Raw genomic sequence first — 72,089 nt, 5'->3', positions numbered from 1 at the left:
TCTTTTTTATGGCTTTATGGCATGCCATGGTGTATATGCAACACATATTCTTTATCCAATCCACTTTTGATGGACACTTAGGTTGATGCCATGACTATTTTTAGTCCTTTCAGAAGTCACCATAATATTTTCCAAAGGTGCTAAACTAATTTATATTCCAATCAACAGTCTGTAAGTGTTCTCTTCACATCCTCACTAAAATCTGTTATTTTTGACTGTTAAATATGTTATTCTGACTGGTTTGAGGTAGAATATCATTGTGATTTTAATTTGCATTTCTAAGATGATTTAGTAACGAGCATTTTTTCATAAGTTTGTTGGCTGCTTCTATATCTTCTTTTGAGAAGTGTGTGTGTTGATGTCTTATGTGCACTTTTTAATGGGGTTATGTATTTTTCTTGTTGATTGGTTTAAGTTCTTTATGGATTCTGGATATTAGTTCTTTGTCACATTCATAGATTGCAAATATTTTCTCCCATTCTATAGATTACCTGTTAACTCTTGTTTGTTCCTTTTACTGTACACAAGCTCTTTAGTTTAATTTAGTCACATTTATCTGTATTTGTTTTTGTTGCATTTGCTTTTAAGGTCTTCCTCATAAATTATTTGCCAAGGCTAATTTCCAGAAGAGTTTTTCCTAGGTTTTCATCTAGTAGTTTTATAGCTTCAGGCCTTACATTTAAGTCTTTAATTGATTTGGGGTTGATTTTCGTATGTAATGAGAGGTAGAGGTCCAGTTTCATTCTTTTGCATATGGCTAGCCAGTTTTACCAGCAACATTTATTGAATAGGGTAGCTTTTCCTCAATGTTTATTTTTGTCAACTTTGTCAAAGATTAGGTGATTTTAGGTGTGTGACTTTATTTTTGGGTTCTCTATTCTAATCAATTTATCTGCAGATTAATTTTTCTGCCAGTATCATGATTTTTTTGATATTATAGCCCTGTATTATAGTTTGAAATTGGGTAATGTAATGCCTCCAGCTTTGTTGTTTTTGCTTAGGGTTGTTTGGGCTCTTCATGCTCTTTGTTAGTTCCAAATAATTTTAGAATCTTTTTTTCTAATTCTGTGAAAAATGATCTTGGTAATTTAATAGGAATTTTCCTGCATCTGTAGATTTCTTTGGGCAGTATAATCATTTTAACAATATTGATTTTTCCTATCAAGGTACATGAAATTTTTTTCCGTATGTTTATGTCATCTACTATTTCTTTCGACAGTATCTGCAGTTTTCCTTGTAGAGATCTTTCACCTCCTTGGTTAGATGTAGTCCTAAGTGTTTTATTATCTTTGTGGCAATTATAAATGGGATTGGGTTCCTGATTTGATTTGCCACTTGAATGTTGTTGATGTATAAAAATCCAACTGATTTTCATGCATTAATTTTGTATCCTGAAACTTTGTAGAGTCATTTATCCCATCCAGGAGTCTTTTGGAGGAATCTTTATGATTTTCTGGGTATAGGATCATGTCATCAGTAAACAAAGGTAACTAGACCTCCTAATTTCCTATTTGGATGTCTTTTATTTATTTTGCTTGCCTGATTGCTCTGGCTAAGACTTCCAGTACTATGGTGAAAAGAAGTGGTGAGATTAGGTGTCCTTCTCTTATTCCAGTTCTTATGGGTAATGCTTTCAACTTTTCCCCATTCAATATGATGTTGCTTGTAGGTTTGTCATAGATGGCTTTTATTATTTTGAAGTATTGTCTTTCAATGCCCTAGTTGTTGAGAAATTTTACTATGAAGGGATTTGGGATATTATTGAATTTTTTTTCTGCATCTATTGAAATGGTCATATGGCTTTTGTTTTTAATTATGTTTACATGGTGAATCACGTTTATTGATTTGTACATGTTAAACCATCCTTGAATTCCTGGAATAAAACTCCTCACTTGATCTTGATGAATTATCTTTTTGATGTGTTGCTGGATTCGGTTTGCCTGTATTTTGTTGAATATTTTTGCATTTATGTTCATCAGGAATATTTTTGTGTGTGTGCTACCCAGATTTTGGTATCAGGGTAATACTGGTTTTATAGAATGAGTTAAGGAGGAATCTTTCCTACTCTATTTTTTCAAGTAGTCTCAGTAAAATTGGTATCAGCTTTTCTTTGTATGTCTACTAGAATTTGACTGAATCCATCTGGTCCTGGGCTTTTTCTGGGTAGTATATTTCTAAATAACTGATTGAATTTCATAAACTATTACTGGTCTGTTCAGGATTTCTATTTCTTCCTGGTTCAAACTTGGGAGGTTGTATGTTTCCAGATATTTATCCATTTCCTCTAGGTTTTTTAGTTTGTACACATAGAGATACACATAGTTGTCTCTGAGGATCTTTTGTATTTTTGTGGTATAAGTGGTAATGCTGCATATGTAATTTATGATTTTTTCTTATTTGAATGGTATCTCTTTTTTCTCTTGATTAATCTAGCCAATGGTCTATCAATTTTGTTTATCCTTTCAAAAAATCAACTTTCTGTTTCATTAATCCTTTGTATTTTTTTTTTGTTGCTGTTAATCTCAATTTCATTTAGTTTTTCCTCTGTTCTTTGTTATTTCCTTTCTTCTGCTAGTTTTGGGTTTTGTCTGTTTTAGTTTTTCTAGTTACTTTAGGACAGGATTAGCTTGTAAATTTAAGATCTTTCTATTGTTTTGATGTAGGCATTTAGTAACATAAAATTTCAACTTAACACTCCCTTTGCTGCACCACAAAGGTTTTGGTATGTTTTATCTCCATTTTAATTCATTTCAAGAAATATTTTGATTCCTTCCTTTTTTGTTGTTTATCCAAAATCATTGAGGAACAAGTTGGGCAGTGTCCATGTACTTGTGTGTGTTTTTTAGAGTTTCTCTTGGTGTTGATTTCTAATTTTATTACACTGTAGTCTGAACAGATGCTTGATATAATTTTATTTTTTTGAATTTATTGAGACTTGCTTTACAACCAAGCATATGATTAATTTTAGAGAATATTCCATGTCCAAATGAGAAAATTGTATATTCTGTGATTGTTGGGTGAAATATTTTGTACCTCCATTAGATCCATTTGGTTAAGAGTCCAATTTAAGTTTAGAGTTTCTTTGTTACTTTTCTGCCTCAATGATCAGCCTAGTGCTGTCAATGGTGTTTTGAAGTCCTCCAATATCATTACATGGCTATTTATCTCTTTTCTGATGTTTAGAAGTATTTGTTTTACAAACGCGGGTGCTCCAGTGATGGATGTGCATATATTTAGGATAGTTAAATCTTCTTTTTGAATTAAAACTTTATTATTTTTATCTTTTTAAAACGTTGTTGATTCAATGTTTGTTTCATCTGATACAAGAATAGCAACCCCTGACCTTTTTTGTGTTTCATTTGTGTGATAGATCTTTCTCCACCACTTTACTTTGAGTCTATGTGTGCCATTAATTGTAAGATGGGTCTCTTGAATGCAGCAGATGGTTGAGTCTTGTTCTTTAACCAATTTGCCAATCTATGTCTTTCAATTGAAGCATTTAGGCCATTTATTTTCAAAGTTAATATTGATACGTGAGGTTTTGTGCCTGTCATAGTGTTGTTAGCTAGTTGCTTTGTAATTTTAATTGTGTAATTGCTATATAGGATCTATAAACTTTGCACTTACGTGTGTTTCTGTAGTAGTATTACTCTTCCATTTCCATGTTAGAACTTCTTTGAGCATTTCTTGTAGATCTATTCTGGTGATGACAAATTCTCTTACAATTTACTTGTCTGGAAAGACTACTTCTCTTTTACATGAAGCTTACTTTAGCAGGATATAAAATTATTGGCCAGCATTTTTGTTCTTTCTTTAGGAAAGCTAAAAATAGGCCACTAATCTCCTCTGACTTGTAAGATTCTGCTGAGAAGTAAGCTGTTAGTCTAGTGGGACTTTTTAATAGATAACATGGCCCTTTTCGCTAGCTTCCTTTAAGACTCTTTCTTTCATTTTGACTGGATAGTCTGATGAGTATTTGCACTGATGATGGTCATCTAGTGTAGTATCTTGCAGATATTCTTTGAATTTCTTGTGGCTGCATGTCAACCTGTCTAGCAAAACAAAATTTCTCTTGAATGATTTTCTTAAGAATGTTTGCCAAGTGGCTTACTTTTTCTTCTCTCTCAGGAACGCCACTAAGTCATAGGTTTGGTTGCCTTCACATAATCCCATGTTTCTGGAAGGCTTGGTTTGTTTTTAAATTCTTTTTTCATTATTTTTGTCTGATGGGTTAATTCCAAAGACAGGTCTTCAAAGTCTGAAATTATTTCTTCTGCTTCTTCTAGTCTACTTTTAAAACTTTCAACTGTATTTTAAAATTCCTTTAGTAAATTTTTCAATTCAAGAAACTTTATTTCTTCTTATATGTTTTTTTAAAATAACTATCTCATCTTTCATATCCTTGATTTTTTTTTTTTTGGTTTCCTTGTGTTGATTTTTCACTTTCTCTTAGATCTCATTGAGTTTCCTTACAATCCATACTTTGAATTCTTTATCTGTCATTTCAGACTTTTCATTTTGGTTAGGATCTATTGCCAAAGAGTTAGTGTGATCCCTTAGTGGTGTTGAGACATTCTGTCCCTTTGTACTGCTGGAGTTTTTCTACTGATTCCTTCTCACCTGAGAAAGCTGTCACTTCCTAGTTTTGAATTTACTACCACTTGGATGGAACTTTTTTTAATTCCTTTTTCCTTGAATATTACTGTGATACATATTGTGTATCATCTTATTCCAGTTAGAATGGCTCTTATTAAAAATAAAAAATAGATGCTTGTAAAGATGTGGAGTAAAGGGAACTCTTATACATTGTTGACAGGAATGTAAATTAGTGCAGCAAACAGTATGGAGATTTTTCAAAAAAACAAAAAATAGAACTACCATAAGATCAAGCAATCCCACTAGTGGGTATTTAGCCAAGGAAAAGAAAAACAGTACATCAAAATTATACTGACGCTTCCATTTTACTGCAGTATTATTGACAATAGCAAAGATAGGGAATAAACCCACATGTCCATGAATAAATGAATGGATAAAGAAATTGTGGTATATATACACAATAGAATACTCTTCAGCCATAAAAAAGAATGAAATCCTGTCATTTGCAGCAACGTAAATGGAGCTGGAAGTCACTATGTTAAATGAGATAAGCCAATCATAAAAAGACAAATAGTGAATATTTTCACTTACATATGAAAATTTAAAAAGTTGATCTTATAGAGGTACAGAGTAGATTGATAGTAACCAGAGGCTAAGAAGGGTGTTTGTAATGTGGGGAACAGGTATTGGAAGGAGATAAAGAGTGATTTGTTAATGGGTACAAATATACAGTTAGATAAAAGGAATAAGTTCTTAAATTTAATAGCAGAGTAGGGTAACTAGAGTTAACAACAATGTATTGTATATTTAAAAATGGATAGAAGAGGGGACTTGAAATGTTCCCAACACATACAAATAATAAGTGCTCAAGGTGATAGATGCCCTAAATATCCTGACTTGATCACTACACATTCTACACACGTAACAAAATACCACACGTACTCCATAAAATATACAAATATTATGTATTAATACACAACTTAAAAACAAAAACCAAAAGGACTAAATGTAATTTGTGCATATCATTACTTACATCAAAGATGTCCAAAAGTCAATGCTAAAGTTAAAATAAACTTCAGAGTTCCAAACTCAATAGGTTCAGGCTTTAAACGTATCGTCCTGTGTTACTGTAAGACACAGGACTAATGGATAAAATATAAGACAACCATATATTTTTAAAGAGCTCTATTTCAAAAAGAGATAAACAGTTCTATAGGCCAGCGATCAAATAGCAACAAATCAAAAGCTAGAGGTCTTGGTCTGACAGTTGCCAAGTCTGGAGTCTGGCAGACCTGGCTAGGGTCCTAATAGTTACCCTATTAGAAAGTATAATGGATGCCTTACAAGGATAAGAATCAAATGCTCAACTTATCATTTAAAACTGATGACTGAGTGACTGGGTGGAGTTTTCATCCCCTATAAAGTACTTTTAAAATAAAAAAATGCTATTATTATTATATTAGTGTGTGTGAGAAAGACAGGGCCTCACTCTATTGCCCCCACTAGAGTACAACGGCACGATCTCTCCTCACTGCAACCTCTTCCTCCCAGGCTCAAGCAGTCCTCCCATTTTGGTCTCCCTAGCAGCTGAGACTACAGGCTTGGGCCAGCATGCCTAGCTAATTTTTCTATATTTTGTAGAGATGAAGTTTCGCCATGTTGCCCAGGGTGTTCTCAAACTCCTGGGCTAGAGCAATCTGCCGCCCTCGGCTTCCCAAAGTGCTGGTATGGCAGGCTTGAGACACCGCACCCAGCCAAAAACCTATTATTTCTTATTACTCCAAAACCTTAATACCTTTAGGAATAGAAAATTCAAAAATGACTGAAAATATTTAGCTCTAATATGTAAAGAGCTTAAGATGTCATCACTCCCTTTCTTACAAGAGAAAGCTGAATAAAACAGAAAATCAATTACTCCTCTTCTATCCATCAGAAAATTGAGGTCTCAAAGCAAACTTCCAGTCTGAAATTTGCAGAGAAAGATAAATCCAGAGAGTCACAGCGACCAAGCTCTGATAATCTGGAGCAGAAGCTGCTAGAGCTATAAACTGGTATAAATATGTAAATGGTAATTTTGAAGAATTCCTGATGGTTGAGTGTGGACTCATGTGAGAGTGAGAAACTCTGGGAAGGCCAGGCAGGCTAAGGGGGCCCCCACACTTTCATGGGCCTTACCTCCATGAAACTTACCCAGTTCTTGTGATTAAAAGCCTAGACAGATCAATTGCTTCTGTCGGAGGGAAGAAAGTATTAGTAATTGTAAAATGCACCCAAAGTATTCTCCATGATGAAAACCTACCAGAGCCATAGCCGACCTCTGGGAAAAGCATTTAGGGCCCTCTAATTCCTTCTACTCTTCCTGTCTTACCTAAGAGGGAAAGCTAAGAAAGACTATAAAGGACCAGCCAGGGTCACAGGTCCACTAAAAGATTGAGATTTCATAATAAGGTTATAGAATGTCCTCCACACCTTACTACCATATCAATAGGACTTGAGTATGATAATAGTGGATCATAGTGAATGAGCTGCAAAATGCAGATTCTTAGAAGGAGTACATAGCAAATCCCAATGTCAAGAAAGGAGACAAAAAACAAGAACACCAGAGTAATTTGAACCTCTAGTACCAGCTGCAAGAGCAAACATTAAACACAGCCCAGTTCCCGGCCAGATCAACATAAATTCTCTCACTGAAGTCCTATATATCAGTTCCTATTACCCAATTCATCAAGCTTGGCTTTCAACAAAAAAATTGCCAAGCATGTAAAAAGGCAATGTGCACACATGTACATGCATGCACTGCACACACATATACATACACTGTATAAAGGAGCAAAGTAAGCATGTGAACCAGAACCAGATATGACGCAGATTTAGGAATGATCAGACGGGAAATCTAAAATAACTATGATTAATATAAGAGTTTTAATGGAAAAATTAGATAACATGCAAAAACAGATTGCTAATGTAAGAAGAGAGATGGAAACTCCAGGGACGATTAAAAATAAATCCACACCCAAACATTTCTGAGTGAAACTTCAGAACCTCAAGGATAAAGAGAAAATCCTAAAAGGCATCAGAGAGAAAAGTCATCTTAACTGTAATGAAAAGACAATTAAAGTGACAGCAGACCTTAGCCACACTAAATGCCAGAACACACAGGCATCTAAAGGTAGCAACCTGAAGAAAAATAGTTACCAATCTGAAATTTCATATCCAACCAAAATTGTATTCTTGATTTGGGGTTAAATAAGAACTGACTGATACATACAAATACAAAAGTAAGTTTTCCACCACAGACTTCCACAGTATTAGACCACAAAATAAATTCTTAATACACTTCAAATAATTGCTATCTTATGGCATATGATCTCTGTCCATAACATATATACATTAGAAACATTAGAACCCAAAACTATATATATGAAAAAAGGAAATACTCCTAAAGAACAAATAGATTTAAGAAGAAAACACAATGAAAATTATAAAATATTTAGAACTCAATGACAACAAATAAACTATACATCAGCCCTTGTGGAAAGTAGTACAAGCGGAACTAGAGATCCACTGTAGTATTAAAAACACTTTTTAAAAAAGGCTGATTAAAAATAAATAAGCTGGGTGCAGTGGCTCATGCCTGTAATCCCAGCACTTTGGGAGGCTGAGGTGGGTGCATCACTTGAGGTCAGGAGTTTGAGACCAGCCTGGCCAACATGATGAAACCCCATCTCTACAAAAAAAAATACAAAAATTAGCTGGGTGTTGTGGCACGTGCCTTTAAGAAATCTTTTGAACCCGAAAGGCAGAGGTTGCAGTGAGCTGAGATAGCGCCATTGCACTCCAGCCTGGGTGACAGAACGAGAACACATCTCAAAAAAGAAAAGAAAAAAAGGAGAAAATAAATGAGTTAAGTATTTACCTCAAGAAGGTAGAAAAAGAAAAATACTACAAATTAAAAGAATGAGGAAAATAAATCATATAAAGGATGAATTGATAGAATTTTAAAAACAAAATTAATCCACAAATTTGGAGCTGATTCGTTGAAAATAGTCACAAAATAGATTATGCTGAAGTATGGCTAATCAAAGAATGTAAAAGAAAGAGAGAGAGAAGCTGAGAGAGAACATAAGTCAGAGATGAAAAATTCAGGATATGACTACATATAAGAGATTTCAAAAGTCTCATGAAATTACTACGAACAACAACATTTGCCAATAATTTTACAAGTTAGAGAAATGGCAATATTATGGAAAAGTATATGTTACCAGAATTGACTTACTTAAGAAGAAGAAAAAGCAAACTTTAATTGTTTACAAAAACAATAATTATTAAGGAAATTAAATGAGTGGTAAAAAAACTTTCATCCCTTCTCTTTCCCCCTATTTATTGAGGCCCTACTATGTGTCAGACACTGTGCTAGGCACTTGGGCTCATCAGTAAATGAAACGAAACAATAACAAAAATACTATATTTAAAGAGTTGAAATTCTAGTAAGGGGAGACAACAATAAACTATTAAAAATAAGTTAATTATATAGAACATGGTAAGAGGTAGGGGTGGGTGGAGTGAGGTGGATATGAGTTCATAGTCTGACTGAGGTTTTAAATTGGAAGTCAGAGTAGGCCCATCTATGCAGGGGGTTTCAGGAGGGAGGAAAATCAGTCTGCTGATATCAGAGAAAGAGCACTACAAACAGAGGAAAGAGCTAGGTAAGAATGGCAATGCAGGCAGTTGCCTCACATGCTCCCAGTACAGCAAAAGGACCAGTAACACTGGATCAGAGGGAATAGAAGGGCAAGGAGGAGTAGAAGATGAGGTCAGATTGGTAAAAGAATTTTACTTGTAAATTTTCTGTAAACTGAAATGAAAAGATAATTCTTCACACCAGTTTCAAAGAACAGATAAAAAAGGTTAAAAATCCAACTTTTTTATGAGACTGATTCAATCTTGACATGAAAATTAGATAAGTAGAGAACTAGATAATTATAGACCAATCATACTTATGAACATAGATAAAAAATTCTAATACAATATTGGGAAATCAAACGTAGCAGTGTGTCTAGATTTAATCTTGCCCAAGAAAAGATTTTCTTAAGAATGTAAGGCTGGTGTAACATCAGAAAAATTTAACAATGCAATATATTAATAAATTAAAGAATAAAAATATAATCACCTTAGCAGACTATCCATATTAGTTACAATGGAAGTTGTACGTGTACTAAACAATGTCACTTCCCCTTGCTATGGCTAGAATGGCTACTGCCCAGCTGAGTAACCCCATTTGTAAAGCAGCAGTAATGAACATTTCCCCAGCTGCTGGGAGAGTCAGCTGCTGTTGGCTCACAGCTAACAATCTTTCTGGGAATTTCTCCCACCCAAAGGAGCTGCTTTGCCTGAGTTTATACATTTTTCCCAGTGTATCCTGCAATTAGTGACAGGTTAAGGCAGGGGTATAGGTTGAGTCCCAGCCCTCATCTCAGTGAAAGGTCATCTTAGCTCTGGAGCTCTCTGAAGAATAGGCTGAGTGCTCTATTGCAACTTCATTGCAACTGACTTTCTCTTTATGCTTAACCCTCCTTCTGCACTCCCTTGCAAATTTTCTGGAGAACATGATCCAAGAAACCTTCTTCATACAAAGTTGACTCAAAGCTGGTTTCCTAGGAGGCTTGACCAAAGAAAAGTGCCCATCTTTTCTTGCCTTATCAGTACTCCATATTATGATGCATCTAACAAAGGACCTCATTTCATAAAAGATAAAGCAAGGTACAAGAGAGAAAGCATGATATTCACAGGCCATACCATATGTCCATCACATACTAGTAAGTGGCTTTAAGGAACAGTGGAATAGCCAATTGAACACTCAGTTACATCACAAGCTGAAAGACACCAACTTGTGAAACAGATCCTCTCTCCTGCAAGATGTTTTATATGATGCTATTTCTCTCATGGCTTGAATATAGGATTGTGTATTAGTTTGTTTCAATGCTGCAGATAAAGGCATGCCTGAGACTGGGAAGAAAAAGAGGTTTAATTGGACTTACAGTTCCACTTGGCTTGGGAGGCCTCAGAATCATGGCAGGGGGCAAAAGGCACTTTTTACATGGCAGTGGCAAGAGAAAATGAGAAAGAAGCAGAAACAGAAAGCCCTGATAAACCCAACAGATCTCATGAGATTTATTCACTATCATGAGAACAGTACGGGAACGACCAGTTCCCGTGATTCAGTTACCTCCCCCTGTGTCCCTCCCACACATGCAGGAATTCTGGGAGATACAATTTGAGTTGAGATTTGGGTGGGGACAGAGCTGAACCATATCATTCCACCCCGGCCCCTCCAAATCTCATGTCCTCTCATTTCAAAACCAATCATGTCTTCCCAACCGTCCCCCAAAGTCTTAATTCATTTCAGCATTAACCCAAATGTCCACAGTCCAAAGTCTTATCTGAGACAAGGCAAGTCCCTTCTACCTATGAGCCTGTAAAATCAAGAGTAAGCTAGTTACTTCCTAGTTACAGTGGGAGTAGAGATATTGGGTAAATATAGCCATTCCGAATGGGAGAAATTAACCAAAACAAAGGGGTTACAGGGCCCATAAAAGTCTGAAATACAGCAAGGCAGTCAAATTTTAAAGCTCCAAAATGATCTACTTTGACTCCAGGTATCACATCCAGGTCATGCTGATGCAAGAGGTGGGTTCCCGTGGTCTTGGGCAGCTCCGCCCTTGTGGCTTTGCAGGGTACAGCCTCCCTCCTGGCTGCTTTCACAGGCTGGCATTGAGTGTCTATGGCTTTTCCAGGTGCATGGTGCAAGCTGCCAGTTGCATCTACCATTCTGGGGTCTGAAGGACAGTGGCCCTCTTCTCACAGCTCCACTGGGCAGTGCCCCAGTAGGGACTCTATCTGGGGGCTCCAACCCCATATTTCCCTTCCACACTGTCCTAGCAGGGGTTCTCCATGAGGGCCCCACCCCTGTAGCAAACTTTTGCCTGGGCATTCAGACATTTCCATACATCTTCTGAAATCTAAGCAGAGGTTCTCAAACCTCCATTCTTGACTTCTGTACACTCGCAGGCTCAACACCACGTGGAAGCTGCCAAGGTTTGGTGCGTCCACCCTCTGAAGCCACAGACTGAGCTGTACATTGGCCCTTTTCATCCACAGCTGGAGCAGCTGGGACACAGAGCATCTAGTCCCTAGGCTGCACACAGCATGGGGACCCTGGGCCTGGCACACAAAACCACATTTTCCTCCTGGGCCTCCAGGCCTGTGATGGGAGGGACTGCCATGAAGGTCTCTGACATGGCCTGGAGACATATTCTCCATGGTTTTGGGGATTAATATTAGGCTCCTTGCGGCTTATGCAAATTTCTGCAGCCAGCTCAAATTTCTCCCCAGAAAATGGGTTTTTATTTTCTATTGCATAGTCAGGCTGCGAATTTGTCAAACTTTCATGCTTTTACAAACTTTTCAATTTTTCAAACTTTTATTTTATGCTTTTAACTTTTATGCCTCATAAAACTGAATGCCTTTAACAGCACCAAAATCACCTCTTTAATGCTTGGCTGCTTAGAAATTTCTTCCTCCAGATACCCTAAATCATCTCACTCAGTTCAAACTTCCATAAATCTCTACGGCAAGGGCAAAATGCTGCCAGCCTCTTTGCTAACACATAACAAGGGTCACCTTTGCTCCACTTCCCAACAAGTTCCTCATCTCCATCTGAGATCACCTCAGCCTGGATTTTATAGTCCATATCGCTATCAGCATTTTGGGCAAACCATTCAACAAGTCTCGAGGAAGTTGCAAACTTTCTCACATTTTCCTGTCTTCTTCTGAATCCTTTAACCTGTTCCAATGTCTCCTGGTTACCCAGTTCCAAAGTCACTTCCACATTTTCAGGTATCTTTCCAGCAACACCCGCTCTACTGGTACAAATTTACTGTATTAGTCCATTTTCATACTGCTGATAAAGACATATCCAAGACTGGGAAGAAAAAGAGGTTTAATTGAACTTACAGTTCCACACGGCTGGGGAAGCCTCAGAATCATGGTGGGGAGCAAAATGCAGTTCCTACATGGCTGCAGCAAGAGAAAATGAAAAATAAGAAAAGCAGAAACCCAAGACAAAACCATCAGCTCTCATGAGACTTATTCATTATCACGAGAATAGCACGGCAAAGACTGGCTCCCATGATTCAATTACCTCCCCCTGGGTCCCTCCCACAACATGTGGAAATTCTGGGAGATACAATTTGGGTTGATATTTGGGGGAGGACAAAGCCAAACCATATCAGACTGTGATGGAAGGGATGGAAATTGGAGTGACACCACTCATTATTGCGACCAGGCACATATTTTTTACTTTTCATTCAATGATTCTAGGTACTGCCATTTTAGAGAACTTAGTTCCTAAGGAAAGAAGTGCTTTTGCCAGGGCCACAGCAATTTTTCTAGAGACTAAAAGTTAAGCATATCACCTTACCTATTTAGATTCACTTATAATTAAATGAACAAGAAAAAAAAGGAAGTATTGACTGTGGTGTGTAATACTGATTTATCAAGTTAAAATAAAGTTGCTGCATATGGTAGTCATCACCAAGTTATTCCCAAATCTGTTTCTCCTCTTTTCAGGCATATGGTAGCGTTGCATCTCCCTGTGTCTTTGAATATAGTCATAGCCTTCTTGGCTTGGTAACTTGAGCAAAGGCCCATGAAATGTGAGCAGAAATATTAAGATATGTTAAATAATTTGCCTTCTTCTATTTTTCTTGCATTAGTCATCAGGTAAGATTGTGTCAAGTTGGAGCATCCGTCAGAGACTGTGATGAGCAGAGCCCTCTGCTGCCTCAGGTTAGTCCTATAACCTGAGCAACACTCACATATATAATAATTTATATATATATATGTGTATATATATATGCACATTTATATATACATATATAAATACATATATGCAAATGATTGTTTCTGTAGCATAGTAGTTTACTTTAAAAAATAGAGTACTATGCAATGGAAACAAGGAGAAGAACATTTGGAATCCTGGAGGTAGTTTTTTTTTTTAATCGCTAAAAATAGGTGTGATAGCAACACCATCTAGGCAAGACTGCCAAGGACTCAGAGCCCTAGGAACTAAGAATTCAATTACCCTACTGGGTAGAGAACTCACATAAGGCATATGGAGCTGAGGGCAAATGGGGTATATTTGTATTTCAATATATATATTATATTTATGATTTGTATTTAAACATAAGTCATTCATTTATGATTAAAATTGTCAAGAATAGCTATATAAAGAAAATACCTCAACATAATAAAGGTAATGTATGACAAGGCTACAGCTAACATTATTCTCAATGGTGAAGAATTAAAAGCTTTTCCTCTAACATCAGGAACAACACAAAGATGCCCACTCTTACCACCTCTATCTAACATAGTACTAGAAATCCTAGCTGGAGCAATTAAGCAAGAAAAAGTAGTAAAAGGCATTCATATAATAAAAGAAGAAGTGTAATTGTCATTGTTTGCTGGATGGATATGGACATAATCTTATATATAAAAAAACTCTAAAGATTTCTTTGGAAAAACTATTGGAACTAATCAGTTCAGTAAAATTGCAGGTTACAAAACCAACAGGCAAAAATTAGTAGTGTTTCTAGACCCTAACAACAAGCAATTGAAATAATAAATTAAAAAAAAATTCCACATAATAGTATCAACAAAATAAAAGACTTAGGAGTAAATTTAATGAAGGAAGTAAAAGATGTGTACACTGAAAACTACAAAATGTTGAGAAAAGAAATTGAAGAAGACACAAATAAATGGAAAGGTATTCCATGTTCACGGATTGGAAGAATTAATATTGTTAAAAAGTCCATACTACTAAAAGTTATCTATAGATTCAATGTAATTCCTATCAAAATCCCAATGTCATTTCCTACAGAAAGAGAAAAAAATAATTCCAACTCATATGTAATCAAGAAAAGACTCTCAATATTCAAAGTAATCTTGAGCAAAAAGTACAAAGCTGGAGGCATCACACTTCCTGATTTCAAAATATGTCATAAAGCTATTGTAATCAAAATAGCATGGTACCCTCACAACAAAAACACTCCCACTAGTAGAACACGATATAAACCCCGGAAATAAACCAAGGTATTTATAGTCAACTGATTTTTGACAAAAGTGCCAAAAATATACTATGAGGAGCAGACAACCTCTTTAATACATGGTGGTGGGAAAACTATATATCCACATACAGAATAATAAAATTAAATCTTTATCTCACACCATATACAAAAATCAACTCAAAATAGATAAAAGACTGAAATGTATGATCTGACACTGTTATGTTACCAGAAGAACACATAAAAAAGCTCTGAAACATTGGTTTGGTTAGTGATTTTTTGGATAGGAGTCCAAAAGCACAGGCAACAAAACAAAAACAGGTAAATGAGACTGTGTTAAATGAAAAGCCTTCTGCACAGCAAAGGAATCAATTAACAAAGTGTAGATACCATACCAAGATTGTGAAAGAATATTTGCAAACCATATATAAGAGGCTAATAAACCAAAATATATAAGGAACTCAAACAACTCAATAGTAAAAAAAAAAAAAAACCCAGTTAAAAAATGGACAAAGGGTCTACACAGGCATTTCTCAAAAGAAGAGATGTTAAATATATGTTTTAAATGTTCAAAATCTCTAATCAGAGAAATTCAAATAGAAACCAGGATATCACTTCACACCAGTTAGAGTGGCTAACATCAAAAATGCAAATAATAAGTGTTGACAAGAATATGGACAAAAGAGAACACTTGTATACTATTGATGAATATAAATTAGTACAGCAACTTTCAAAAGTAGTATGAAGATTCCTTTAAAAACTAAAAACAGAATTAGTAAATAATCTAGCAATTTTAGTTTTCAGTATATATGCAAAGGAATTGAAATTGTTATGTCAGAGAGAAGTCTGCATCACCATATTCATTGCATTGTTATTCATAATAGCCACGCTATGGAAGCAACGTAAGTGTCCATCAATAGATGAATGGCAGGGGAAATGCAGTATGTATAATGTATGTACTTAAATTTTAATAAAAAGAAACCACAGCTGTTTCTATGATGCCAGTGGAACATGAGTCAGCCTTAAAAAGAAAGAAAATTCTGTCATTTGTGACAACATTGAGAAACTAGAGGATATTATGCAAAGTGAAACAAGCCAGATACAGACAAATACTGCATGATCTTACTTATGTGTGGAATATTAAGTCTATCTTAAAATTAAAGAGTTTATCTCATCATTTTTTATGGCTGCATAGTATTCCATGGTGTATATGTGCCACATTTTCTTAATCCAGTCTATCATTGTTGGACATTTGGGTTGGTTCCAAGTCTTTGCTATTGTGAATAATGCCACAATAAACATACGTGTGCATGTGTCTTTATAGCAGCATGATTAATAGTCCTTTGGGTATATACCCAGTAATGGGATCATTCTCAGTAAACTATCGCAAGAACAAAAAACCAAACACCGCATATTCTCACTCATAGGTGGGAATTGAACAATGAGATCACATGGACACAGGAAGGGGAATATCACACTCTGGGGACTGTTGCGGGGTGGGGGGAGGGGGGAGGGATAGCATCGGGAGATATACCTAATGCTAGATGACGAGTTAGTGGGTGCAGCGCACCAGCATGGCACATGTATACATATGTAACTAACCTGCACAATGTGCACATGTACCCTAAAACTTAAAGTATAATTAAAAAAAAAAGAGTCTATCTCATAGAAACACAGAGTAGAATGTTAGTCACCAGAGGCTGAGGGATGAGGAAGAGAAGAAATGGAATAGAGAAGATATTGATCAAAGGGTACAAAGTCTTGGATTGGAGGAAGAAGTTTTGGTGATCTATTGCACTGCATGGAGACCACAATTAATGTGTTATATATTTTTAAACTGCCAAAAGAATAGATTTTTAACATTCTCCCCACAAAAAATGAGTTGGTGAGGTGACAGTTATATTAATTAGCTTAACTGAATATTCCTACAATGTATTTATAGATTAAAACATCACATTATACCTTATAAATATACATAATTATTATTTGTTAATTATAAATAGTAAATTGCAGAATAATACTTACAATACGATTCCATAGGTATGAAATTTTAAAACACAAAACTCATACTATATATTGTTTACCTTTGATACATGTGTACAAAAATGATTAAAAGATGAATGGGAAAGATGTACCAACTTCAGTGTAATGTGTCAATCATAAGCTTCTTTTTAATACAGGGGGTATGTATATGGAAGTTGGTTAGTTTTCTGTGTGTTTGAATACTTTAATATACTTAAATTTTAATAAAAAGAAACCACAGCTGTTTCTATGATGCCCTCAGATTGCTAACAAATTTCACTTTGTGAATTGCATTATGGATCTTTCAATAATCTAAATGAAACACTAGAATCTGGGGTTTATAAATTCCACCTAAAGACAACATTCTTAGTTAAAAACTTATGAACAGAACTTTCTCTCTTATTTTTTTGTTTACTTTTTTCTTCAGCTTTTAGATACAAGAGGTACATGTGCAGGTCTGTTAGATGGGTATATTGAGTGATGCTGAAGTTTGGAGTACAAATGATCCTATCACCCAGGTGAGCACAGTAACCCATAGGTAGTTTTTCAATTCACACCCCCTCCCTCACCTCCCCACTCTAGTAGTCCCTAGTGTCTATTGTTCCCATGTTTATTTCCATGTGTGCCCAAGGTTCAGCTCCTATTTTTAAGTGAGAATGTGTGGTATTTGATTTTTTGTTCCTGTGTTAATTCGTTTAGGATTATGACCTCAAACTGCATCCATGTTGCTGCAAAGGACAGGATTTTATTATTTTTATGGCTGTGTAGTATTCTGTGGTATATATGTACCATATTTTCTTTTTCCAATCAACCATGGATAAGCACCTAAGTTGATTCTATATCTTTGCTATTTCGAATAGCACAGTGGTGAACATACGAGCTCATGTGTCTTTTTGGTAGAATGATCTATTTTCCTTTGGGTATATACCCAGTAATGGGATTGCTGGGTCTAATGATAGCCTTGTTTTAATTTCTTTGAGGAGTCTCCAAACTGCTTTCTACAGTGGCAGAACTAATTTACATTCCTACCAACAGTGTATAAGCATTCTTTTTTCTCTGTAGCCTTGCCAGCATCTATAGTTTTTTGGCTTTTTCATAATAGTCATTCTAACTGGTGTGAAATCTCATTGTGGTTTTGATTTGTATTTCTCTGATGATTCATGATACTAAGCTTTTTTTTTTACATGTTTGTTGGCTACTTGTATGTTTTCTTTTGAGAGATGTCTGTTCATGTCCTTTGCCCATTTTTTTTCATGGAGTTATTTGTGGGGTTTTTTTGTGCTTTTGTTTGTTTGCTTGCTTGCTTGCTTGCTGATTTAAGTTCTCTATAGATTCTGGATATTAGGCCTTCATTAGATGCATAGTTTGCAAATACTTTCGCCCATTCTGTAGGTTGTCTACTTACTCTGTTGATAGTTTTATTTGCTGTGCAGAAGCTCTTTAGTTTAATTGGGTCTCACTTCTCAATTTTTGTTTTGTTTTCAATTGCTTTTTGGGGCTTAGCCAAAAATTATTTGCCAGTGCCAGTGTTGAGAAGAGTATTTCCTAAGTTTTCTCCTAGGATTTTTATAGTTTATGACAGGATCAAATTCACACATAACAATATTAACTTTAAATGTAAATGGACTAAATTCTCCAATTAAAAGACACAGACTGGCAAATTGGATAAAGAGTCAAGACCCATCAGTGTGCTGTATTCAGGAAACCCATCTCATGTGCAGAGACACACATAGGCTCAAAATAAAAGGATGGAGAAAGATCTACCAAGCAAATGGAAAACAAAAAAAGGCAGGGGTTGCAATCCTAGTCTCTGATAAAACAGACTTTAAACCAACAAAGATCAAAAGAGGTAAAGAAGGCCATTACATAATGGTAAAGGGATCAATTCAACAAGAAGAGCTAACTATCCCAAATATATATGCACCCAATACAGGAGCACCAAGATTCATAAAGCAAGTCCTGAGTGACCTACAAAGAGACTTAAACTCCCACACATTAATAATGGGAGACTTTAACACCCCACTGTCAACATTAGACAGATCAATGAGACAGAAAGTCAACAAGGATACCCAGGAATTGAACTCAGCTCTGCACCAAGCGGACCTAATAGACATCTACAGAACTCTCCACCTCAAATCAACAGAATATACATTTTTTCGTCACCACACCACACCTATTCCAAAATTGACCACATACTTGGAAGTAAAGCTCTCCTCAGCAAATGTAAAAGAACAGAAATTATAACAAACTATCTCTCAGACCACAGTGCAATCAAACTAGAACTCAGGATTAAGAATCTCACTCAAAGCCGCTCAACTACATGGAAACTGAACAACCTGCTCCTGAATGACTACTGGGTACATAACGAAATGAAGGCAGAAATAAAGATGTTCTTTGAAACAAACGAGAACAAAGACACAACATACCAGAATCTCTGGGACGCATTCAAAGCAGTGTGTAGAGGGAAATTTATAGCACTAAATGCCCACAAGAGAAAGCAGGAAAGATCCAAAATTGACACCCTAACATCACAATTAAAAGAACTAGAAAAGCAACAGCAAACACATTCAAAAGCTAGCAGAAGGCAAGAAATAACTAAAATCAGAGCAGAACTGAAGGAAATAGAGACACAAAAAACCCTTCAAAAAATCAATGAATCCAGGAGCTGGTTTTTTGAAAGGATCAACAAAATTGATAGACTGCTAGCAAGACTAATAAAGAAAAAAAGAGAGAAGAATCAAATAGACACAATAAAAAATGATAAAGGGGATATCACCACCGATCCCACAGAAATACAAACTACCATCAGAGAATACTACAAACACCTCTATGCAAATAAACTAGAAAATCTAGAAGAAATGGATAAATTCCTCGACACATACACTCTCCCAAGACTAAACCAGGAAGAAGTTGAATCTCTGAATAGACCAATAACAGGAGCTGAAATTGTGGCAATAATCAATAGTTTACCAACCAAAAAGAGTCCAGGACCAGTTTGAAGTCTTACATTTAAATCTTTGATGCATTTCGAGTTAATTTTTTATATGGTGAAAGGTGGAGTTCAGCTTCATTCTTCAGCATATGGCTAGCCAGTTATTCCAATCTTAAACCCACTGAACTATAAAAAATAAGTCTTAGCCTGAGAACTTACCTGTAGATGGGACTATCAAAAGGATCACCCAAATGTGGGAATTTCTGTTACAATCAATATCTGGTAGCGTACTTAATTTAGAGCTTTACAATCAAAGAATTGTAAAAGGAATTTTTAAAACAAAGTATTTTGCATTAAAATTAATAATCACAATAAGCTTTAACTTAATCACTGAATTAATCACATTCATTTTGTGTTGTATGCATTTGAGGTGTACAAAATGTGTTTTGAAACAGATACACATAATGAAATGATTACCACCGCCAAACAAATTCACAAATTCATCACTTTGATAGTTACCTTTGTGTGTGTGTGTGTGTGTGTGTGTGTGTGTGTGCATGTGTTTCTAAAATCTACTCAGTGAATTTTTGCTATACAGTACATTATCAACTACATTCCTCTTGCTGTACATTAGATCTCTAAATTTTACTCTGAAAATGGCCATGATGTAGTAAGGAGGAAAGACAATCACTGAATTCACAATTAGGAAACCCACATTTGAGTTATCTTTGGAAGTTCAGTGACTTTGACTAGGTTAACCTTTTTGATTGTCAGCATAGTTATCTAAATGGAAGAGATAATGTTACCAAAGTACCAAAGTACTATGAAGAAAAATGTGTGACAAAAGATATAAATGTTTGTAAACACAAAAAAAACTATTCATATTTACTAATTGATCATTATATGCTGAGTGTTTTTTCTGAACTTCTTAATTTTATCTTCACAATATTCTTATAAAAATGTTGGTGGTATAAACATTACCCCATTTCACCGATAGAGTATATGATAAGTCAAATCCCTTACTGGTATTCCCGGCATTTGGGGGTGGATGGAGATTCACAATGAATCTAACTGCAAGCTTAAGGTAACAACAATAGACTGTATATTTGCAGTGTAAAGTATTGTAAAATTATCAGGAGTTACTATACTAGCTTAAGTTTCCAGGGAGAGTTCCCACTTGGCATTTCTCCTTCTCTTGCTATCGTTATTATTTAAACTACGATTTTTAGTTCATTTCATGCAAGTGTTCCTGGGCCATAAGAAGCCAGCAGAGAAAAGTCTGGAGCTTCATCGTTTGTCTGGGTACCTCATCTTTGGCAGTTTTGTACATTTTCTCCTCCATATCTCTATCAATTTCTCTCTTGCTTTTGTGCCGGCAACTGTGGATGTTTCTTTCCTCCTTACTCTCGGTTGATTTTGTCTTTTTATTTCATTTATGATTTAAGAAGCTGTTTTCCATAAGGGAACTTGGAAGTTTCTAAAGAAAAGCTAATTTTCTCACAGTATCCCTCATCTTTTGCATGCGCTTGTTCTTGGGAACAGCAGGCTGCTTCACTTTCAGGTTCCAGCTACAGCTTTGTCACAGGGACCCAAGACTCTAAAACGAAAAGCAGCATCAAGACTGATCATACCTCCCAAATCAAACCACTACTGCCCATTTTTTTGAAAAATAAAATGTTAACAAACTTTTTCATTAATGTAATAAGGAAGTCCCTTGAGTTTTGTCATTTTTGTCATTTTTACACGAAGTGTCTCATGCAGGCTGAAATCCCACAAAGTGAGCATTTGAAATCAAACTGGTAACGACTTCTTCTCTTGCTAGGCAAGTGTGAGCTGTGGTCATAGCTGGGTCAGATAAGGTATCTGAGCTTCTGCCAGTACCAAACATCAGTCTGAGAGAGTTTAGATGTCTCCCAGGGGCAGGGCAGAGAAGAGTTCTGTGAAGAAGTCTGGATTAACATGATGGATATTTTTAGCTCATTGTGAACCAGAGTATGTCAGCATGGCTTCACTCTTTTGTTTAAAGCAGCATTGCATAACACAAAATATTGGTCCCTTTACATAGTTTGTGGGAAAGAGACTCTCTCCTGGAGACACACAGTTATAGATTAACAAATAGAAAAAAAACTATAAGAAGCCCTCCTTTAAGGAGTCTATGCAGCTTTTAAACTTTTTTGATCTAAGAACGTATCTTTTCAAACCATATCTTTTAGTACTCTAAAAGAATGTATTTGGGGGATTCCAGTTGCTCTCAGTGCCCAGATGTCAGACAACCATATTAAAATATAATTTTTTATTACTTTTTTCTCAATAAGCTACCCACTGATTTTACATATCTCTACTTCTATTTATGAAAAATTAAATAATACTACAAATAATTATGTACTGCTATATATGTGTATGTATACATATTAAAATTTTATGTGTATTAAAATTTTACATTTATTAAAATAAAATTATATATTAAAATTTTAATACATAATAAAATTGTATATATATTAAAATATATAATTGTATATATTAAAATCTATATAATTAAACAATATTACAAATAATTATGTAGTGTTATACATGTATATGTGTGTATATATATGCACACACATGAAAATACATACACATGTATCTGGAGAGAGAGAATAAAACCTTTCATATCTGTCTAATTTTTAAAAATCTTTCCTCTTTAAATATATACTTATGCTTATTCCCTTTGCACCCTGCCTCTTTGGTTTATAGACGTCAGTAGATTCATTTATTTTCAATAATATGACATTGATTATAGAGACTTTTGAAATAATTTGAATTACAATAAAAGCTAAGTTGCTTTTATTTTTCTGACTTTATACAAGGAGACACCAAAATTATTGGCTCAAATGAGGTACACTTCTTTTCTCTCTCGTGTAACTCTCTAGAACAAATAGATGATCTCCGCTCCATTATGTCATCCAGGAACCCAGGCTAGTGAGGCAGCTCTGCTATGCTCAATTTGGGGCTTCCACTTCTGTTCTAGTCATACCATTTCCAGATAAAGGGAAGGAAAGGGGGTAGAAAATACAGGGCAAGGACTTTGAAGAAGATAATCCAGAAGCTGCGTGTAGCCATACTTATCCTCACATCTCATTAGTGAGAATTTAGTCACATGGCCACACCTAGCTTCAAAGAAAGCCAGTAAATGTAGTTTATGGCTTAATGACCACACAACTAAGAAGAAAGGGAGAACAGGGTGTCAATGTTAGATCTTTCCTGCTTTCTTTTGTGTGCATTTAGTGCTATCAATTTCCCTCTACACACTGCTTTAAATGTGTTCCAGAGATTCTGGTACATTGTGTCTTTGTTCTTATTGATTTCGAAGAACATCTTTATTTCTGCCTTCATTTCGTTATTTACCCAGTAGTCATTCAGGAGCAGGTTGTTCAGTCTCCATGTAGTTGTGCAGTTTTGAGTGAGCTTCTTAATCCTGAGTTCTAATTTGATTGTTCTGTGGTCTGAAAGACTGTTTGTTATGATTTCTGTTCTTTTGCATTTGCTGAGGAGTGTTTTACTTCCAATTATGTGGCCAATTTTAGACTAAGTGCAATGTGGTGCTGAGAAGAATGTATATTCTGTTGATTTGGGGTGGAGAGTTCTGTAAATGTCTATTAGTTCTGCTTGGTCCAGAGCTGAGTTCAAGTCCTGGATATCCTTGTTAATTTTCTGTCTCATTGATCTGTCTAATTTTGACATTGGGGTGTTAAAGTCTCCCATTAATATTGTGGGATAAATTCCTAGACACATACACCCTCTCAAGACTAAACCAGGAAGAAGTCAAATCCCTGAATAGACCCAGTTCTAAAATTGAGGCAGTAATTAATAGCCTACCAACCAAAAAACATCCAGGACCAGATGGATTCACAGCCGAATTCTACCAGAGGTACAAAGAGGAGCTGGTACCATTCCTTCTGAAACTATTCCAAACAATAGAAAAAGAGGGAATCCTCCCTAACTCATTATATGAGGCCAGCGTCACCCTGATACCAAAACCTGGCAGAGACACAACAAAAAAAGAAAATTTCAGGCCAATATCCCTGGTGAACATCAATGCAAAAATCATCAATAAAATACTGGCAAACTGAATCCAGCAGCAGATCAAAAAGCTTATCCACCATGATCAAATCAGCTTCATCCCTGGGATGCAAGGCTGGTTCAACATACACAAATCAATAAACATAATCCATCACATAAACAGAACCAATGATGAAAACCACATGATTTTCTCAATAGACACACAAAAGGCCTTCTACAAAATTCAACAGCCTATCATGCTAAAAACTCTCAATAAACTAGGTATTGATGGAATGTATCTCAAAATAATAAGAGCTATTTATGAGAAACCCACAGCCAGTATCATACTGAATGTGCAAAAACTGGAAGCATTCCCTTTGAAAATCGGCACAAGACAAGGATGCCCTCTCTCACCACTCCTATTCAACATAGCATTGGAAGTTCTAGCCAGGGCAATCAGGCAAGAGAAAGAAATAAAGGGTATTCAATTAGGAAAAGAGGAAGTCAAATTATTTCTGTTTGCAGATGACATGACTGTATATTTAGAAAACCCCATTGTCTCAGCCCCAAATCTCCTTCAGCTGATAAGCAACTTCAGCAAAGTCTCAGGATACAAAATCAATGTGAAAAAATCACAAGCATTCCTATACACCAATAAAAGATAAACAGAGCCAAATCATGAGTGAACTCCCATTCACAACTGCTACAAAGAGAATAAAATACCTAGGAATCCAACTTAAAAGGGATGTGAAGGACCTCTTCAAGGAGAACTACAAACCACTACTCAAGGAAATAAGAGAGGACACAAACAAATGGAAAAACATTCCATGCTCATGAATAGGAAGAACCAATATAGTGAAAATGGCCATATAGCCCAAAGACATTTATAGATTCAATGCTATCCCCATCAAGCTACCATTGACTTTCTTCAAAGAATTGGAAAAAAACTACTTTAAACTTCATATGGAACCAAAAAAGAGCCTGCATAGCCAAGACAATCCTAAGCAAAAAAGAACAAAGCTGGAGGCATCACACTACCTGACTTCAAACTATACTACAAGGCTACAGTAACCAAAACAGCATGGTACTGGTACCAAAACAGATATATAGACCAATGGAACAGAACAGAGTCCTCAGAAATAACACCACACATCTACAACTATCTGATCTTTGATGAACCTGATGAAAACAAGCAATGGGGAAAGGATTCCCTATTTAATAAATGGTGTTGGGAAAACTGACTAGCCATGTGCAGAAAGCTGAAACTGGATCCCTTCCTTACACCTTATACAAAAATTAACTCAAGATGGATTAAAGACTTAAATATAAGACCTAAAACCATAAAAACCCTAGAAGAAAACCTAGGCAATATCATTCAGGACATGGAACTGGGCAAAGGCTTCATGACTAAAATACCAAAAGCAATGGCAACAAAAGCCAAAACTGACAAATGGGATCTAATTAAACTAAAGAGCTTCTGCAGAGCAAAAGAAACTATCATCAGAGTGAACAGTCAACCTACAGAATGGGAGAAAATTTTTGCAATCTATCCATCTGACAAAGGGCTAATATCCAGAATCTGCAAAGAAGTTAAACAAATTTACAAGAAAAAAACAAACAACTCCATCAAAAAGTGTGTGAAGGATTTGAACAGACACTTCTCAAAAGACGACATTTATGCAGCCAACAAACATGAAAAAAGCTTATCATCACTGATCATTAGAGAAATGCAAATCAAAACCATAATGAAATACCATCTCACACCAGTTAGAATGGCGATCATTAAAAAGTCAGGAAGCAACAGATGCTGGAGAGGATGTGGAGAAAAGTGAACGCTTTTACACCATTGGTGGGAGTGTAAATTAGTTCAACCATTGTGGAACACAGTGTGGCGATTCCTCAGGGATCTAGAACTAGAAGTACCATTTGACCCAGCAGTCCCCTTATTGGGTATATACCCAAAGGATTATAAATCATTCTACTATAAAGGCACATGCACACGTATGTTTATTGCAGCACTGTTCACAATAGCAAAGACTTGGAACCAACGCAAATGCCCATCAGTGATAGACTGGATAAAGAAAATGTGGCACGTATACACCATGTGGTGTGGTGGATTCCATGGCTACATGGAATACTATGCAGCCATAAAAAAGGATGAGTTCATGTCCTTTGCAGGGACATGGATGAGGCTGGAAACCAACATTCTCAGCAAACTAACACAAGAACAGAAAACCAAACACCACATGTTCTCACTCATAAGTGGGGGTTGAACAATGAGAACACATGGACACAGGGGTTGGGGTGGGGCATCAAACACCAGGGCCTGTTGGGGGGTCGGGGACTGGGGAAGGATAGCATTAGGAGAAATACCTAATGTAGATGATGGGTTGATGGATGCAGTAAATCACCATGGCATGTGTATACCTATGTAACAAACCTGCACGTTCTGCACATGTACCCCAGCACTTAAAGTATAAAATAAAAAAGAAAGGGAGAACATAACTAAAAGTGCACAGCAATATGATATCTACTTCAGCCTAACACTCTGGCCTGCCTTTTAACAATCTGCACTCTCCTCTCCAAACATAGACCTTTTACCACAAGGAACACAACACAAGGACCTCTCCAGTTACTGCCTCTACTCCAAAATCTTGAACTCTAAGTGATCTACAATCCTCTTCATCAGGTCTGCAGATATACCCAGCTTTCAGCTGATGCAGTTTTGAGAGGCTCAAAGGTTTTGTAGCCCAGCCCTGTGGCCTACAATTCCTTCAAAACCTTAGTAAGTTTCTGATCTTTTGGCACTTGGCATGTTTGTGTTCAAGTAACCTCACCCAAACTTCCTTTATGGACACCTGCTAAATTTGGCTTTAGATACCAAAATCAGTATTGATCCTATACCTCTCTCCCTCATTTTAATAGGGATAACCTATGCAAGTTGTTAGTTAGATACAAATATTAGCCTGATTTTCTGGCACAAAGCTGTATCTTTTAGTTTGTCTGAAAGTCTTAATGATAGGGCTTTTATGAAAGGCTCTGGGCAAATAGCCTTATCTCTGCTCTTTGTAATTCAGAAGCACTTGTGTTTTCCCACACTGCTTGCAAACTTTCCAATTCTTGTATGTATTTATCTTTTTCTTGTTATGCTTTTCTAAAACCAGCAAAGAGTAAATAATACACCAGAACATTCTGGCTCTATCTAATTGCCTTCCATAGAGTTACAGTCTCCATAGGCACATCATTTGCTTTCTAAGTTGTCATGGATGATAATTTCACCAAAGAGTTTCTATAGCATAATAAGTATCTCCTGCTTTCCAGCCTGCAATATCTATTTCTTCACCACCCAGCAGCCAGCCACTGGGCCAATGCCACTTATTTTAGGCTTTTGTCGTTTCAGAACACTTCTTCCAACTAACAATTTTTTTATTAATTAAGGTCAAGTAAAACTACTCAAATAAGATATGTGTTTATTTCACCTTCATAAAATACAATATGGGTAGGTAGTCTCTGCTCTATAGCATGATCCAGGTGCCTAGCCAATGGGACATTCTGCCAACTCATCAGGTATATCTGAGATTGCTACCACTGTTGCCAGGTCCAGCTAGCAGCAAGATGAGAGTGAGTAGAGAAATACTGGGAAACATAATGTCTAGCTGGGTGGTCAGGTGCTCAGAAAGAAAGGAGAAACAGATTTGAAGGAAAAACCTGCAATCTAGGGTACATGATCAAAATCATGATATATACAAAAATAATGTGATATATGATATGATAAGTTCAAATGAGTTTCCACAAATCTTACAGTTTAACAGAAAATTAACAAATTCATGTCTGTAACACAGATCATTTGTTCTTTAATGTTACAAACAGTTCAGTGGCTTTTAAAAATGTACTAATTCAACTTAGAATGAATAACCCATGATATCATGTTCTTGGATACTAATAGAAAAGGGAAAACAGTAACAGCTTAATGAATCTCAAAAAAATATCAGTAACCTTATTCAATTATGGAAGAACTTTTTATATTATAATCATAAAACAAAAAAGAATGGGAAAATGAGATATTTTGGCATAACTTCAGAAAACAATGGCCTGGATGTTTATCATATGACCCAGTAATAGAACTTTGTAATGCTTTTGACTAATATGACTTGAAATGATTAATCAAAGATACAAAACTCAGATATGTATTATTAGCTTCCCAAAGCTTTCAGATTTATGGAGTTAAAAGCAATGGAAAGTCTTTGCTAAGATTGTTGGGACTAAAAAATCCCATTTTACTGAATCAAAATTAAAACTTAAAGGAGGATTTATTTTAGGTAGTTCATTTAATTGTTATTACCTGCATCTTTATATATATTTTCTTCTTTCTCCTATCATCCTTTAAGTGACCAATTTTTCTAGTTTTGTTGAGTTTTCTTTCACCAAAGGAATCTTTTTTGAAAATTAAATTAACTTTAATTTAATTTTAGTAAGAACAGTTAAAATGAGATCTACTCTAAAATTTTAAGTGCACAATACAGTATAATTAACTATACGGACAATGTTGCATAGCAAATCTCTAGAACGTGTTCATCTTGCATAATTGTGCCTGTATGCCTGTTGATAAGCGACTCTCCATTTCCCTCTCATTTCAGGCTTGACAACCACAATTCTGCTCTCTGACTCTGAGTTTGACTATTTTAAACACTTCATGTACATGGAATCATGCATTGTTTATCTTTTTGTTCCTGGTTTATTTCACTTAGCATACTGTCCTCAAGATTCATCCATTTTGTCACATATAACAAGATTTCCTTATTTTTAATGCTGAATTATATCCCAATGTGTATATATTCCACATTTTATTTATCAGTTCATCTGTTGATACACATTTAGGTTGTTTCCACATCTTGGCTCATATGAATAGTGTTTTAATGAACATGGGAGTGGTACTATCAACTGAAGATCCTGATTTCAATTCTATTGAATGAATATCTAGAAGTGGAATTGCTGGATCATATGATAGTTCTATTTTTATTTTTTTTCAGGAATCTTCATACTGTCTTCCAAAGCAACTCCATCACTTTGCATTCCCACCAATAGTGTACAAGAATTCCAATCTCTTCCCATCTTTGCCAACACTTAATACCTTGAAGTACCATTTGACCCAGCAATTGTTGTTGTTGTTGTTAATAGCAATCCTAAGAGGTATGAGGTGATATCTCATTGTAGTTTGATTTACATTTCCCTGGTGATTAGTGATGTTCAGCTTCTTTATGTCTACACCTGTTGATCATTTCTAGGTCAGCTTTAGGAGAAGTATCTATTCAGTTTATTTGCCCTTTTCCAAATTGGATTACTCTTTTTTTTCCTTTTTTTTGCTGAGGGGTGGGGGGGCTGCTGAGTTAAAGGAATTTCTTTTATATTTTGGAAGTTAACCCCGTACCTGATATATGGTTTGGAAATCTTTTCCCTTTGTGTAGGTTGCCTTTTTACTCTGTTGATTGTTCTTTTGCTATGCAGAAGCTTTTTAGTTTGTTGTACAGACCAATGGAACAGAATAGAGAGCCCCCTATCATCTCATGCATATATGGCCAACTGATCCAACTGATCTTTGAGAGAGGCACCAAGAATACACACTGGGGAAAGGATAGTCTCTTCAACAAACGGTGTTGGGAAATCTGAATATCTACATGCAAAAAAAAAAATGAAAACAGACCCTTATCTTCCACATACAGAAAAATCAACTCAAAACATATTAAAAACTTAGACATTGATCTGAAACTGTAGAACTCCTGCAAGAAAACATACTGAAAAATCTTCATGACTTAGTCTTGGCAATGAATGTGGCACCAAAAGCATGGGCAACATAGACAAGTGGCATCACCAAAGCAATCTTAAGCTCTGCTTCTTCCTCCGTGTTCATCACCTTCAGTCTCTTCCTCTCTCAGTGTCCTCCCTATCCGCGAACTCCAGCTACCACTACAGTAGCTTTCTTCTCCCAAATTACAGCCAAAGTTCCTGAAAGAGACATTTTTATTCCCTGCGTTTAATTCTTCACTTTCTCTTTTCCCATCAGCTTTCTAAAATTTGTCCTCCAGCCATAGCACTTCCTGAAGGTGCTCTCACAAGGTCATTAAATATTTCTACTTCCTTAAGTTCTGTGTATATGTCTTCTGTTTTCATTTTACTCTATCTTTTAGTATCTTTTAGCATCTTTTAGCATGTATGACCTATGATCTACTCATCGGTTACTGTGACACTTCATTTTCCCTCTTTTCCTCCCTTCTTTCTGGTCACTTCTCTGTTTCTTTTGCCAGCTCATCTTTACCTACGTTTAGATGTTGATATTCATTATGACTCAGTTCCTGGCCATCCTAAAATCTCATGCAGCACATTCTCTTTAGGCAATCCCATCCTTTCTCATTATTTCAATTTCTTCTTGTACCTTAATGGGTAACAAATGTATACATCAGGCTCAACCTTCTCTTCTGAGCTTCAGGGGTTAGTATCCATCTGCCCACATATCTTCTCAAGGATGTTACTATGAGACTTCCAACTCGGTATACCTCACCAATACGGTCCGCTCACCTAAGTTTTGTTCTCTTGCAGTGTTCCTCACCTCAGTAAAGACATCCCCCTTCACCAAGTGGCTCGCGTCCAAAAACTACACATCGGCTTTGCAGAGGCATGCCTTGGATATTTGGCACCTGAGTAACATCCCCCCATCGATACAACAAAATTGTTTTCAGTAATAATCATGAAAAAAATGAATAATAACAATGATTACAACAGAAACTCAGAAAGTGAAAAATAAAACATTTTAATTAAATGTTGTGGTCATGCTAGAAATTAAATAATTCATATATACATGATTTTTAAAAGTATATAGTAAAAGGGAAAAAGGTAGTTGTTTCATATTTTAAGGAACTTAATGTACCTTTTAAAATACTGAAAACACTGCACCTACATATTAGTTGTTGCAATAATTAATAATAATATACTTTCTGTTTCTGAGCCTTATATCCTACAAATTTGTTGGAACTTAAATTGCTCTTCACATATTCATGTTTAATAGAGAGCACAACAGATTTGTCAATTTTTCTTCACTCGTTGTTGACTGAATATCTTTTTAAATCAATTTTAATTTTCAAATTTTTTTAACATAATGTAACCAATATACAAAGTTGAGAAAAGTCTTAAAGGACAGATTAGGCAGGAGATTCATAAATATTACATGTCACACGAAAAATCCAGGAATTGCAATTCTGCTCATGTAATTGTTTCTTCGGAATCTATTCTAGCAGGTTTCAATTGTCCCACAGTCAAAAAATTTTAAACATAAATAAAAACTAAAAATGGTCACTGAGAGTGACAGAATTTAAATAATTCAAGTTCTTTTTCTTCATCTTTACAATCACTGTGCTGTCATTCTTTATGTCACATGCATTGCTTAAATTTAGGCATGTGTAGTACAAGTGAGTTGGAAATACAAAATGTGCCCAAAATGAGCTGAAATGATTCTGCACCTTTAGGCATTTACTACTCAAATGAATTCATGTGCCTGACTTCGTGTGCATGAGGTATGGAGAGCAGCAGTCTAACTGAGAATTCCAAATTAACTTCCTTTTAGATAGACAGTAAAAGACAAATTATAAACATGTTAATTTCAAATTATATATATATATAATGTTATTCATATCCTGATTATGGTAATGATTGCCTAATATATATAATATATATATATATGATTGCCTGAGATATACATATATATATGTGTGTGTGTGTATATATATATGTGTATATATATATGTATATATATACACACACTCACACAAAAAAGAACTTTAAATTCCTCTGGTTACTGTTGAGTTTTATATATATGTATATAGTAAATATATCATATATATAAATAACCACAGTGTATTAGTCCATTTTGACACTGCTATAAAGAACTTTCCTGAGACTGGGTAATTTATAAAGTAAAGAGGTTTAATTGACTCACAGTTCTGCATGGCTGGGGAGGCCTCAGGAAACTTACAATCATGGCAGAAGGAGGAGCAGGCACGTCTTACCTAGCAATAGGTGAGAGAGAGAGAGAGAGAGAGAGAGAGAGACCAAGTAAAGGGGGAAGAGCCTCTTATAAAACCATCAGATCTCATGAGAACTCATTCACTATCATGAGAACAGGATGGGGGAAACTGCCTCTATGATCCAATCACCTCCTTCTCATGACAAGTGGGGATTACAGGTCCCTCCCTCGACATGAGGGGATTACAATTTGACATGAGATTTGGGTGGGGACACAGAGCCAAACCATATCTATCACCCAGTAACTTCCCTTCATATATATATAAAATATATACATCATAATATATATAGATATATATATATATTTGTGTGTGTGTGTGTGTGTGTGTGTGTGTGTGTGTGTGTGTGTGTGTGTGTGTAAAATTAACACTAACCACAGGAATTGCTAGAACTCAGACCAATAAAATATTTTTCTGGAAGAAATGTCTTATCACTGACATTGATTTTTGGTGTGATGGAGCTATTTGTATCCTGATTATGGTAATGATTGCCTGAATCTACACAGGTCTAAAATTTCATAGTACTACATATGAAAAAAAATCTATATCTCTCTGTATATATCTATATATGTGTGTGCACATTTATATACATGTGAGATATATTTAATACTCATTACACAGGTGTATACCTTTGTCAAAACATATGAAATACTTAAAATGAGTGAATTTTATTATACATAAAGATCTCAGAATTATTATTACTAATATTATTATTATTATTATTATTATTTTGAGATGGAGTCTTTCTCTGTCGCCCAGGCTGGAGTGCAAAGGCGCGATCTCGGCTCACTGAAACCTCTGCTTCCTGGGTTCAAGCGATTCTCCTGCCTCAGCCTCCTGAGCAGCTGGGATTACCGGCGCATGCCACCACACCTGGCTAATTTTTGTATTTTTAGTAGAGATGGGGTTTTAACATGTTGGTCAGGCTTTTCTTGAACTCCTGACCTTATGATCCACCCTCCTCGGCCTCCCAAAGTGCTGGGATTACAGGCATGAGTCACCACGCCCAGCCAGAATTTTTAATTAAAAATTTTCCCAGAGCATAGTGATAATGAAAATCAGACACCTTAGTGGGTTTATTGTTGTTTTTAAGTATTCTACAGTCAATATTCCTCCTTTGTTGCCTAAACCCAGGGCAGATGGTTCCCAGCTCCCTTGGTATAACTGGATACTTTACATGTCTTACCCTTACTTCTGATGTTCAAATGTCCCTAAAGACAACTACATCTAATAGTTTCAGTATTTTTCAATTTTACCTTTTATCTCCATTTCCCCTTCCAGCTTTATTCACTATCATATCCTGCAAGGACTTATGCGTACATTTTTATATATGGAAATCTCTCAGCATCTATTCATGCCACTCTAATCTATTCTACACAAATTATCCTTAGTAATCTTTGTAAAAAGCAGAATTGACTACGGCATACCCCTTCTTAAAATATTTCAATAATTTTGCAATTATCCTTAAAGTTAAAATCCTATCCAGGACCTCAATGTCCTATATGAGTAGGTTCCTCTCTGCTCTTTCTTTTTTACCCCAGACCACTCTTGCCCTTGTTCTCTGAGCAACGGCCACAAGTGACCGTGGGGACTAATTTTCTTCCTGCCCCTCCCTCTTCACTGCATTCCTCACTACGCCTACCTCCAGCAGCCAGATCAGCATAACATGACCTTGGCTGGACTAATTAGAAGTTCTCATGAGGAACTATAAATCTTGTCCAGGTAGCCTAAAGAAGAGAAATAGTGAACTTAGATTATCAGCAGCAATACTGGTCTAACAACAACTCTAGTTTTGTCCAGCAGAGAGAAAACAGTACAATGAGAGTAGCTTTGATTCTTGGGCAATTAAATATAGTTATAATGTAAGCCAACATCCCACACCTTTTAAGTTTTTAAGAATGGCACTAAACTCTCTCAATCTATCTGGGAGTTGCTATTGTTCTTTCTCTGCTTCTTTGGATAGTACATGAGTATCAGATGGAGCGGGAAGTTTCTGTCCTTAACCTTTCCAATAATAACTGTTCTTATTCTGAAGGTCAAGGAACTCTGGTGAGATTTCTGCCAACTTCTGAGAAAAATAACCAATGGGTGGGTCTGTGGGCACACTGGACCCATTGTGAGTCAGAACTGTGCCAGAACTCCATTTATCACCTGACATCCTTATGTCTTTATTCTAACAGAAGCATGGTGACTGTGCTATGGAGCACTTAGTATCAGTGTCAGCTCAGATCTAATATCCAATAGCTTTCAAAAATCAGGGAATTTCCTTTCCCAGTGTACAGCTAAGCATGTAAATGGCCAATGTCACTTCAGGAAAGAACAGAAGGAATTAGTACTGTATACATTTGCTGTGCATTCCTCAGGGAAACCTGTCCTCTCCTTCAATTAGTGGACTTGGATTCTGAGAGCTAGGTCAGATCTGTTTGTTGTTGTTGTTGTTGTCTGGTCATCATCTTGCCTCTAAAAACCATATGGTCTATTTATTAATGTTTTCCACAGATCCCTGCAGGCCAGGGCTTCTGGTTACAGTTCTGACCTTGATGTCCATTACAATAATTTATTCCACCTTGTCTCTCATGGTTCATTGCTGCCCCTGGCAATGGCCTCTACAATTTCAGGATTTTATAATCCTTATTAACTCTAGGGAACGTCGAGTCAGGCTGGAGTTACAGAAAACAGCACTACTGAACTTACTGGAGTTGACCCCTCACCAGCACGTTTCTTGTTGCCTTAGTGGAGGCCATATCCTCTGGGTTTATCCAAGGAGTGTATCCATCTCATGTGTTCCTCAGTCCAATACAATAAATCCATTTCAGCATGTGCATGTCTTCTAATATTTTGATACCTTCCTTAATATCTGCCTAGGCAGTTATTGCACCTCCACTTTATTTAATGTGGGCCACAGTTTCTCCCAAGTTTGACCGGTGTATTAAGACAGGTCTTGGTACCCTTGCCAGAATTAAATTCTGAATCATGGTAGAGTCGTATTTCTCAAATATTAGGGTGCATTATAGTCATATGGAGAGATTGTTAAAATAAAAGTTGCTGGGACCCATCCCCAGAGTTTCTGATCCAGTAGGTTTTGGTGGGCCCTAAGAATCTGCATTTCTAACAGCTTCTCAGGGGATGCTGATCCTGCTTATATGGAAATAAATTCAGAAGCACTGGGTAGTGTGACACCCTATCTATAAAATCTTCCTTTTGTAACCTTATACTGTCTAGCACTCCGGCCAGTACCCATGAGATCTATTCCAAGGCTTGTTCTCCCAGTTTCTGGCAATATATAGTAAAATGATACTGCAGGTCCTTCAATGAATAATCCCTCTCTCCCTTAGCAGGGCTAGTAATTCCCCTATCAAACCATACTTAACTTGATCCTAGTGATTGATCTAGTGGCCAGGAGGGCAGATAGGGGCTAATCTTGAAGAGGAAAGATATTGTCTTCCAAGATATCTGCCTTCACCAAAACAAGGGAATTATCAGTAAAGGAAATGGGAACAAAATGAATTAGTGAGAAAAGGCAACATAAGATTTGAAAAGAGAGGATAAAGGAAATGGGTTCTGTGTCTGACTGCCAGAATAATTTAATCATGTCTAAAAAGGGCTTGGATGACTTAGTAATGAAGCAGGCAACCTTGGGGCTAGTCTTTAGGCAGGGGTAGGGATTACTATTTTCTGGCAAAAATAAGAGAACTACACCTACAGGGTCATAGAGTTCAGTGAAATCAGAAAATATCTTATTCTTGAGCAACTAGATATCAGGATCAAGAAAATAACTAAGTATACAATGATTCCAAATTTTCTGCTTCGTGTGACTGAACAGAGAATGAAGTGAAAAGAAAACAATGACAGAGATTGGGAGTGAACATGACAAGTTGAGTTTTGCACCTGAGGTGTACCAATAGGAGTATGTGCAATAAATAGTAAGATAAATGAGACTTGAGCTGAGCAAGAAATATGTTTAGGAGATACAGAGTTGGAATAGGTATATCCTATATGGTTGAAGTCATGGGAGTGAAAGACATCACCCAGAGATGATTGATTGATAGATAGATAGATAGACAGACAGACAGACAGACAGACGGACGGACAGATAGGGATCAACAGATAAAAGGAGGAAGGCAGGATAAAAGTTGGGGACAGAACCTCAAGCAAAATACCCAGGACCAAGATGGATAAGTCCACAAAGGACAACCTTGTAGATCAGAGCAAAAAACATGGAATAGCTAGGGGAGAGTTTGTGGAAAAGATTCTAGTCATTAATGGTAAAAGCTGAAGAAAGGTCAAAGAAGACATGCACTGCAAAAAGTTGCTGGATATTAAAAAATATGATATTTTGATTTAAAACATTATGATATTTTGATTAAATTTACTAACACTGTTTCATAAAGTCTGAGTCTTTGGGAAGAGTGATGTTGAAGTCTGACTCCAGGGAGTAGGTGGAGCCATGCGAGGTGTAGACTGTGTGTTTGTTTGCTTTCTGGTTTTTCTGAGATGCTTGGTTGCTAAGGAAGCTGCAGGGAAATGAGAATATTGGGAGAATATCTTTTATTGTGAAGTCAGACTTCAGAGGAAAAGAATCCCAATGGATGAAGTAGGTGGTGAGAGTTGAAAAAACAGACAGACCCCTTAGAGTCTACAGAGGAGAAATAAAAAGGAGAAACTGGGAAGCCATTGGAGCATTAGAAGTGGTCCCAGGAGCTCAGCAATAAAGTCTCAAGGAATTCCCAATAATTCTTCAACATAAAAAGAAGAAAACACTGTAAAGATTACAAGAAATATGTAAAAATAATACATAAGTTTTATCTTAATACTTAATACTATATAAAAATTTCAACTTATTATAAAATACCAGTGATAACTTCCCTTTGAAAAATGCCAAATATAAAACTACACTGAATTTTCAGGGAACTGTAGTGGCCTAAATTTCATTGCTTGTGTGTCTGTGGCCTTCTATTAATATATGACCTGAAAGCAACTTACTTGGATCCTATGAGACTAGCCTTGTACAGAAACCTCTTTACTGAACATTTTTTAATATTACACCCTCCTCATTTTGTCAAGAGCCAATTAAAAAAATATATAAACTTACGTTAGCATAATCTGTAAAAATCATCCTTGAATAGAGCATACACCATGTCCTTACAAAAAAAATTACATTCTAATACTTATTTCTAACAGAAGTGTTTCTCTGTCTAAAGACATTGTGTCTCATTTCATCAGACAATTAAAATAGTGTAACTCTTCTTGTTCTTTTTGTTGTAATTCCAAATAGCTCACCATTAATTTGTGCCTGACATATCATTCCTCCTTCTTATAGTTTTTGCCTATTTCAATAGTCTTATTTTAAAATTTTCTTTCATTGTGAACTCTTTCAAACACTTCAGAAGTATAGACAATAAACATAATATGTACATAAAGACATTAAGGTTAGATGTAGTGTTAAATTTGAGTCAGAAACAGGATGGCCTATCCCCAGTCCAGAAGACTTGGATAAAGCACCATTTGAAGAAGCTTGTCAGGTTATTTAGATACAAAATGTGGAACTGCAACAGAAATGAATACCAGTCTATTATCAACAGGGTAAGATAGAGTCACCAAAATATTAGATTTATATTTTGGAATGCTTTTTCCCGGTTCTTAGGAATTTCCAACAGATGTGAATGCGATGAATATACACATTCACTCCTCAGTGACTGAAGAACCTACAGAAATCCATACAGGTCTTTTATCTACAGAAAGAAAGTAAAATAAAGGAAAATAAAAAACTGCTCCAATACAATGTGAATTCGGATATGGATAGAGACCTCAGTTCATGACAATTTCTTCTTCAGGGCAATAGTGTAATGTCCATTTTCCTTACATATGTCCAGAGATTTCAGAGAAAGGACATGTCTCCTACTGTTTTAAAAATAATTTCAAGGACTTTAGATGGTAGAGATAGAGAAACTAATTGTATAAAGATAAAGCCTCTAGAGAGTTTTTGTTGATATTGCCTTCATGGAAGAGAAGTTTAAGACACAGCGATTATTAAAACAGGAAAACTCATCCATGCACTCATTAAAGTAGATAACAAAATGATTTTGCTTAGAGCAACAAATGTGAAATTTCTTAATTTTCTTCCTAAACCATGTGACTCTTTAGCAGCTTAGATAAAAGAAGCAGTTAGAACAGATGAGCATTGGATCTCCCGTTAATGCAAAATAAATTGAATTCTAGAGAATCTTGGTTCTTTCAAGTTGGCTGAGGGTGCCACAGTTCAATACAAAAACCATTATGCTTACTCACCATGCTACAAAGTCCTCCAAATCATTTACAAGGGTGAGTCCGAACGAATGGCCCCAAGCTTGCCTGCTTCATTCCCAATAACTCCAAGCCCTTCTCAGGCATGATTAAATTTTCCTGGCAGTCATATGCAGCATGCTTCTCCTCTCTCCTGTCTTTTCAAATCTTATAGTTGCCTTTTCTTGCTCACTACCTTTCTTCCCTTTTTCCTTTATCAGCAACACCCTTCATTCTGGTCATCAACGTTCACATTCCCACCATGCTTGGCACACACCCTGGGGCTGAGATACCCTACAATCAATAGTAGGTCTATTGGGGAAGACTTAGCAATAAATCACAGTGGCCCCCCAGTGCATCCCTCTAACTTCTCCTTATTTCATACCTGGCAAACTCTCCATCAGAATGATTTGAGATTTTATTCTATCCTGAGCACTCATAACTATGTAACTATAGGACAGGCTCTCTGTGCCAGTGCTAGGATAGTGGACGTGCCTGGGATGCTTTCATTTCCATTTACTCAAGCTAAGCAACTAGAGTGATACCAAAAGCAAGCCAAATACAAGATGGCCCAAAAAACATCTAACTTTAGTTTTGGAGATTGTAATACAGTTTCTTTTATCATCAACCAAAATATCATTATTTAAAAATATGAATTAAACTTATTTTATAGTCCTTAAGGGGATGTCAAATGGGATAGCACCACTGATTAGAAGATAGTCCACTTTGGATATTGGTCATCAAAGATCTTCGAAATATGATAGACCTGGTATGCCAGATGATCCGGACTAACCTGGCACTACTGTTCCTACTTATGGCTGGGAATTTCGTTTCCCTGAACCCCTCTTCTATGTGGTTTGGATTAAAGCTGGTCAATGAGATTAACTCACATGAGACTTAAGAGTGATCAACTAGGCCGAGCGCAATGGTTCATGCCTGTAATTCCAGGACTTTGGGAGGCCGAGGAGGGCGGATCACCTGAGGTCAGGAGTTTGAGACCAGCCTGGCCAACATGGTAAAACCCCGTCTCTACTAAAAATACAAAAAATTAGCTGGGCACAGTGGCGGGCACCTGTAATCCCAGCTACTCAGGAGTCTGAGGCAGGAGAATTGCTTGAACCCAGGAGGCGGAGGTTGCAGTGAGCCGAGATCCCACCGTTGCACTCCAGCATGGGCAACAAGAGCGAAACTCCATCTCAAAAAAAAAAAAAAAAAAAGAGTGATACATTGCCCTGGTTTGCTCAGGATGGAAGTGTTGCCTGACATACAGGAATTTCAGTGCTAAAATGGAAAGTTTTGATCAACTCAGGATGGATTTGCTAGATTTGGGAAATGGAAGTGATGTCACTTATTCTTCTTGGAAGGTCATGAGGATCAGACAGAGTGATGAAGAGGAACAGGGGTGTCCAGCAGCCCCTCTAGTCCCCACTGCCCTCCTGCACTGACTCCAGGTTGTCTACCCAACCCCTGGCCTTGCTAACCAATAGGAGCCACAAGCCCAACACCAGATGCTTAGCTGCAAACTCTCAGAGGCAGCATTCCCATGGATGCAGGCATAGCCATAGAGTCAGCAGTTTCCACAGTGCTACACTGTAGACTTCACATGCTTTACTTCTGTGGACATCCACAGGCAGAAGTGTATGGCATTTGATGTATTCTTGCAATCTCTGCCTTGCCCAACTGCACCAGCACTTTAGAAAGTATTAGTTACAAATTGGCCCTCTGACCCTCAACTTCTCTTCCCTCCCTTCCTGGCCCCGCTACTTTTGTCTAAGTCTTAACTCCTGTATTAAATCCCTACAGTTGGTGGTGGTGGCTCAGTTTTCCTGGCACCTCTGACTGACACCCATTTGTACTGAGTAATCATGATATGCTACCAAAGACCAGTGCTGAGGAATCAGAAGCATATGCCAGGAGCCTAATGAACACACTCGGAAAAAGAAACCAGGGACTCCACTGAAATGCTCTTTTTTCCTCAAAGAAGTTAATCGCATTATCCTCTTTTCCCACCTCTCCCCCAATCTTTAGTTTTTCTTTTCTATAAACACTCATTCCTTTTCTTTTTAGCATCTGTTGCAAGTTTCGATTTTATATTGATGTGTGTGATTATTAGCTGAATGCCTGCTCTTCCTTGCCATCCTACTGAAAGTTGGAATGACCTTTATGCTGTTCAACATCACAAGCACTGTCTACTTAGAGACTGCAGGATGCCTGGCATGCAGTAGGTGCACAATAAAGCACAATGAATATGTTTGAGTGAGTAAATGTGAGGAAATGGGGTCTGGAACCTACAATCCTCTTAAAGGAACACACATTTGCAGATTTGTTTTTCAAGTATTAACCACAATGCTCCTCTTTAAAGAAGAAAATAACAATGTATCCTGCTCTAAACATTGAGAGCCTTTTTGCATTCCATCAGGAACATAACCCATGACCAGGTAAATACTTGTCTTCTTTATTTCCCCCAACAAAGAGAATCAATTACAAACTTCTCTGTTAATCCCCTAAGTACAATGTGAAGTCCATTAAAGACTCAAAAGCTAGTAACCGTGGGATAGAGAATAATGTTTATACTATTAAATGAATAATGGCTCCACATTGTCTCAAAGAGGAGAATTTTCCTGGGTTGCATTTGGTTTGCTAGTTGGTTTTAAATCATTTAATGGGTCAAGAAGATGCTATGCTTGCTATGAATACTAATGTTCCAACAAGACTACTGAGGAGCAGCATGCTTCAGGAAAAGTTAGTAAGAATTTCTCTCTGTCACTCTGGGATTGTGCTTTCCACGAAGTTTTGGAAGTCATCGTAAAACTGTACTGTTAATGTGTGCAAAGTGAATTCAGAGGGCTGTTGATTTCCCAGTGAATTGGGCGTTGGGTAAAGGAGGCAGCCTAGCCAAAACTTCTCTCTGCTCTAGGTTGGAAAGGGCAAGTCTTGAGTCCAAGCCTTTTCTAAGACAAGTTTCTATTTCACTTTCAGAACCAGTCCATTTCAGAGATCATTCATGTATTTCTAGGACTAAAGTTGATAATTACCTTCAGAGTGTTAGCCAGAATCAGAGTATTCTCACTATGTGCTGGGACCTGTACATCCACCTTGTCTCCCAGACATCTTCTCTTTCATCATCTGAAGTTCTGGAAAAGGCAGGTGGAACTTAGAATGATGGCAGAGATTCTACAAGAGTTTCAATGAGCAAATCAAACTCAGTAGCTACCGAACTTTCTTTCCTGAGGCAGAGAAGTTGACAAATAGTACATTTTCCCCCAGAAAGGTACTCACACCTCATGGTGAGTGGGCCTATGAATGGAGTGGTCGAGGAAGGCTGACCCACTAAGAGGCCATGTAAACCCCACATTCATTTCACAGATGAGAAAATGAAGTCACAAGCCAAGAAAAGACCGGCTACCAAATTTTCTAAGAAGTAAAAATAATGCAGTGCCTCCTGTTGTTATCTTTACTTCTACTGGCAAAAGGAAAGCTGCTTAGAGTGAGCCACAAGTGACATGGTGATACGGAGGCACTGAAGACACAAACAGTGCAGTGGGAGGTGACTGGACAGGGTTTAGTTTGTTTGTTTTATGGCTACAGGCACCTGGGCACTCTTCCTAGACTGTGTCAGTCCTGGTCACATCTGCCTCACATAGCAGCAACCAGGATGGGGCCAGATATTCTCCCTGGGCCTACTCCCAGCACCTTAGGTTCAGACCCATTACCTTACTTCAGCCAATGAGATGCTCCTGCCTGGGATTTTGGATATTAAAGGGGTAAGGGGAAAAATGCAGGGACATGTAAGAAATCCAGTAGGAAAGCAGAGTGGTGCCAGGACTGTGAGCCTACTGGGAAGAATCCAAGTTCCAATGGTAGCGGCACTGAGTTGCCAGGTCAGCCTCCTAGCCAGACCATCCCAAGGCATGGCTTGTTTCAAACTGGGATACGCTTCAGTCCACCCTTCCAAATGCCTCACCATTCTCAGTTCCTGCTCTTTTGCCAAACCTGGCTCTCCCGTATTCTTGGGATTCAGAGATAATAAATCCCTCTTGTGTTTGATTTTGCCAGAGCAAATGTGTGACTTCACAGTCTGGCAGTGGCAGTTATGGTGAGACAGAAAAATATGACTCTAGGCAAGATAAATGGAGTCTAGTGCTGGCTTAACTGCTCAATGGCTATGTGGCCTTGGGCAAGTCAGTCCCCTGCACTGGAACTCAACTTCCTTATTCTAACATAAAAGCACACTGGAATAGATGGTTCCTATCACTATTACAGTATTATTGCCAACTTATATTTAGCACAATGTTATTGATGGCCAGAATAATGCCCCTTCAATTCTTAATACCTCCAAGGAACTAATTCAATTTAACAAATTTATCGATCACACATTTTGTGCTAGGCACCAGGCTACAGGCTAGAGATACAGTAACAAATCAGTCAGTCATGGTTTCTGCCTTCTTGGGGCTTAAAAGGAAGACACAGCAATTGCCAGTCAATTATTGGGAAGTAGAGTAAGAATTATGTTATAACAAGGACAGGATGTCCTCAGACAGTACTGAATGGGGCCCTAACAAAGACTTTGGAAAACAGAAGGTTTTTCACAGAAATTGTGACTTCTAAACTTTCTGGAAAGAAAGAATGAGTTAGAGATGCTGAAGGGTGCATTAGATAGAGGAGACAAATTCTTCCAAAATCAAGGGACAGCATACATCAAAGGCCAGAAGGAAATGAGAAAAGGTCAACACTGCTGGAATGAAGAGGTGATTATGTCAAAGAGATATACAAGCGCCAGGTCAGACTGCACCAGGCAGACAAGATTTGGGTTTTATCCTACAAATAAGAAAAACACATTAAAGATTCAACATTCATTCATTCATTCATTCATTCATTTTATCAAGGCAAAAATGTAAACAAATGTGTTTTAGAGAGATTTTTCAGCAGCAAGGCTTGAGTGAAAACATATTTTCAGAGTTAACCAGAAAAATTTAATTAAATGCCCCATTCCTTGAGCCTATGACTTCCTGAAGTTTCTCTAAGAATCCAGGTTGAATGTGGTCCCTGGGGAGCACACATCTGGCCCTCAGTGCTTAGCTTCTCCGTGGACCAGAAGCTACCTTTCTACTCACCTAACTCACACTTGTGTTATTTGATGCAGATCCTTAAAAATGGCTCATGGGTTACAGAGGCATGAAACTGGTATGGAAACCCATAGAAACAAATGAATTTTAACACATGATGCCCTCACTCCCCTACAGCTTCTTTTATTTCCAGAGTGCATGCTTCTTAACAAACATCCATTCACCCTGTGGTCCTCAGAGAAGATGGCAAAGAAGAGGCAGTTTTGATGAGTTAATTTTGCCCATTTGCCCCACAATATTCTCTGTGGAGGGATGTGGAAACCCTAAATCAGCTTGAAGAGTGCATGAACTTTATTTTCTTAATCAAGCCCCATGTGATTAAGTTTTCTCGTTATTCACTGAGTTTTTTCCATTGGCCAAGTCTGTGCCAATCCCTCAAAACATCTGAAACTCAGAACCACACATGTGAATGATCTGATCTTTGCCTAGCACCATAGCACAGCCACCTCCCTTGCCCTGGAATGCCCTTTTAGCAACATAGCTGGCTTCCCCTGGCATTTTTGACATTCACATCGCACTGTGGACTCCCACTGAGCCTGCTGTCAATGAAATCTCTAAGGCTTTTTCCCATGTATTGCAGTTTAGCCATTTCTCCCCCATCTCATGTACAATTTGACTTTTGAACCCAAGTGCAGGACCCTCCATTTACCCCTATTAAGTTTCATCTTGTTAGATTCAGGCTATTGTTCCAGCCTGTCGAAATCATTTTAGATCTCAGCCCTGTCAGCTGTCTCCCTCCTTGCTTTATGCCATCTGCAAATTTGATCAGCATGCTTTCCATGTTTTCATCTAAGTCATCTATGGAAAGGTTGGGTAGCACCGAGGCAAGGACATGGCCCTCTAGGTCACTGGAGATTGCTCTCCAGGTTGCCAGTCATCCATCAATCAACAGTCACTGAGTACTGTCTTTCATCCAGGTTCCAGTACACTGAGTTACATTATCAACCAGCCACATTTCTCCATCCAGTCCACATCAATATCAGGGGTATTCTGTCAAACATTTTGCTGATATTCAAATACAGTATACTAGAGTATCTCTTTATTTAATGCTATAGGGAGACTCTGGGTGAAGAAAATCTAAGTGCAGCCTGCACACACATTGATAAATATGGTTTGTGTAGAGCAGGATTTATACAAAAGTGGAGTGACAGATATAGCTCTGTCATCATTTAAGGCATGTGAGCTCCTTAGAGCCAGAAATGTTTGGTGGTTTTGCTCACAGCTATTTTTCCAGCACTCCAAACAGTGCTTCATTACAGTAGACACTCAAGTATTTATTAAATGACTTAATGAATGAATATAGTTCAAGATTAGCTGGAAGCTAACCAGTTCATAAAGCAAAATATTTGTGGATTTCTAAATGGAGGAATGATAAAATAGGATGCTGCCACTTACACCAAGGGTTGGCAAACTACAGCCTAAGGACCAAACCAGGCCTAATGCCTGATTTTGTAAATAAAGCTTTATTGGAATACAACCATGTTCATTTGCTTACATATTGTCTGTGGCTGTTCTCACGCTATCGTGTCACAGTTGATTATCTGTGACAGAGGCTGTGTGGTCCACAAGCTGGAAATATTTACTATCTGGCTTTTCTATAGAAGAAGCTTGCCAACCTCTGAACTAGGAAATTAAGTTCAAATTAAGACTTTCCATGATCTAATATGTTTGTAATTTTCTTACTTATCAACATTTTTTAAAAAATTCCCAAATGTATCACGCCTTCTATTTTCTCTATGCCTTTTCTCTCTGTTAGATACAACCAGAGTCCTGTGCTCCACTCCAGGTCTTTTCAACATTGCAAACATACACACCTAAGAACTATACGCAAAATAAACATAGTTATGTAGCAAACCATTGCTGAATGTCTGCTATAGGTTGAACATAATATTATGCACTTTTTATCTTATATCTTCACTATAGGCTTTCAAAGTAGATATTATTGTCCCATTTTTTTTTCTATTGAGGAAACGGGAATTAAGTAACTTATCCAATAGAAAACAAAGGCTTTGACTGAGGTTTGAGCTAAGATTTGTCAGATCTGCTTGTAATTTGGTTTGGTTTTACTCATTGCATGTTCAGAAATAAGCCAGTTTACAAAGGGGGAAATGGGACATGTCCAATTTCATAGAAATCTTGATTTGAGGTTTAAAATATAATCAAATCATTTTTAAAATCTTCTATTGATGTTTAAATCAGCCAAAGGCAATTTTATTGTAAAAAGCCATTAACTGGCATGACTTTAAACAATAAAATCAATTCAGAAACTGTTCATTCAGTTAAAAATCTGAGATGGTCATATTAATGCAATTGTATTTGAACTAGCCTAAGTATAATTTCATTCATATCTAGCCCTAAATCATACTGCGCTCTTTACCCAGGCAGCTCCCATTCCATCTGCCAATGCACAGATGGGCTGGTCTGTGCATACGGGCTTTTCTTTACATGCTAGATGTAATAGTAACGATGATGAACCTGGAGTGTCTATCAAGAGCCTAGCTTGTAGCCCAGTTCTTCCTCACATCCTCCTTGGGCAGCAGGTAAGTGACTGGCATTATCTAATCACAGTTTCTATTTACGTCCCCCCACTTCAAATCACTTCTCTAGCTCAGGCTGGTTCTTTCCCTCCACTAATAACTAGATTTCAGCTTTCCCTTAAGATCGTATTTCGTCAGCCACTGGCACATCTCTTCTGCTGCTAATGCCACACTGATCTGCTTTTGCAAGGTTCCAGACCTTCTTTTATCACCTTCGGGGCTACCTCCTGGCCAGGCTTTGCTCTTCTTCCCTGACCCTTCCATATGCCCCTCTCCCCCACAAGCTCCAGCATCAACCCCCTGGCCAGATTTAATTTCTTATCCATGTCTACTCAAGCAGACATGAAAACAAAAATAGAATTTCCCCGGAAAGAGCTTCATTTCCCATGGCCAAACTTAGCATAGCTTTCACCATCAGGACACATCTTCCAGGGTTCTGCTGAGTCCCTTGAGGGGCCCTAGGGAAACAGTGAGACAGATGTAAGGAAAGGAAAAAGCATCTTATGTGAAAGCATGTCCAGTATCTTCCGGGTATTATGTTAAATAAACACCACAGGGTAATTCAGTATTTATAGAAGGAAAAAAAAAACAGCCTTAATGATGATAGGGCATCAGAGAAATTTAATTACTCCTTCAGGTCTCTTTTGTGCAAGACAGTGTTCACATGACAACCTGGGTGGCTTCTTGTTTGTGGTATAGCTTCTCTCTTCCCAAGAAGGTGCTAAAAGAAACTAGTTGTGGGTGGAGGAAGGTGCTTTTCATAAAGAGACCCCAACCCCCATCCACACCAGCTCTCCTGGGATAAGAAGTAAAATGCCTCAAGTTCTTGTGCTTAGCCAGCAGGTACTAGGGAGCACTGCCCAGGAGGCCAGGTGCTATGGGACACTGATGACAGGACAGACCCTGCAGAGTTCTAGAGTTCCCCAGGAAATAATAGTGAGGGCTTCTGTAAAGGAGAAATCCACAACTGGAACCTCCCCTTGTCCAACATGGCAATGTTGTTTGATGGGGACTATAAAAATGGTTAATGTTGGCAGATTTTTTTTCTCTCCCTAACAGGAAAACCCCAGAAGTGCATTGCAGATGCTCAGAAACTCTTGGGAGTCCACAGACAGGATTGCATATGACACTACAATCTGGACAGGGCCTGCTTGAGTCAGAGCTCCAATAAACATAGGTAGGCCTAATCCACCATGCATTCACCCTAAACCTCTCCTCTGGACAGAGCCCTGTGCTATTTGAGTATATTCACTATGAATATGATGTTCCCTCTTCTTCCCAAAAATACAGTGTAGTAATTAAGTTATATAGACTGCTTTTAGGTATAGTTTTCAGATGTCTCTTTCCAAAGGAAAAGTATAACATTTAATTCCACAACTAGGTCAAGGAATAGATAGATCTCTTCTAGAAATGCTGGAATTTCTGGATAATTAGTATGCCATTTCTTCGAGAATACATGTTCATGGAGTTAGGAAGCCAAGATTTTTATGTTAAACCAGTAACTTCATCATTGTGGACCATCGTTTCTCCAATAGAAAGATAATGCAAAAGACCCTGGAAATATTTCTTGATTCTTGGTTTTCTTTGTCCAATCCCCACCACAAATCAAACCAACCACTGTGTACTATTAATCCATCATCTGTTTCTTGTGTGTTTCCTTTCTCACCACCCTTAATATTTTGCCTTGGTAGAACAGTCCCTTAGGATGTTTTTTCTCGTTGGTGGTAATCACCCTTTATATGGTTTCTCTCCCTCTAGTCTCCCTACCCAAGCCATAAACACCCACCACTTCAAATCCATATCACAAAGGAAAATCATGGCTGTCTTAAATGTAAATCTGATCATGGTACTCCTCTGCTTAAAGTACTTCAAAGTTCAAAGCACCTCCTCTTCCCCATTTCTCTCTGGATCCTCAGAATCTAGCCACCTTGCATATGGTTTGAACTTTCTAAAGGACATAATATATTGACTTTTTTAAATGGACTTTCAGGAACTTTTGTTAAAATTGAACTTTTAATTTTAAGATAATTGTAGATACACTTGCAGTTATAAAAAATAATACAGAGAGGCCGGGTGCAGTGGCTCACGCCTGTAATCCCAGCACTTTGGGAGGCCAAGGCAGGCAGATCATGAGGTCAGGAGATCAAGACCATCCTGGCTAACCCGGTGAAACCCCGTCTCACTAAAAATACAAAAAATTAGCCGGGCATGGTGGTGGGCACCTGTAGTCCCAGCTATTCAGGAGGCTGAGGCAGGAGAATGGTGTGAACCCAGGAGGTGGAGCTTGCAGTGAGTGGAGATCTTGCCACTGCACTCCAGCCTGGGCAAGAGAGCGAGACTCCATCTCAAAAGAAAAATAATAATAATAATAATAATAATAATAATAATACAGAGAGATATTTTACCCAGATTTCACCAGTGATAACATCTTGTGAACCCATGATACAGTATCACGACCAAGATATTAATATTGATATGTCAAAATGCAGAAGATTTCCATCACCACAGAGATACCTTTCCTTTCCCTTTTATAGCCAAACCCACTTGCCATGGTATGAATGTACCATAATTTGTTTAATCATTTGTATGGTTAAGATTATCTTAGCTCTTCCCAGATTTTGGCTACTACAAATAAAACTGCTATGAGCATCCATGTGCAGACGTGAACATAAGTTTTAATTTCTCTGGGATGACTGCCCAAGAGTGCAATTTCTGGGCTGTACAGTAGTCGCGTGTTTTATAAGAAACTGCAAAACTGTTTCCCTGAGTGGTTTTTCCATTTTATATTCTACCAGCAATATGTAAGAGCCATACAGTTTCTCCATAGACTTGCCAGCATTTGTTGTGGTCATTTTTTAAAATTTTAGCTATTCTAATAGGTGTGTAGAGATATTAATATCTCATTGTGGTTTTAATTTGTGTTTCTCTAATGGTTAATGTTGGTAATATGGTTAGCCTTTGTTCCACATCGAAATCTCATCTTGAATTGTAATCGCCATAATCCCCATAATCCTCACATCTCAAGGGAGAGACCAAGTGGAGGTAATTGGATCTTGGGGGCGTTTTCCCCCCATGCCGTTCTTGTGATAGTGAGTGAGTTCTCAGGAGATCTGCTGGTTTTATAAAGGCCTCTTCCCCACTTCGCTTGGCACTTCTCCTTCCTGATGCCTTGTGAAGAAAGTATCTTGCTTCCATTTCCCCTTCCGCCATGATTGTAAGTTTCCTGAGGCCACCCAAGCCAAGCTGAACTGTTAGTCAATTAAACCTTTTTCCTTTATAGATTATCCAGTCTCGGGCAGTTCTTTATAGCAGTGTGAGAACAGGCTAATACAGTTGGTCAACATCTTTTCATGTGCTTATTTATTATCTGTGTATCTATCTCTTCAATAAAATATCTGTGCATGTCTTTTGCCCATGTTATAATTGAATTGTTTGGCTTTTTTAAACTGTTGAATTTTGAGAGTTATTTATGTAGGTTAAGTAGCAGTTCTTTGTTTGATATACGGTTTGCAAATATTTTCTCCTGGTCTGTAGCTTGTCTTTTCATTCTGTTAAGAGTCACTTGCACAGCAAATTTTTTAAATTTTGATGAGATCTAATTTGCCAATTTTTGCTTTTATAGATTGGGCTTTTGGTGCCAAACCTAAGAGATCTTTGCCTAGCCCTGGATCACAAAAATTTTCTCCTGTATTTTTGTTTGCGAGCTATATGTTTTATAGTTTTATATTTTTCACTTAAGTTTATGATCCATTCTGTATGGATTTTTTATAAGGTGTGAAGCTGAGGTCAAGGATCTCCTCCTCTTTCTTCTTTCCTTCCTTCCTGCTCCCTTCCACCTTTCCTCCCTTGTCTCTTTTTTTACCCCTGCCTATGGATGTCCAATTGTTCTGTCACCATTTGTTGAAAAGCTTAGCAGGCACTTTTTTTCTTTTTTGAGATGAAATCTTGCTCTGTCACCCACTCTGAAGTGCAGCAGCATGATCTCGGCTCACTGCAACCTCTTCCTCCCGAGTTCACGTGATTCTCCTGCCTCAGCCTCCCAAGTAGCTGGGACTACAGTTGCCCGCCACCAAGCCCAGCTAATTTTTATGTTCTTACTAAAGACAGGGTTTCTCCATGTTTGCCAGGCTGGTCTCGAACCCCTGACCTCAAGTGATCCACCTGCCTTGGCCTCCCAAAGTGTTGAGATTACAGGCATGAGCCACCGTACCTGGCCAAGGCTTAGCAGCCACTTTTAAGTGGCATCTCTCCATTTGGTCTCCTCCCTCGTGCCACATCAGTTGAGACCTCCTTTCTCTGGCCTTCATGATGTCTTGACCCCTCCACTCTCACCCAGACCTCCAGAAGCCTTATTCATGGCCTTCAATCAAGGGCAAGTTCCTGGGGCTTTCCTTCTGCTCAGCACCTCTTCGGGAAGGAGATGAGGACATCCACGAGACAGGCTGTGACTCCTCCATAGAGACCCCTCAGGATTTCAGCAGCACTTCCCTCTCTACTGCCGGCTCAGCTGCCTTCCATTCCTTGTCCTTCCCCCATAGCCCTTCAATGACCTCAATCCCAAAGAACTAAAAAAAATGACTCTTGCTTAGATGTGACAACTCATTTGTGGAAACAGGATTTTTAGTTTAAAATCTCTGGATTTCCCTGAACTTGGCTCCCCAATTTCACAGCACATCAGACTGTGTCCTGGCTCCTTGTTGACTACTTCATTTCATGGCTACCATACTGGAGGAATTTGTCATGCTCAGATATCTGGGTAGTGTAACCTAAATACTTATGTGCTAATGAAAGAGCCGACAGGAAACTGTGTGGGCCTCTCCTTTGCCTTCTCCATTTCTTAATGTTTCATATATGTCGTGCTGTACTCATTCTCAACATGAACAACCCTGATTTAAAATCATCTAAACCTATGTGTGCTTGAGGCAACACCTCCACATAAGAATGTCAAAGTCCATTTCTTCCCTGACAGATCTTTGAGGGAAAACAGTTTAAGCTGAGAAGGCATATGGAGACAACGCAGTTACTCAGACAACCCCCTGGGAATATTCTTGGTCAGGCCAGAGCTGTGAAAACATGGCCTCTGAGGTTCATTCTGAGTCAATCTATGATCATCCCTGGTTTTATTTTGCTAAACCCAGAATGTGGTCAAATGCAGCAGTGAGAGTGTCCTTTATCCATGGGTCCATTTTAATGGGCCCTGGTATTTCCGTCCCTGGCCATTCTTATTCGGTTTCGCTGTCATCAATGAATTTGATCATACTTCTGCCTGAGGCACTTTAAGCAAATTGGACATTTTTTTAATAATAAAAAGCTGACAAATGAAATGTTTAAAAATAGGATGGTGCTGACTCTGAGAATGTATCTGAAATGGATGTGAAAAGAGTAGAAGGGTCTCTGACGGGATTTTTTGTGCTCTTCTATGACATTAAACATTCTATATCCATTAGGAAATGTTGTTCCTTCATTTTAAAAATATTAAATAATTTCTTTAGTGCAACTATATGGAAAACTCTGACATGAACACTAGTTGGGTAGAGGAGGAAGGTACATACATGAAATAGTCCCCATCCCTAACTTTTCAACCTATTCAGACTCTTATAATTCTTTAATACTTGGTTTTCCTAGGATGTCTGCTTGGTCACTATTACAGGTAGTTTCTCATTCTTCAAGTCCTTCATAAATTAGCATCCATAACAATTAGCTGGCATATGTAAAACTTCTCTGGAACACCTCTTGTACAATGTTTGTGTAGCATTAGTGAAATCATGTATTGCTCTTCAGCACCCCAGGTGGGTTGTCCATCTCTACCCCTCCTGCCCCAATCACAAATTCTTCATCAATTGGGGTCATTTTAGCTTCTTTACAATTGAAAGTATAAATGTAGGCATAACATTTTTATCTATACTGACTATGTGGTCAAACTTTGGGTTTGCTTGTTTACATAGTTTTCTTGATTTATTAAGTATTACCAGAAGTTAAATAGCTTTGTTTACAAGCTGAGTGGAAGTTCTTCAGCAAAATATTAATAGCAGTTCAGGGCTAGTGTGAGAGTCCTTCAGGAGGCATCACTTGATGGCATCACTCTCTCAAGCTCTCAAAATTATATGATCTACTTTAAGAAACTTGACAATTTCTCTTGCCTTTATTGCACTTTCTAGCATTTGGCAAGGAATCTTGTATAGTCACAATAACTTTATTTTCAATATTGTATAATCACATAATTTTGTAAAGGTGTTAAAAGCCATCATTACTCTTTTAACTTTTAAATTTACATTTAAATCAATAGAGTACAATGCTACCAATGCAAACTATTTAACTGAGGTGGAAATCAGATAAAAAACCTCCAATAGAGAGCTAAGTTTTCATTTTTTAAGCAAAACAATTATCACAACTTACTTTCCCACTTGCTGTTATATGAAAAACACAAAGCAGTGGAATAAACAGTGGATATGGAGATGGAAGTTTAAAAACTCCCATCCCATACAAATAAACCATGAGTTTGTATGAGACATGCACCTCTTCCCAGCTCTGTGTATTTATTTACTTCCTGAGGCTTCTACTTCCTCACTTATAAAATGAGTGTTTTTAAAACCTACCTTGAAAAGGTATTGGGAGCTCAGTAAAATATCTGATACAGTACAGAGCTCAAGACATAATAGGTGCTCAGTAAATGGTAGTTCATGATAATATGAATCCCCTTTCATCTTTTCTTGCTTTTTTTCTTTGATCACTAGAATCTAATATTCTAGATATCTAATCTCCAAAAACTAAAAAACATACTGCCCTTACTTAGATGTGAGAACTCATTTGTGGAAACAGGATGTTGAACTTAAAATCTCTGGTTTCCCTGGACTTGGTTCCCCAATTTCACAGCACATCAGACTGTGTCCTGGCTCCTTGTTGACTATTTCATTTCACGGCTACCATACTGGAGGAATTTGTCATGCTCAGATATCTGGGTAGTGTAAACTAAACATTTATGTGCTAATGAAAGAGTCAACAGGAAACTGTGTGGGCCTCTCCTTTGCCTTCTCCATTTCCTAATGTTTCATATGTGTCACAGCTGTACTCACTCTCAACATGAACAACCGTGATTGTTCTTTGATCGAGATCGTGGCACAATAGCCAACCAAATCTAAGTTAAATAAAACACCTTTGAGCATTCTTCACTCATTACATTCTTTTCCTCTCCCACAGCCTAGCTGGGTGCCCTGGAGAAGCAGGTCTGGTTAACAGTCCCAGAAGGAAGACAGGAAAGTGCATACAATATGGGCTCCTACCTTTGCCCCTTCCCACCCTGGGCCTCCCAAATCACAAAATACAGGACTGAATTAACAGAGAAATCAAAGCTAGCATTACAAATGGATGTCTATATCTGCACCAAACATTTTTTTTCTTCTCTACTGTTATATTAAATTTGTCCCTCTTCCTGCCTAAAGACAGTTTCTCCACTTGTGCCTTGATTCTTTCTTATAGTGGTCATCTCTTTGCTTATATTGCCCATCTGATTTTGTACGTCGTCTACTTTTTCCTTTAAGTTCCTGTCTGATAAACCCAGCATCTATCATATCTGAATCTGGTTCTGATAATTGTCTCTTCAGACTGCCTTGCCTTCTGAAATGACTTGTAATTTTGGGCTGACAGCCAGAGTTGTTTAAGATAATAGGTACAAAAGTAGATTTGCCTTTAATATGAGGATTTGTGTTCATCTGGCTAGGAGTCAGGCTGTTTAAAGTTTATTGTAGCTAGAGGCAACAGAGGCTTCAAATTCCTCTACTGGTACTGTTTTATTCTCCCTTCCTGGCTTTGGGTCTTCCCTATGTACTCTTCCTCAGGTAGAGCCTGTGCCTTGCTACTTTTTCACCTGTAATCCACTGTTATTATTACTGTAAGTTGGTTAGTTTAATGGTAAGATGTGGGGAAAGTAATAAGATGTGAGCATTCTATAATCTTCTACTTGTGTCTTAGTATTTTAGTGGGCTTATGTCTCAGGGGTGTGAACTTCCAAAGTATCTATCACTTTTCTAGGAGTACATCTCTTCCTCCACTGTTTCCAAGTTCCTTTTTAGCTACAACATTCCTATTCTATTTTTTGAAGTCCTTTCCCCTGTTGACTAGTGTTAAAATAAAATAAAATGGAAAATAGACCTGAGAATCTCCTGAGCAGACAAAGCCAGTTAATCCACAGTGGCAACCTTGACCTTATTAGATTTGCAAACATAGGCAAAACTTAAGTTGAACTGTTTTTTGTAAGTGCCTAATTAAAGAAAAAGGAAACTTAAGATCAACTAATCAGAAGATGCCAGCTAACTTATAGCTATACACCTAAGGACTTTCCAATGGGATAGACTAAATAAGGCAATTGCATAACTGTAACCAATCAACTATTTTATTTACATTGTTTCTGAGTTCATCGTAGAAAAGCCCCCTCCTTGTGTACCCTTGGGGGAATCCAAGCCACCTTCAGTTTGGTGCTTCCAAACTGATAAATCACTGTTTGTTCAAATAAAGTCTTTAAAATTTTATCGTGTCTCTAGTTACCTTTAAACACTAGGCTCTTACTTATTTTCCCTTAGGTAAGACAGTAAGGGCTTGAACAGACACCAGTGGGGCAGAGTTGCCTTCCCCCAGCTGGGATAACATTTCAAAATTACCCTCTAATGAAGTCCGTCACCCTGGAGATTAGGCCTTTGTTTAGGAGAACTTCACCATGGCTACTGTTTCTTCTTCCATGTCTCTGCCTGCCAGGGCCATGTAGGAAGATTTCACAGCTTCTCCCCATGAGAAAATGGTAGGGTCCCTAGAAGAAACCCTGGGAAACTATGTGAGTCCCTATGACTGCTGCCCCCAGGAGCTTCCCATTCTCATGCAAGTCTAGACATAGACTCCAGCAATCTGTCGAAATTACTATTTAAGCATTTCTACCAGTTGTGGTCCCAGCAGTTTCTGCTCCATGTAAGTTGATCTTAGTTGATATGTCTCCCAGATATGCTCCAGATTTCAGGGTGGTTGTCTGTCCTGCAACCTTAGTTCTCTGATGGAACTAAGCAAGTCATGATTTTCAGCTTGTATAACTTCCTCTTATTGTAAGGACAAGAGTAGTAACTTCCAATTTTAACATATCAAAGCTGAAACAAGAAATCCCTCCACCTATATTTTGAATACTGTATGTCCTGCTAGATCAGGAGTCTTACTCTTAACTACTACTTTCTTTTTTTTTTTTTTTTAAGTTTACTTTAAGTTCTGGGATACAGGTGTAGGACGTGCAGGTTTGTTACATAGGTGTACACGTGCCATGGTGGTTTGCTGCACCCATCAAGCTGTCATCTACATTAGGTATTTCTCCTAATGCTATCCCTCCCCTAGCCTCCCACCCCCTGACAGGACCCAGTGTGTGATGTTCCCCTCCCTGTGTCCATGTGTTCTCATTGTTCAACTCCCACTTATGAGTGAGAACATGCAGTGTTTGGTTTTCTGTTCGTGTGTTAGTTTGCTGAGAATGATGGTTTCCAGCTTCATCCATGTCCCTGCAAAGGACATGAAATCATCATTTTTTATGGCTGCATAGTATTCCATGGTGTATATGTGCCACATTTTCTTTATGCAGTCTTTCACAGATGGGCATTTGGGTTGGTTCCAAGTCTTTGCTATTATGAATAGTGCTGCAATAAACATACATGTGCATGTGTCTTTATAGTAGAATGATTTATAATTCTTTGGGTATATACCCAGTAATGGGATTGCTGGTTTAAATAGTATTTCTGGTTCTAGATCCTTGAGGAATTGCCACATTGTCATACTACTACTTTCTAATCTTGGCTGTGCATTGGAATCACCTGAAAAGCTTTAGAAATTAGTCATGCCTGGGCTTCCTCCCTAGAGGGTCTGATTTAATTAGTCTGGGACTGAGAACTATTGCCCTAGTGTTCATACACTTTGCAGACCAGAGTGGGATTTTTTTTCAAAACCTAAATTTGATTACATTTGTCCTGTTGTTTAAAATACTTCAATGACTATGCATTGCTTTAACAAAAGAAAAGAAACATGCTTACATGGTTTGCAGAATTCTATAGTCTTGTCTCTGCCTAAGTTGTCACTTCTCCTGGCCCTCTTTTATTTCCTCACTGCACTCCCTCTCCCCACATCCATTCATCCCACAAATATTATTGAACACCTACTTATGACCTAGGCACTAACTGAGATATTGAATATACTGCAATGAACAAAACATAGCTACTGCCTGTGCATATGGAGCTTACATTTTTGTTGCAGGGAAGATAGACACTAAATAAACCAAACAAATATGGTACATATATACGTATGTGTATATATATAAATATGTATGTATGTTTAGGCATAATATTGTACAGCAGATTCTAAAACTTACTCATCTTATATAACTGCAACTTTATACCCGTTGAACAGCAACCCACATTTCCCCTTCCCAATAGTTCCTGACAACCACCATTCTCTCTCTGCTTCTGTGAATATGACTATTTAGATACCTGATATAAGTGGAATCATGCAGTATTTGTCCTTCTGTGACTGGTTTATCTTAGTTAACATAATGTCCTCAGGTTTGTCCGTGTTGTTGCATATGATACATTTTCCTTTTTCACAAAAAAAGAATAATATTTCTGTATCCATTCATCCACTGATAAAAATTTAAGGTGTTTCCAAATCTTGGCTATTGTGAATAATGCTGCAATGTACAAGGATGGGAGCGGTGTGCAGATAGCCTTTCAAGATCCTGATTTCAATTCTTATGGCTATATACACTTGGAAGTAGAATTACTGGATCACATGGCAGTTGCATTTTGCTTTTTGAGGAACCTCCATACTATTTTCCATTGCAGCTGCACCAATTTACATTCCTACCAAAAATGTACAAGGGTTGTAATTAATCCACATCTTTGTCAACACTGTTGTCTTTTGTTTTTTTGATAGCCATTCTAACAGGTGTGAGGTGCTATCTCATTGTGACACTGATTTGCATTTTCTGATTATTAGTAATGTTGAACATGTTTTCATATTGTGGACCATTAGTGTTTTCTTCAGGGAAGTCTCTATTCAATTCCTTTGCCCATTTTTTAGATGAGTGTGTTTGTTTGTTTGTTTGCTATTGAGTTATAACAGTTCCTTATATATTTACACATTAACCTCTTATCCAATAAATGGCTAATAAATATTTTCTCCCATTCTGTAGGTTGCCTTTTCACTCTGTTGATTGTTTTCTTTGCTGGGCTGAAGCTTTTTAGTTTGATATAGTCCCATTTGTCTATTTTTGCATTTGTTGCTTATGCTTTTGGTGTCATATCTAAGAAACCATTGCCAAAATCAATGTCACGAAGCTTTACAAAACAGGGTAAGCGAATAGAGAATAATAAAGGTACTGTTTTAAATAGAAAAAAAGAAAACAGGGAATGCTTCTCTAATGGAGTGACATTGAAGCAGAAATCTAGATGAATGAATGATGAAGCAAACACTGTTAGGGAAACAGTGTTCAAATCAAAGGAAACAGCAAGTACAAAGGCCCAGCAAGGAGACCAGAGTAGCTTCAATAAAAGGAATGCTGTATAGATAAGACGTCGTGTATGAGATTATAAAAGAGCTTATTGGGGAGACAGAAGCACACAGGGGCTTGTAGGCAGTGGCAAGGAATTCAGATCTCATTTCAAATGAGATTGAGATGCAAATGCCAGCCATTAGATAATTGTGAGCAAAACAGAGACATTAACTTAGGTTTTTAAAACATTACTCTGGTTACTGTGTAAGACTGTAATAGTGCAAGTAACAAGAAAAAAGTTGAACTAAGAATTTATAATAATCTTGGCAAAAGCTAATAACGTCTTGGGTTAGGTTGGTAACAGAGAAGAACAAGAAAAGTGGCCAGAATCTGGATGCATTTTGAAGGAAAGCAGAGAAAATTCTCAGGGGAACTTGATGTGGTATTTGCATAAAAACTAGGAGTCTCAAATTATTCTATGGTTTGGTTAATAAGAAGCAGCATGAATAGTTAATTTTTACCAAGGAGAGAAGAAAAAGGCCTTTTGGGGAAAAGGCCAACAGTTCAGACTTAGAATAAGTTTGAGATGCCTAATAAATAAGTTTGAGATGCCAAGGGATGATTTTGAGAAAATAGTGAGATTTATTAAACTGGAATTCAGGGGAGAGATCTGGTCAGATATAATGACAATAATCTCAAAAACTTTACATAGCATTTAAAACCATGGTACTAGATGAAGTCACCTTAGATGTGACTGTAGGTAGAGAAACAGAGAAGTACCAGTTCTGAATCCCGGTGCCATCCAAAATGTTGTGGTAGGAATATGACTTTGGTAAAGAAAAGGACACTGAGAAGAAGCAACCAGTGGAATTGAAGTAGATTAAATAGCATCATGTCCTGACACCAAGTAAAAAAACTCAAGAAGAAGAAAAGAAATGCCAAGGCTACATATTCTACATATATCAAATAACAAATGGACTGACAATGACCATTGAATCTGTCAATATGGAGGATACTAGGGACCTTGATGAGAGCATTATTAGTAGGGTGAAGGGAATAATAGCCCGAGTGGGGTTAGCATAGAAGGAAAGAAGTTCCACATCTGCTAACTGGAAGGTAGTTTGTATTGGACGAATTCCTCTATATGGTAATAATTACAAACTCTGCATAAAACATAAAGAATCTGAAAGTACGGAAGAGCAGCCAAATTAGCCAGTAGCTGAAAAGGAAGCTGCCACTTAAAAGAAGATAAATGCTCTGGGTAAGATTTGCATTTAATGGCCCTTCTCCTGAGAAATCTCAGTAAGTATAGCATAGCTCTGCAGGAACTCAGGCTGAAAGTCACAGTGGTGCTCGTTTCAGAAGTCTGAGAATGGAGGTTAGGACTCCTGAGCTACTTTTAAAGTGAGGAGAAAGGAAGAAGTCACACAGCCACAGACAGAAAGCCCAACATCTGTATATAAACTCCGCGCAAATCCTTAGTTAAGCTAAGCCCCAGCTGTGATTATCTGGGGAAATGCCGTGGGCCCAAAGGAAAGCTATAGGTGGCAGGCAAAAAGAACTAAGCAGAGATTCCAGCTGCTACCCATCACATGGAAGACACACACTTTGGAGTTTGAATGTAACCAAATATCTTAGTCAATTCAAGCTTCTGTAACAAAGTGCCATAAACTAGGAGGCTTATCAACAACAGGAATTTATTTTTCACATTTCTGGAGGCTGGATGGCATGTATCATAGCACCAGCATGGTTGGGTTTGGGTGAAGGCCTTTTTTCAGGTTGCAGACTGATGACTTCTCATTGTATCCGGACACAGTGGAAAGAGAGCTAGCTGGCTTTCTGGCCTCTTCTTATAAAGGCACTAATCCCATTCATGAGGGCTCCACTATCCTGATATAATTACCTTCCAAAGGCCCTGTCTCCAAATACGATCACATTGGGATTGGATTTCAACATATGAATTTGGTGAGACATAAAAATTCCATCCATAGCACTAAGTTAACTGCCGGGAAGAACAAAAAATAAACATGCTTCAGAGGATGATGAAAGAACCCAGAATTTTTACACTATATCATCCATAATGTCTAGTATACTATAAAAAAATACTAGACATCAGAAGAAACAGGGAAATATGACCCATAGTCGATAGAAAAAGTAATCAACAGCAAAATATCGTGAAGTAATCCAGATGTTGGAATTAGCAAAAATAGACTTGAAAGACACTCTTACAAATATGTTCGAAGGCTTAAAGAATAATATGGTCATGTAATTAAACAGATATATGAGAATAAAACAAGAATCAAGTCAAATTTTTAGAATGAAAATTAGAGTAGTTTGATTAAAATTTTCATTCACTAAATGGGATTAAGAGAGATTGGTGATTAAAGAACAAAAAGTTAAGATAATTAAAAAGATATCAAAATAAATTACCTAATTCATATAACCAAGGTTTTTTAAAAAACAGGAACAGAGCCTCAGTCACCTATAAAACAATATCAAACGATCTGCAATTAGAAACTTAGAAGAGTAAAAGATTGGAGAAGCAAAAAAAATGACTGAAAATTTCCCAAATTGTATAGAAAATTCCATATATAAGTTTAGAAACTGAAAGAAAGACAATTACAAAGAAAATCATGCTTAATAATATCAGAGTCAAATAACAAAACCAAAAATAAAGAGAAAATTCTGAAAACAGAAGAAAATGGCACTTATGGAAAATTAACAATATGAATATAAATGACTTCTCATAAAAATAATGGAAGCCAAAAGACAATGGAACAACATCTATGAGATACAAAAACAATAAACATTTTCAACATATTCAGTGGAAAAAGTTGTCAAAAACAAAGGTGATATAAGAAAAACAAAGTAGACAGACTAAATAGAATTCCACTAACCAAATTTAAAACATAATGAACAGCAAAATAATTCAGTATTGAATTATAAAATACAGGAAGGAAGAAGTAGAAATAAATAACTTTCTAGTGATTGTTAATTAATTAATTAAAATGGCAGGAAGAGGATAAGAGGAATAAAGGATGGGGGAAGGAGGGAGGAAAGAAAGAAGGAAAAAGAAAAGAAGGGCAAGAAAAGAAAAAAGAAGAGACAAAGTGGGTGTTTTCTACAGTAGAAGGAAGAGGGCTGGCAGGTCAATATGTAAAAAGTGCTGGAGTTGGAAAATATTGTGCAGTTGTGAAAATGAAAATCAATTCAGGCAAGAATCATCAGTCTGATGTGAGAGATTATGATGGAGGTTGGGATATTTGTACGATATAGATTTCTTATTAGTCATGCAAAAAAATAGAAATTATACACTGGAGAATCCAGATAACTCCTGGGCTGGGTGAACAAAATTCATATCACCAAGGAGGGTGTAAATGGCCATCACATGCCCCAGATATGATACCCTGGAAATAACACAATATCTCTTATGTAATATTGTAGCCTGGAATGCATAAACTAAATTAATTATGATAAAACATCAACAATATTCAAAATAGGGAATATTTTCTTCTCCAAAATTGTGAACATCTCAAAGCTAAAAAGCCCCAGGTTAAAGATACTCAAAAGGCATGAATGCCAAATGCAATATTGGTCCTAGGCTAGATCAAGTAAATGTTGATAAGTGTGTACAACTATTGTTTGTAATAGCATATACATTTGCTGAAATTATGAAGTTATTTCCAAATAAGTAATTTTTATTAAATGAAGAGGAAATGACGTTCTCAAATGAAAACAGAATTCTTCATCCGCAGAGTTACACAACAACAACAAAATTTTAAAGGATGTTTTTCAGATTGGAGTCAATCGAGACTCAACAGAAATTTGGATCAAGAAATGAAAAATATTGAAAGGAGATTAGAAATTGCAAACAAATAACAGTGAAATTGAAGACATAGCAATAGAAATTATCCAAAGAGAAACACATAGAGAAAAAGATCAAAAACATTAACACAGCATAAGTGAATTGTCAGACAACTTCAAGCAGTCAAGTATTCATGTAATTTGAGACTGCAATAAAGAAGATAATCTGGAATCATTTAAAATATTTCATTCAAAAGAAGCCCAAAGGGTGAGAAGCTGGGGGTGGAGGGAAAGAGAAGAACAAAAACTGAGGAGACAACAGAAACCACATAGCAAGATAGTAGATTTAAATCTGATGAAAACAATAATCACATTTTATGTTAATGGTCTAAACACTATTAAAAGGTAGAGATGGAAGAATAGACTGTGTTATATGTTATAAGAAGTCCACTTTAAAAATAAAGAAACAAAGGATTAAAAGTAAAACTAATAAAAATGATATTCCATGTGAACATCAGGAAAAAAGAGAGCTGAATGGCTAAGTTAATATCAAATGAAGTGTATTTTACAGCAAAGAAATTACAGGGTAAAGAGTGTCGTTTTATGATGACTCAGCAATCAATTCATGTCATAAAGGTGAGGTCCTAATCCAATATGACTGGTGTCCTTGTAAGAAAAGGAAGAGACTCCGGGAGATGGACCTATACAGACCAAAGACCATGTGAGGACATACGGGAAAGGTGGGCTTCTGAAAGCAAAGGAGAGAGCCTCGAGAGAAATCAACCCTGCCAGCAACTTTTTATTGGATGTCTAGTATCCAGAGCACTTCTAGCCTCACATTTATTTATGAGAGAATACATTTCTATTGTTTAAGCCATAAAAAAGAAATCAGTTCATTAAGAGAACATAATAGTCTTAAATATTTATGCACCTAATTAATAATAGAATTTCAAAATACATAGAACAAACACCAACCTAACACACTTTATTTCCCAATTAAAATTTTCTGGTTATATTTTTACACTATCACCTTCACCAAAATAACTTGAAATAAAATTACTACATAGAACTTTAAGGATAAATTCATAGTTATAATCTGAGATTTTATCACCCCTCTCTCAATAATTGATAGAATAGATAGAAAATCAGTAAGGGTAGAGAAGATTTTAAAAGGCACTAGCATTAACTTAACCTAACTGATATTATCCCACTCAACAAGAGATGAAAATGCATTCTCCTCCAGTGCCCACAGAATATTTAGCATAATCAATCATATTCTAGATCATAAACTAAATCTCAGTAAATTTAAAAATATTTAAGTCACACAAAGTATATTCTATGACCAAGCTGGAATTTAATTTGAAATTAGTAACAAAAAGGTATCTGGAAAATTCAGATATATGAAAACTAAATATTAATAGCACACTTCTAAACAGTCAATGGGTCAGAGAAGAAAACAAAAGGAAAATTAGAACAGAATGAACCTTCAAACACAACACATCAAAAGTTGTGGAATGACACTAAAGCTTTACTTAGAGTGAAATTCATGAAAACAAGTGCTTATATTAGCAAAGAAGAAAAGTTATTACCTAAAGAAAAAAGTGAAGCACAAATGAAATTCAAAGGAAGCAGAAGAATAAAAATAATAAAGATAAGAGAGAAAAATCAAGGAAGAAAAACAATTGTTAATAAATGAAATTACATAGAAACATTAGATCTTTGAGAAGATCAATAAAATTGATAAACTTCTAGCCAGACTGATAAGAGAGAAAAAACAAATTAACAACATCAAGAATGAGAGAGATGACACCATTACAAAATCTACAGACATTTAAAGGATAATATAGGATTATATAAACAAATGTATACTAATTTGTTCAGCAACTTAGATAAAATTAAAAAGTACAGTGCAATACACACACTACCAGTGCGCATTCAAGAAGAAGTAGATAACCTGATTAGCTTTATAGCAAGAAAATTGAATTTGTAGTTAAAAACTTAACTACAGGAAACTCCAAGCTCAGATAGATACACTGATTAATTCCATAAGTCATTTAAGGAAGAAATAGTACTAAGTTTACATATACTATTCCAGAAAATTGAAGAAGAGGTAATACTTTCCAACTCACCTTATGAGCCAGCATTACCCTGATGCCTAAGTTAGACAAAGACATGACAATGAAAGGACATACATATATCCCTCATCAACATAGATGCAAGCGTTTAAAAAACAGCAAAATAAATTAAATAATATGCAAATGCTCTTTGACTTATGATGAGCTTATGTCCCGATAAACCCAATGTTGAGTCAAAAATACGTCAAAAATGCATTTAATAAACCTAACCTACTGAACACTATAGCTTAGCCCAGACTTTCTTAAATGTACTCAAAACACTTATGTTTACCTCCAGTTGAACTAAATTATCTAACACAAATACTATTTTATAATAAAATGATAAACAAATATTTAAGTAAGAATATCATACCACATATCACTAGCAGGAGAAAACAGCAAAATTCAAAAGTTGAAGTAAAGTTTCTACTGAATGCATATCACCTTCACACCACTGGAAAGTTAAAAAAAAATTAAGTGAAGTCATTATCAGTACAGCACCATCTGTATAAATAGTAGAAAGCACTATGGCCATGTGGGACATACCCCAGGAATGCAAGGTTAGTTTAACATCTAAAAACCCATTATTGTAATTCGCCCTACTAAAATAAAAGGAAAATTCATATGGTCATCTCAATATACATAGATAAAGCATTTTATAAAATCCAATATCCATTTCTGATAAAACCTCCTATCAAAATAGGAATAGAAGTGAACATCCCCAACCTGATAGTGGGTAATCTATAAAAAATCTACAGCTAATATCATAATTAATAGTGAAAGAATGAATGCTTTCCTCCAGAGACTGAGAACAAGACAAGCATTGCAATTCTCACTAATTCTTTACCATGTTTTAGTGGAGGTTCTACACAGTGCAGTAAAACAAGAAAAAGAAATAAGTGCATCTAGATTTGAAAGGAAGTGGAAAAAATGTCTTCATTTGCAGATATCTGCATAAAATATCCTATAAAATCTTTTTAAAATGTATTAATACTAAAAAATTGTGTTTAGAAAAGTTACAAGACACAAGATCAACAATTTTATTTCTATATACTAGCAAAAAACACTTGAAAATAAATTTTAAAAATTTGTTTTTAGAATAGCAGCAACAACTATAAAATACTTGGGGAAATTTCTGACAAAATATGTCCAAAACCAATACAATGAAATGTACAAAGCATTGGTGAGAGATACTAAAAAATATCTAAATAAATGCAGAGATATACTGCATTCAGGAAGACTCACTATTGTTAAGATCTCATTTCTCCCCAAATTATCTATATGTTCAATAAAACCTTTGCCAAAATTAGAGCAAGATTTTCTTTGCAGAAATTAGAAAACCAATTCTAAAATTATATAGAAAACCAATGGATCAATAATAGCCAAATTAACTCTGAAGAAGGATATAGTTGGAGAATTAATAATACCTGATTCTAAAACTTATCATAAAGCTACTACAACCAAGACTTTGTTTTACTAGACAAATAGTTCAATGAAATAAAATGAAGAGTCCTGTAAAAGGCACACACATATATGTAAACTTGATTTTTGAAAAAGCTTTGCAAAGGTAATTCAGTAGATAAATTATGGTATCTTCAACAAATGATGCATGAACAACTGAATATCTGTAGGCAAACAAAAAGCTTCAGTGTTTCCACTGTAAGTCAACATTAACTCAAAATGGATTGTAAACCTAAATATAAAATCTAAATCTTTAAAACTAAATTAAGAAAATTTCTAAGCCTATGGAAGTAAGTGTGAAACCTAAATCCATAAAATCTATAGAAAGGAAACTTAGGAGGAAATCTCAGGGACCTTTAGTTTGGCAAATATTTTTTAAGTAGTATATAAAAAGCACACATTCTAAAAGAAAATATCAATAAATTAGACTTCATCAAAACCAAAAATTTTTACTCTTATAAGACACTATTAAGAGTATTTAATGTCAAGCCATAGAATGAGAGAAAATGTTTGAAAATCACTTGTCTGATGAAGGACTAATATTCCCATACATGAAGAATTATTAAGATAACAAACAATCCAATAAACTATGAACAAAATACATACACAGATACTTCACTATAGGTGATATAAAGATGGCAGATAAGCACATGAAAAAGATTTTCAACATCATCAGTCACTGGGGAATATAAATTAGGAATGTGCAACATGATACCATTATATGTATATTAGAATGACAAAAAAAGGAAAAAGACTGATCATACCAAGTGGTAGCAGGATGTGGATCAACTACCTCTCATACACTGCTGGTGGGAATACAAAATAGCACAACCACGTCAGAAAACAGATAGGCGTTTATTTTCTCTCTCTCTCTCTTTCTCTCTCTCTCTTTCTTTTTTTTTCTTTCTCTCTTTTATTTTTCCTTTTGAGACGGAGTCTCACTCTGTCACCCAGGCTGGAGTGCAGTGGCATGATCTCAGCTCACTACATCCTCTGCCGGGTTCAAGACATTCTCCTGCCTCAGCCTCCCAAGTAGCTGCGAATACAAGCGCCTGCCATTACACCTGGCTAATTTTTGTATTTGTAGTAGAGACGGGGTTTCTCCATGTTGGCCAGGCTGGTCTCAAACTCCCAACCTCAAGTGATTCGCCTGCCTCGGCCTCCCAAAGTGTTGGGATTACAGGCATGAGCCACCGTGCCCGGCCCAGATTGGCATTTCTTAAAAGAAACTTGCATCTAACACATGACACACCGATTCCACTTCTAGATAATTACTCAAGAGAATATAAATATCTGTTCATTCAAAGACTTGTACTTGAGTATTTGTATTAGCTTTATTTACACTGTAATATGCCCAGGTGGGAAAGAATCCAAATAGCCAACATTTGGGTGGATACCAAGTAGGTGGATGATCAAACTGAAACATCATTTCAAGGATAACATTTCATGGAATACTACTCAACAATAACACAGTAACAAGGAATGAACATGCTACAACATGGAGAAAATAAGTATTCCTGAGTGAAAGAAGCTAATCCTCCCAAAAAGTTGATTTTATTTATATAAAATTCTAGAACACATAAATTAATCAATAGTGACTAAAAGCAGATCAGTGATTCCCTGGGAATGAGTAGAGCAGGCAGGGGCAAAGAGAAGGGATTAAAGTAGTCAAAACTGAACAAATCTTATGCTTTAAATATGTGTAGTTTATTGTATATAATTTATAATCAATGCAGCTAATACAATGTATAGGAGAGAATCGCTTTTTAAAAATTAAAGTATATGCTTCTAAGTCAACATTTTAGCCAATCTGAAGGAAAGAAAAAAACGTATTTGGCTTCTAAACACCAAACATCAGGGTCAAGACCTAATACTGGCATCTTCCTACTTCTCTACTCTTGGAGACCAGGGACAGTTACCACACTGTCATGTCAATATGAAATGTAGGGAAGTTGAACTAATCAGTGTTGTGCTCTGTCCCACAGCCTGAGAACAGGGTTCAATTTATGTATTTATTTAATTATAGGACCCTGAGTCAATCCATTTTTATCATCCTCACACTCTCCCCCTCTTGTTTATGCCATCATAGTAATTGTGGTAAAAAAAAAATAAGCTCCATGATGGAAGAGAACTTCTCTGTCTTGTTACCACTGAATCCAAGCATCTGAAATGTGGCCAGCCATATGGTGAAGGTCATTATGTGTTTGTTGAATTAATATTTTACAATGTTTTAAATGTCTTTAAGGAGAAATTGTCTATTATTTATCTTTGTACCTCCAAAGAATAAGCACTTAGTGTTCATGTTATTCCGTGCATGGTGTGCAAGTTTTGTGAGATCTAACAAATGAGTATTGATTTTTTTCTCCTTTGAAATGTGAGATTTGGGGACATAGGATTAATGAGATAGAGTACAACAGTGATGAGTTTAAGTAAAATTCTTGCATCTTTGAATTAGTATTGGAAGTATTAGAATGAATTCATATTTTCTCTTTTTAAAAAGTATTTCCGAATTCCGTGCAATGAAAACACCTAGAAAAATACCAAATTCACTACCAGTAAGCACCCTGAATGTCTAGATTGTGGTCTCCAAAGATCTTTGAAAAATTGCTGATTCCAGGTACAAAATGAATCTGAAATACTTTATCAAACCAGAAAGCAAAAAAGTCACCCAAAAATTCCCACAAATAAATGATAAATGTTTGAGACGATGAATATGCTAATTACCCTGATCTGATTACAATACATTATATGTATTGAAACATTGCTATGTTGCCTGTAACTAGGTATGTGCAATGATTATGTGTCAATTAAAAATAATCATTTAATTCAATTTAATTTAAAAACAAAACAAAACTACTGGCATCATGTCAAAACTTCTGAGGAGCCAGCTTAAAGAAGTTCCTGCACAATGATGATACAATTTGATACCATCATTAAGAATAATAATTGCAATGGATTGAAACATAAAATGTTCTTCAATCTGTGAGTTCAAAAAATATTGACAAAAACTCTCATTTGTCACCTTGGAGGTTGCTAGGGAATAACTCATTCTATTGAAAACAGGTAACTAAAGAGAAGCCAAATATTTAACCTGTCTTTTCCATATGAACTAAACTTTAACATCATTTTTGTATACTTGATAATTAATGAATCTAGGCAGTGACCATCAATGGCATCACAGAGAGATGACCAGACTTACGTCTTCCTGATGGATGGACTTAGTATCACCTATGAAGTATTATTGCCAAATAATTGAACCTGCATCTAATCAAGCCTCTACACCAAAACACCAATGTGTAAGAAATACAGGGAACAAGAATACATGTTAATGTGATATATTAGAAATCCCCTTTCCACTTACATCTTTCAGCACTGGTGCCAATAATGTGGAGGGACAATAAATTATTCAAAGTGGGGGATTAAGCAATTATGTTAAACTATTCTACATGGATTTAAGCAGCAAAACACAGACTTTAGGATGCTCTACAGGACAAAGCAACCAGTATTTTCACCAATAAAATACAAGGAAAAATAGGGGAGAGATAGAAGATAAACTAATAAAACATTTCCAAGTGACACATCAAAGCAATTACAACAAAAGGATGTGATGTAGATCCTGATAGAAATCAACTGCTAACAACAAAATATGACAGGACAATCAAGACAATTTTAGCAGTGATGATGTTTGGTAATATTGATGTTTTATTCTCATGTGTAATTATGGTAATATAGTCATATTTTTATAATTTTATGTTTTAGCATTTCTGAAATATTTGTAGGTTAAATGACATAATATGACAACTAGTGTTTGCTTCAAGTTAAAATAAAGCAATATGAGGGTATAGTTAAAACACAGTTGTTCATGAGTTAATAATTGTTAATGTTGGGTGATGTGTTCATTATACTATTCTATTATTTTATGTTTAAATTGTTATAATAAAAATCGTAAAAGATGAACCTAAACTAAAATCCAACTTAGAAAGCAAAAGAATTAGGAAAACTGTATTTTACTTCCAAAAATATTCAGTACTACCTGCTTAAAAAGAAACAGTTTCTTCCATGCATGAAAGTAGCTGCTTATAAATCATTCGATATTAAACATAGGGCAGGAGGAAGGGGCAAACAAATGTAAATGGTAGGAGCCTACGTGAATGAGAAATTGAACATAAATGAAGTATAACTGCCTCTGAAATGATAATTCTAGTTTATGGAAAAATGGGATTGGATTAACAAACACCACCTCAGGATCAGAACTATTTTGCAAAGCAAAGTACACTAGCAAACAAATATGTGAAAGATGTTTACCCTTTAGGAAAAGACAGGCACAGGTAATTGTAACCAGGCTCTAAGCCTGTTTGTAAACAGAGATACTGTATTTTCACTGCCTCTCAGATTGTGGTCTAAATATTTGACAACTTTAATGTCTTTCAAAGATATTAAATGTTGCAGGCATGTGAGAAAGGTCATATATCATTTCTGATTTGTTGTCGACTTTGCTGGCAAATGTGCATTTGTGTGCAGCTATCTTTCATAAACTGCTGGCTCTCCTGTTTGTTATATGGCTACCCCCACTTTGAATAATTTATTGTCCCCCACATTATTGGCACCACTTCTGAAAGATATAAGTGAAAAGGGGATTTCTAATATATCACATTAAAATATAAGTCAGGGGAAACTCTAAATCAGGATGTTGTTTTAAACAGCTCCTACTCATTAGGGAGAAAACTTGTGAACCCAAAGTAAAAATGCCTCTCAAATCTACTTAATGAAGGAAAGCAAAGCAATGGAAGCTGATGTGTTTGTTCATTACCAATTTTATGCTGCTTTGCCTGTAGGCTGAGTTCTGTGAGGTAAGTCAAATGGCCTCCTAGGTTTCATCCTTTATTTTAATATTTTTTCATAAAGGGAATAAAAACAAATATTTAGAATGGTGCAAAAGTAATTGCAATTTCTGTCATTAGCAGTTGCCATTGACAACTTTAAAAGTAATGGCAGAAACCGCAATTACTTTTGCACCGACCTAATAGAAAACTCATGTTCAGATTCTTCTGAACTGGAACATGCAAAAGTTGTCAGTGATGAAGATAGAAATACCTGAGCAATGGGCACAGGGGCTCATCCTGACTGACTCCTATACATCAATTCTCCTGGATACCCAAAAAGAAGGGCCCAACCAGGACCACTGATTGGTGGTCAGTGTAACTTAGGGGACATTAGAGCTGTTGAAATTACAGCTGGCTACACTGGTAGGCAATAAACTCCCTGTCACTGTTCGTGGATAGCTACCTGGAAAAGATGTAACAGACCACTGGTTTTTAAGCCTTGTGAGGATTTTTAATGCCTTTAGAAATGCACTACGACTATGGAACATCTCTATGTGACAACATGTATATTTAACAAAATATTAATATATAACATACTGGGGGCTCATAGACCTCAGGTACCCATCAATGGTTCAAGAATAAGTTTCTGCATTTGGAGGAATCTAAATAGATATCTCCCAGGGTCTCTGTCTACTCTAAGATTCTATTTAGGGAAGATTTTTTTTAATGAAGAAGAATTAAAAGTGATTTTAAATTATTCCATTCTGCCATCTCAAATTATTCAGAACTTGGGAAAATGGCCATGATTTATTGAAAGTGAAATAATTATATGTGATTCTGGTTTCATTTTCATAAAAGCCATGATGGAGACAAACCCACAAACGTCAATTATACATTTCTCCCTTTGGCACAAATGCCTCATGCTAATTTTCCCTTCCTGGCTCAGTCACTCAATTTGCTGCCCACGACTTTCCATTCCACTTGTCCAAATTCAGCACCTTTTATATACCCTCTGAGTTTCTCCTCCCACTCTGGAGGCTTTGCTGGTATTTCAGGCCTCATTCATCTCCTCTCATCCGAACTCCTACAAGATAAATTCTGCTGCACAGTCCCACACGTAATTATGTTCTGTCATATGCTATTGACTTCTGTTTTGTGTGTTTCATTTCTAAGAATAGACTGCAAAATTCTAGATCATGGGTACCTGGTCAAATATTCTGCTATTTCACTATATCTAGAACAAACACTAGATACTCAATAAATTCCTGTTGATTAAAATCCATTCTTTGGTTTCTGTCTATGATGGTTTCACCACATCTTTGAGAAACAATAAAATCACAGTGAGGGTAATTTAAAGGAGAAGGTTTGGAAAGAGAGCTGAAAAGTGAGCTTACACATTATTCAATGTGTAAGAATCAATGAAAGTTTGGAGTATGACACTTTATAGAAATAATGGTCAAGGGAAACTAAGATTGGATTAAGAAGTTGAAAATACTGATGAGAGAAAATAGGTAAACACATTTTGAAAAGATGCATGACCTTATTTATTATTATTATTGTTTTAAAGCTAAAAAGAATTGTCTCAACAAAAGTTATTTTTAAAAACATCTCTTGAACTTGTTTGGCTGAAGGAATCATTCGAAAAACATAAACTGCATGAAGTTGACTGTGGTTGTAATTATGTAGTACCCACCCCAGTCTTCCTTAAATGGCTCCTTGTCACCTTAGAAAGAAGGTTTTCTTTTCCTTTGCTGTGAATATTCTCACTTGTTGTATTAAACAAGGGGTCAGCACTGCTAGAGAATATGGAGTCAATTGCGAACTCTCAGCCTCAGCATCTAATTAGAGGTAGTGTATGGAATGCCTTCCTTAATTACTTTGGAGTCATTGGGGTATTTCATTAGTCTCAGTTTTTATCTTGTAACTTCATTCATAAAATATGTTCCTTATCAATTAGCTCCGCTGGGAACTGATCACTGGCCCTGTGTATCCTGCTCTCTGTGTGATCTCTCAGCCCCAAAGGAGGTCAGAATTCTTCTACATAATATAACACTTTCAACTCTATTACCACACTAAGAACACCATGAAGGAAAACTAAAAAAGCAAGATATTATGTCACTTACAAGATGAAATACTGTTCCTAAATTGTGCTGGAAATATTAGGTAAAATTGATATAATCTAAGAAGTTAAACAACAAATGTTATTTAGACTTAAATTATTCATTCAGCCCATGCTTTTCCTGGGATTAGTAGAAATATGCTCTCCAGAGATGCTTTAAGAAGATAAATTAAAATGCTCTCTTTAAGAATGAAATTTTATGTGATCAGAAGGGAGATACATGAGTCATGTTTAAGAGCAACATGGCTGCAGGGCAGAAAACTAAACTGAAGATATTAACATGGCTGAAGAACATTGAGGCAGGGAAGCTAAGTCACAAAGTTATGTATAGGCATTGGCAACACCATCCAATACGCAGAGATGGCAGAACTCCCAGAGACTCCACATGCCAGGCAAAGATGTTGTACCAAGCCGGATGTCTTCCAACATTTAAATCCTGTAGTCAACTTTCTGTTATCTTAATTCTAGGACCACAAAGAAACTTTTGATGATAATTTGCTTCTACGTTTTCTTGAAACTGGGAAGGACATGCCACA

This window comes from Gorilla gorilla, chromosome 12, assembly GCF_029281585.2.
Source record: "Gorilla gorilla gorilla isolate KB3781 chromosome 12, NHGRI_mGorGor1-v2.1_pri, whole genome shotgun sequence".
Lineage (NCBI taxonomy): Eukaryota > Metazoa > Chordata > Mammalia > Primates > Hominidae > Gorilla > Gorilla gorilla.
The sequence above is the reverse complement of the archived record's forward strand: the minus strand, read 5'-3'. Positions refer to the sequence as shown.